General features: G+C 31.7%; 2 protein-coding genes and 1 non-coding gene across 5 annotated transcripts; all 3 read left to right on the top strand.

Moving 5' to 3' along the window:
* Positions 1-2337: 2337 nt before the first annotated feature.
* LOC112535701 lies at positions 2338-2445 on the top strand. Its single transcript, XR_003079784.1, has one exon. It is a non-coding gene; the product is annotated as a small nucleolar RNA R71 (small nucleolar RNA).
* A 27691-nt stretch (positions 2446-30136) lies between these two features.
* Positions 30137-38955, top strand: LOC8285655 (hippocampus abundant transcript-like protein 1). 3 transcript variants are annotated; one of them, XM_048375740.1, is made up of 15 exons: positions 30614-30747; positions 32517-32642; positions 32803-32914; positions 33248-33360; positions 33436-33558; positions 33667-33839; positions 34015-34090; positions 36100-36186; positions 36443-36523; positions 36623-36655; positions 37021-37074; positions 37689-37730; positions 38148-38226; positions 38323-38393; positions 38503-38955. In XM_048375740.1, the coding sequence occupies exons 2-15, from the start codon at positions 32631-32633 to the stop codon at positions 38596-38598; spliced, it is 1152 nt and encodes a 383-aa protein (XP_048231697.1). In that variant the 5' UTR covers positions 30614-30747; positions 32517-32630; the 3' UTR covers positions 38599-38955. The 3 variants fall into 3 exon arrangements, with proteins under 3 accessions (XP_048231696.1, XP_002524989.1, XP_048231697.1); XM_002524943.4 differs by lacking the exon at positions 32517-32642 and having other exon boundaries at positions 30142-30747; XM_048375739.1 differs by lacking the exons at positions 32517-32642; positions 36443-36523; positions 36623-36655 and having other exon boundaries at positions 30137-30747.
* A 127-nt stretch (positions 38956-39082) lies between these two features.
* Positions 39083-44906, top strand: LOC8285654 (hippocampus abundant transcript-like protein 1). The gene is made up of 14 exons (XM_015722837.3): positions 39083-39839; positions 40879-40990; positions 41470-41582; positions 41657-41779; positions 41923-42095; positions 42269-42344; positions 42850-42936; positions 43362-43442; positions 43527-43559; positions 43635-43688; positions 43774-43815; positions 44286-44364; positions 44459-44529; positions 44603-44906. The coding sequence occupies exons 1-14, from the start codon at positions 39450-39452 to the stop codon at positions 44687-44689; spliced, it is 1521 nt and encodes a 506-aa protein (XP_015578323.2). The 5' UTR covers positions 39083-39449; the 3' UTR covers positions 44690-44906.
* The last annotated feature ends 10043 nt before the right edge of the window (positions 44907-54949 follow it).

Below are 54949 nucleotides of genomic sequence, written 5' to 3'. Positions count from 1 at the left end.
CGCGGCCGCTTCCTACATTCGCGGAGCCCGTTTATACCGGGCCGCCGATGCTACGGGCCCTTCACGTCGCCTACGCGGGCCGTTCATGCGCGCCTACCTGCAGCGATGGCCCCGGCTGAGGTCGCTGATAGCACCCGTGCCTCGCGGCTTCCTCGCGACCCTTCCGCGGCATGCAGTGGCTGGCTTTCTGGAGCATCTGCGACCGCGGCCCCGCTGCACGCCCGTATCGTCTCTCGCCATGGCCCATGTGAAAATTATGTGGCTCGCTCAATTTGTTTTTGAGCTTTAATTGCTTCTCATGGAGACATATTGCCTTTTGAGGATCAAACATAAGCCTACAAGATTAATATAAAATAAATAAAAATAGAAAAATAACAAAATAGTAATAAAATTAAAAAAACTAAAAAAATAACTTAAATGCATAAAAATAAAAATACAATTGCTAAGTTTATTGTCTATAGCTAGACATTCCTAATTATGCTCATGGTGGGCGTTCATCTGCGCACTCCACCTCTTCGCCATAAGCCATTCCTTTCAAGTATGGCTTCATACTTTTAATACGAACATCTAAAGTGTCACGAAAGCTCTTGTCAATTAAGAATGGAATATCATTATATAATTGTTCATAAACAAGAGAATCTAAATAATTATATGAACACTTATCGATAGTAGATTTAGGAGATAAAGTTAGAGAATCAAACACTTTAAATTTCACAGTTTCTCCTAAAACTATCATGGTAAGTTTTCTATCATGCACATCAATCACAGTTCTAGTAGTTGCCATGAAAGGTCTATAAAGGAGTATAGTTTGCTCTTTATCTCTTGGTGGTGTGTTTTCCATGTCAAGCACTACAAAATCAACAGAAATTATTAACTTACCTACTTGTACTAGCAAGTCTTCCATCATACCTCTAGGATATTTTATCATCTATCAGCAAATTGTAGAGACATAGTGGTAGGCTTCAACTTTTCCAAGCCAAGTCGTTCATATATCGAATAAGGCATCAAGTTGATGCTTGCTCCTAAATCTAACATGGCTTTTATATGCTTTTTGTCACCTATTGTAATATCAATGGTGAAGCTACCGGGATCCTTCATCTTAAAAGGCAATTGATGTTGAAGCATTACACTTGCTACTTGTACTTTTTCGTTGTTCGCATATCGCCTTTTGTTGGTGTTCAACTCTTTAAAGAATTTTGCATAAGCTGGCTTATTCCTGATAACATCCAACAAAGGTAAATTAGTATTAACTTTAGAGAGCATCTCAATACTTTCAATTTTTTTTATCCTTTTTGCACTCTTTGGATTGGTTTAGAAAAGGAATAGGGGGTCTATAAGGCTGAGCTGCCTTATGAAATCCAGGTCCACAAAATGCTCCATTTTTTTTCTTCTCAAGTCTAAGATTAGGCTCTACTTTTTCTTTCTTTTGCATGCTCTCCTTATTGATTTACACTAATCCATCATTTTTAGGTGTACCTGCATAAGAAGAAGAATTTCTTTCAGTTTCTATAGCAATATTATCGATAACCTCACCTTTTCTAATAGTGGTAATGGAATTGGCTTGAGGTTGACTTGATAGTTCCTCTTTATTGAGCTCTTCAACAATTTGTTCCGTTTGAGCTTCTAAACGTTTCAGTGAAGCCTCAATGGAATATGTCTTTTTCTCATTCCTCTCCATCCTATCATGAGAAGCCATCATAAATGATTGAAATGTTTCTTCCAAACTTGGCTTTCTTTGCTCATTAGATCGAAGAGTTTATTCTTGATCTTGAAAGAAAGGATTGGAGTCCCTTTGGGATTGAGAATATTGGTCTTGGTAATGAGGTTGGTTTTGATTTCTTAATAATTGTGATGGGTTTTGGTCATTGTATTTCCAAGAAAAATTTGGGTGATTTCTCCAACCTGTATTATATATGTTGGAATAAGGGTCATTCATAGGATGCATGGGTTAGTAAGAACCATCAAATTTGTTTGGTCTTACATATTTCCTCTATAATTATCAAAAGATGAACAAACATTAGCACCATGACTATAAATACTATAAATACCACATACCTCATTATTTGGTGAGTTTTTTTTGTTGAAGTAAGCATCTTAACTTGCTTAGTCAATTCAACCAATTGCATTGTCATCTCACTACTATCTACTACTTCATTTACTTTTATTCTCTTTGTCCTCACACTCTTTTATTCAGAATTGGCTCCTAACATCTCAAAGATGTCATAAACCTCATCAGATGTCCTTTCTAACATAGCACCCCCAACTGCATTATCAACCATACATTGATATTGTTGTGTCAACCCATCGTAAAATAATTGGTTGATTATTGGGAGTGGAAATCCATGGTGTGGGCATTGCAATAGAAGTGATTTGAAGCGATCCCATACTTCATGAAAAAATTCAACATTCTGTTGATAAAAATTAGAAATTTCACCTCTTAATTCTTTGGTCTTTTGTTGTGAGTAAAATTTACTCATAAACTTTTAATAAAATTCATTCCCATTTCTCAAAGAATTAGGAGGTAACATTATTAACCAAGCCTTTATTCTATCTTTCAATGAATAAGAGAAACATCTCATTCTTATTTGACCCTCATTTAATCCAGATAATTGGAAAGTATGAACTATAGCATAAAATTCTCTAATGAATGTTAATGCATCCTTACTAGGCAATACCATAAAATGAAGGAAGCATATTAAAATGAATGCTCTTAAGTTCATAATTCCTAGATGCATCACCTAGAACTATGCATGAAGTAGTGTTACCAATTATAGGCAGTGCATAATCTTTCATAGGCATTCGCTTTTCAGCTCCTACTTCTCTTGGTGGGTTTGCCATGATATCAACTTCTTCTTTTGGTTCTTCTTCAATCTCTTGAGTTAATGAATCACTTGATATAGTTTTTCTTCTTCGCATACAAAACAAAAGAAAATTTCAGATTTGAAAAAAAAAACTTAAAAATGAAATTTAAAAAATAAAACAAAAAACACATAAATAAATTAAATTACAAAACACAAAAACACACAAACAAAATAAAAGCACAGAAACAAAATAAATCATAAAACACAAAGCAAACTAACAAACACAAGACACTTTTGATAATCAATCAATACAATACATTTGGACACAGTTCCCCGGGTACGGCGCCAAAACTTGATGTGTCTTTTTTAGTACTCGCAAGTGGACGAACTGTTCCTATAGTAAGGGGTAAGTTCACCACAAGGTCGATCTCTTAAGGAACTATGAGACCACTTATTATAAAGACTAATTATCAACACAAAAGAATAAAAGTAAATCTAAACACTCTGAATCAGTATGTTGAGAGGGTAACATTCATAAAATAAAGTAACTAAACAATAAATAAATATGCAATGCAAATACAAATGCTTATGATCTAAAACTATATACTAAAAATAGTATTTAGTCTAGCCATTTACTTAGTAATCTCCTTGTTTTACTTTAAGCCTAGATCTAATGAATGAGATAGTGATGTGCCTTTTTTTCTAAGTCACTCAAGCTAATGATGCAACCTAGGTTTCTTATACCAACATAGATTAAAGTAAAGATGATGTTTCTAATACTTTTAAACCTAAAGATTTTCATAATAATTACTATTGCTAAATTAATATGATGGTTAACTAACAATAATAACTGAAACTAATAAAGATATGAAGGTAAAGAAATCATTCATTAAATAAATAAGTAACAAGGTTCGTACAAAAGTAAAAAAAATAAACTAAACACTTATGAAAACTAGCCTAACATATTTAACCCAATGATCATGGTATTAAATAGAAAGAAAAAAAATAATAAAGTAAAAAGCTCCAGAAAAAAAATAATAAAGTAAAAAGCTCCCTTTAGATCTAGAATTTCTTCAAGTAGGAAGAAGATTGGTCCTCAGTCTCCACTTCTTGAAAAGCTCCTTAGATCTTAAAAGAACAATGAAAACTAAAACTAAATGTTTATGGAAAATTATAGAGAATTATGGAGAGAATAATGGTGGCAAGTGTAGAAAGCAGGTAGGAGAAAACTCCCCTCATTCCTTCCTCTTTCTTTAGGTTTTTTGTGCAGAGATATGTATAGAGGAGAGTCATCCTCTAAATAAATCTTTATAAAGATGAGTATACTAATAGAAGTCTATCTAATAGATAAAACTTAAAGTATCTTAATCTCCATCAAATACTATCCCATAAATAACTCTTAATATAAATCCTAATAATTATACAAAATGACTAAAATGTCCCTTGGGCCTTATAATTAGCAGTCCATACATTTTTGTCTTGGGCCTTGACACGAACATGTCCAATTAAAAATCTTTTAGCTCTATATTTTCCTCTTTTTGCTAATATTCCTGAAAATAGACAATTAAGTTTAAGTGAGGTAAAAGCACATATTTTCACCATTTTATATATAGAAATATATCATTAAAGCTTTAAAATACCCTTAAATATCTATACATAATTTGTACCGATCAACAATTGAATAGAACATAAAATTAAAATTTAGTAGTTAATGCAAATTTGCAAATGACTCATTATAATAATTTATTATTAGTATCTTAAGATAATAAATGTTTTATCAATAATAAATAGCTTTATGGAAATAATATGCTAAAAATAATTAATAATTAGGTTGTTCTAAATCATAATTTTAATTTTTTTAAATTTTTAATTTTCATTTCATATGATATCTTCGTATGATATTCTAATATTTATAGTTTAAATTAAATTTACACGTTGTAAGTTAAATTATTAAAATTGGAATTATCTTTTTAAAATTTATTAATTATTATTAAATAACACATTACAAGAATAAAACGAGCTAGAGGAAAGAATAAGAAAACAAGGTAAAAGTTTTATGTTATGGAAATATAAAATTGAAAAGAAAAAGAATTTAATTGTTATGTCTCACACGCGTGAAACTTAAAATACCACTTTAATTGTTATGCCTTTAGGACCATATAGCTACATTCTATTCTCTTCCAATCCATATCTCTTTTTTTAACCCTAATATGGTTTATATTAAATATCTTTTTATTCCTTATTGATAATAACATAATTGTAACACCCGGAAATTTTATATATGTAATAATGAGTTTTTATTTAAGTTAATTTTAACTTTATTTTTATTCGGTTTAATTGGAATGATTTAAATACAAATTTTGAATGTTTATGTTAGATAAATAAATGAGTTATTTTTTCATATCCAATTAGTTTGATTTTTAAGGAGTTAATTAAATAAATTATTTGAGGAATAAATTATATTTTTATTTGGTTATTCAAAATTTTCCCAAATGTGTATATATATATATAAATAAAATTATATATTGAAAAAAAATTATGGTAGAAATTTTGAGGGATGTTTATAAAAGAATTTTAGGGAAAATTGGTATTATAATTGATTAGTAGTATTAAATTTTGAGTTGGAAATTGATTATTTAATTTAATTGTGTATAGGATTTAATTGGAGGATTATTTTGGAATAAGGATTAAAAGTATAATTTTATTTTTGTGAGGGTTTAATGGAAATTTGTGAGTCTGGTATTTTCATAAATAAATATGTCGGTCAGAGGTATTTTTGTAATTGTGTATTTTCAATAATTCGGTTTTGGCCCAAATTAATTAGTTAAGGGCTTAATTGAAAGGATAAAGGAAAGTCTAGGGGTTAAATTGGAATTATGCAGGATGAAATTGTAAGTAATTAAGGAAGTTGAGGGACCAAATTATAATAAGGAAAAGTTCGGGGGCCTAATGTCGATATTGAAAGGAGTGGGATCGGGGAGAGAGAAAGTAGATCGGGAGAGAGAGAGAGAGGGTGATGGTAGAAGAAGAAGAAGGAAGGCGGCGTCGTCGTCGGTGGCGGCTTGGTGGCCGTCGGAGCGATGGCGTGAGCGCGAGCATGCGGGAGAACGGCGGGAATCGCGTGGGAGCGGCCCGGAGGCCGTTTAGTCAGTGGCGATCGGCTCCTCTCGGCAAGGGCTCTCTTTTGGCGATGGCGGCAAGCACTGTGGTGGCCGGGAGACGGAAGATCCGGTGGAGAGAGAAAGTAGGGGGCGTTTTGACTTTTCCCGTGAGCTTGAGGATGGACAATCGAATGGCGTATCCTACTCTCGTGACTCGAGCTTCGCATTGGCACCAGTTTCGTGGCGATCGTGCTTCGTTTGCAAATCGACGGTCGAGATCGTTCCCAAATCTCTCCGGATGATCGGGTGTCGGATCGGAAAATCGGTAGCGGCGATCGTCATCAGCGCGTCGTTATGAGTCCGATGGTGTATTCAGATCGTCGATCGGACTCTAGCGGCCAAAGCGTCTCGGTAATTTTCTCTGGCCCGTTAATTTTAGAAATTCTTTGATTTATTTTGTGTGTCTATTGATTGTATTGAGTATTTGATGATATTTGTGAGTCATAAATAATTATCAGTTTGCCTGCCATAGTCGTGTTTTTGTGCTGTGTGGCGGAGTCGGGAAATAGTGAAGTTTGGGGACCCGACTCCTGTTGTTTGAATTGTTAAGTATTTGAAGTGTTTTTCTGGCAGGTCCTGGACCCGTTTCTACGGGGGGTAATGTCCGTGTTGTAGGGGAGGTTCTGCCGGATTTTCGGTAGAATTCTCCCGAGTCGAGATTCTTAGTCAGTGACTCCTAGGAATCTAAACCTAGGATTAATGATCGATTGTTTCAGCGTTTTGATAAATTGTTTTACGTGACTAGATTGTCCGTTTGTTCGGCTCGCTCCAACCGAGGCACCGGAGCAGAGCTAGGAGGTCGCCCTGAGTTAAAGTCATATATCGCTTATGCACGTGTCATGCATAAAATTTGATTTGCTACTGTGATTATTCATTTGCAATTTTAATTTTTCATTTAATTATTATCATTATTTTCATGATGCTTTTAATTACTATTTAAATATGTTTTTCCTTTATCACCAATTTTAATATTGCATGATGACTCAGGATGGGACGGCAGTAGAACATAGGAGTTGGATGAGTGTTCCAATATAATCTGAGAGAGATAGGAAAATGGTAAAGAGGTAAAAAATTTGAGAAAGAAAGATTAGGACTACCAGTCGAGCATCGCCTCTCTAGGCTTAGTAGAGTGTGGTTGCTTGGAGTAAAGGTCCCGGTCGAGCATTGCTCTCTGGCCGGCTTATTTGAAAATTTAAGTGACGGTGGAGGTAAGGTCCCTGGTCGAGCTATGCTCTCTGGGCGCCAGTCTTATTGGATAAGAGAGCCGAAAGGCTAAGGCTGAGAGTTAAGTGACCGGACTGGAGGTAAGGTCCCTGGTCGAACTTTGCTCTTTGGGCGCCAGTCCTGTTGGAATGAGAGGTTTGAGATGTTAGAGTTGAGGTTAGTTGAGACATAAGTGTTGAAATAAATCGAGATGTTAGAGTTGGGATTAGGGTTATACTGAAGTACTCCGTCCCGTTGCATGTGGAATAATTTTTGTTTAAGCATGGCATGAAACAAATGTCTTAAAATGACACGTATGGTTCGCGTGATTTATTAATTATTTTAAAATTAAATGAATGTGATATTGAAATGTTTGAAACTGTTTTAGATATATGATTTTAGCTCACTCTCGGGGTAGCGGTCTCCATTTCATCGCTTTTCAGATTCGTGAATCGTTAGTCTTCCATGACTCTTATTGATAACCCGACTCCTTCATCATCGGGTGATGTATTTGATTTGGTATGTAAATTGGTAAATCTTAGATTCTCCGCGGTAATAATAATAGATGTATCAGCTGTAAATTTTCTGTAGTTTCGGGTCTCGCCTAATTGTTCCGGCAGACCGATTCAATTGTGTAACATTTAATGTTAAGATAATTTATGGCTTTAATAATATTAATTTGAGATGAGATTTGATTGAGTTAGTGAGTTTTAGGCTTACTATGGGATTCGGTGACCTTAAGCCTACCCATTCCCTAGTGCCGGTCACGGGTCCACGGGTGGGGTCGTGACAATAATAGTCATTATATTTATTCTCTCTTTATTTAGCTTTTGGATTTGATTTTAAGTTTAAAAGAGCTTATTAGGTTGTTTTATATATATGGAAATGATTTAAAGGAGTTTGTGCTTAATTGGAAGAAAATGCTAAATTTCAGTATTATGCAGATTTGATCGCATTAGCTTCAGTGAGGTTTTTTGTGATTTTAAATATCCAAAATTAAAAAGTGGTCTTCATCAACTTTGTATAAGACTTTTGAAGCTATAATTTTTATGAAGGACTCAACTCTATATCAAGTTTCTAGGGATGAAAGAACATGGGTCAAATTCAGATGTTGTGCAGTCCATTTCTGTTTTAGTTAATCTCAATGTTTGAGCCTTATTTAGAGCTATAGAGGTTCGATTGTGGTGATTCAAAATCCTAAAAATGAACTAATCTTTAGAGCTACAACTTTGATGCAGAACATAAGCCCAAATTAGATTTCTATGAGGTTCTAAAACAGCTCTCAAAATATATAATGAAAAGAGACACATTTATGAGTTATCTTTTAGGTTTTTCTTGTATTGCCTTATAAAATATCATTATAACTTAGGTTTTAGTATCTTTGCTAGTAGCTTTTATATTTAGAACAGTAGCTATACTATTTTATTTTCATCTTTTGGTTATTTTCTAGTCACTATATGTGGCTAATTTCTTTATTTCAATTCAAGAGAACATCTTTATATTGATTTTATCATTGTGAGACACGGTTTTTAATCTAAACTCTATTGTTATTTTAATTATCTTTTATTTCTTTGTTATAATTGCTTACGATTGCTTAGATGTATAACTAAGTGGCCAATTAGTTAGAGATCTATAGTGATTGAATGCTTTATTGAAATCATAATCCGTAATTGTTGTGAACTTTAACTTAGAAGCAATTATATTATATATTAATCTAAAAGAAACTTGGAATGATTTAATTAATCATTGCTTGATAGTTATTAATCGGCTTAGTCATCTTCTAGAATTTAATATTATTCCTAATTATATGAGGATTTCTTGATACCAAGTAAATTAGGAACAATGGTTAATTTAGATGTTGGGTTTTAATTAACAGGGAAGATTAAGATTTATTCTCGCTTAAAATAAATTTGTGCCTAAGTAATTAAGGTGTTAATAATCAATGTAAAAAATAAATTGGATCAATTTCCCTTGGATCGAAGTTGTTTATTATTTTACTTTCAGTTTTTATTTCAATTTTCTTTTCAATCATATTCAACAAAACCCATTTTCTATTTTAGTTTCCAAACTATAATTACTCTAATAATCTTAGTAAGGAATCAGTCTCTAGGGTTTCACCTGGACTTGCCTCTACTATAGTTTTGGTGAGATCATCAATTTAATCTTGGTGCTCACGACACACATCAAATTTTTGCCAGGGATTGGTTTTCATTTTATTAATTTTATTGAAGTTTTATAGTTTGATTTATTTTTATATTTTCTTTTTTTATTTTATTATTTATGACTAGATTTTCTCAATCTAATGGCTTAGAATTTGATCGAGAAACTGAAAAGACTACTAAAAGATTGAGAAAAGTAGCTCAGCAAGCTAGATTGAGAACTACAGAAACTGAGCAAGCAATTATTGCATCTATTGTTTTACTCGAATTACTTTCCATCAGTTCATTTAGCGATTTAGAAATGGAAGATGAATAATAATAGGACTTTTGAAGGAGTTAGCTGCTCCTGATCTTAATCAGCAACCTTTATACATTAGATACCCTAACTTAGAAGTTGATTTTGTATTAAAATCAGGACTAATACATATGTTGCCTGAATTTTATGGTATTTTAGGTGATGATCCATATAAACACTTGAAGGAGTTTCATGTGGTGTGTGCAAGTATGAAACCTCAAAATGTTACTGAAGAGCACAATAAGCTACGTGCATTCATATTCTCATTGACAGATTTGGTGAAGGATTGGTTGTATTACCTTCTTTCAAGATCAATTCAGACATAGAACGAGATGAAAAGGTTATTTTTAGAGAAGTACTTCCCTGCATCTAGAGCTACTAACATAAGAAAAGAGATATACGATATTAGGCAGTACAATGGAGAGTCTCTCTATGAGTATCGGAAGAGGTTTAAGAAGCTGTGTAATAGTTTTCCTTAGCACAAAATTACTGATCAATTGTTGATTAAATAATTATATGAGGTTTATTGCCAATGGAAAGAAGTATGATTAATGCTGCCAGTGGAGGTGCATTGGTAGATAAAACTTTAGAAGTAGCAAGGAACTTAATTACTAACATGGTGGCAAATTCTCAACAATTTGGCATGAGGATGGATCATACACCTAAGAAGGTGAATGAGGTAAGTTCATCTAACCTTGAACATCAAATTTCAGATTTAATTGCTTTGGTTAGACAATTGGTTGTAGGTAATATACAGGTAGCAGCAAAGGTGTGTAGGATATGTGTTGTGCTTGGACATTATACTAATGCATGTCCAACTTTGCAAGAGGATGAAGTTGTCCAATAAGCTAATGCAATAGGCAATTTTCCAAGACAACCACAACATCGTTATAACCCCTACTCTAAGACATACTATTAAAGTGTGCCCTAAGGACAAAGAGTTGTCAGATGATCTATGTTAATTTATACATCACAATTGATGACATACAATTATACTAAAGTCATTGTTCAACTCTAATAGTATGAGTAGTAAAGTATTATCAAGAAATAATCCAAACCATTAGAGATAAATGCCATGGAATGTAAATACAAATGTAAGAGAGATAATAAAGTGAGTTTATAATGATGAGGTTCTCATTACATACTTTTCTAAACTTTATTCATAGTCGATGTTTGATCAAGATATAGTTATTGATCGTTGGATATTGATCAAACACTTGAAACTACCATAATGTGTTATCACTTACTTAAGATAACAGTGTATTATCTTAAATTAGGATTATTATACTTTGATACTATCTTATATTCTCCTATCTATGGAGCACTCAAGGGATAGCTATTGGGTATAATAGGAGTCATATGAAGATAATAAATGATCAATAAATAAATCATTATCCAAGGTAATATGTCATGAGGCATTATCCTGATGATTCTTGATATGCTTTAACATAGAAATCCTTGGCCAAGGTTGTATGGATGAAGATTATTAAAAGTATTTCATAGATCTTATTCAAAAAGTTATATGCAATTATCAAGAATAAATATGATTGTTCAATTATAGAGTTGACACTTGCATCCATGCTCTATAAATTAATTGGGATAAAAGTACAGTGAAAGGATTGAATTACATTGTAAGATTGTTCACTGCAAAGGTTGATTAAGGTACTTTAATTATTCCTACATTTAGGTGGTCATGTTGCATTGTTGGATGTCAATCTTGATATATGAATATGGATTAAGTTATATTAGAGAATTAATATTAAATTAAAAGAATTTAATTCATAATCCATATTCATTGCCAACATGCTAGAAACCTTTTGGGTCACAAAAATATCAGCTTTAAATGAGGATTAAAATGAGGCTTAAGCTTTGGGCTTAAGCTCCTATATATTGGCCCAATTAAAGGTTAATTAATAAAGAGCTAATGGCCTATTATGGGTTTGTTATCCATAGATTAGTTCTTATATTAATTAAATTCTATTTAAGATAACAAAGTCGAGCTTAAAGTAAGTTAGAATTTTGTTAAAATTCTTAACCTTTAAGAACTTTGATTAAAAGGCCATATAGATAGAAAAAGATGCAGATGGGGCAACAAGAATGTTAAGGTTGAAGGATGATGGCACATTTAAGAAAAAAAATATTTTCTTTGAGATACATACCCTAGGCGAATCAATCAATAAAAATTAATTGATTCATCCCCTTTACTTAGAACTAGCATTCAATCTCCAACATCTCTTTTTAATCTCCTAAAAGTGGTTTAGTGAGATCTTTGCTTAGAAGCTTGTGTGGATCACCAAAAGAGGCTAGTCACCTGAGTAGTTTTAAAGTGCATCAATCATCCTTAAAGAATTAAGAATCATCAAAGTAAGAAGCACTCCTTAGATTGGTCGAGAACTCCCTTTGTAAGCCTTCTCCATCTTTTGCTTGTTTTGTGTGTTATGTCTATCTTAATCAATGAGATCCTTGGTGGGAATTGAGAAAAATTTTAAATTGCTTATGTTGCACCTTTTATTATGTTTTAATATCAATTCCCAATATGTACAACTCACAATGGAGAGACCAATCTAACTTAAGTTATGGGAATCAAGCTAGTCAAGGGCGGTATCAACCTTCTTTCCAAGCTAAACAATAACAAGCAGCTCAAGCTCCAAATTCAAGTATGCCTCTAGATGCTATTGTGGATGCTCTTACTAATATGCAATTTCAATAGAAAATCGAGGCTAGCATACAGAATATGGAGACACAATTAGTCAGGTTGCAACCATAATGAGTAGGCTTGAAGCTCAAAGTTCGGGAAATTTACCATCTCAAATAATGGTGAATTCTAGAGAGAATGTAAGTGCCATTACATTAAAAAATAGAAGAGAAATAGAGAGAAAGACCCTATAAGATGCAAGTAAGAAGAGCCAAAAGAAAAAAGAGAAGAGCATTGTTGAAAACATTGCTCTAAAACTAGACCCCTACTCCAATGTGACGAATGCAGATGTTGAGGCACATTTCAAAAAACTTATCAATTATTTTTCTAACCTTATTGTGCCTTCTTTTCCTAGTAGATTAGCTAATCAAAAGATGAAAGATAAAAGATTTAGAGATCCTTGAAACCTTTAGGAAGGTATAAGTGAATATACTTTGCTTTATATTATTAAGCAAATCGTAAGGTATGTAAAGTTCCTCAAGGAGTTGTGCACCTACAAAAAGAAGATTGAAGGGTGATGAAAAAATAAGTGTGGGAGAAAACGCATCCACCGTTATTCAAAGAAAGTTACCTAAGAAGTGCAAGGATCCAGGTTTGTTTACTATCCTTTATGTTATTGGTAACACCCAAATTAAGTCTGCCATACTAGATTTAGGTGCATCAATTAATGTTATACCATATTCTATTTATGCATCTATGAACTTGGGTCCTTTGAAAGAAATGGGAGTGATTATTCAATTAATTGAACGTTTTAATGCATCCCCTAAAGGGATAGTTAATGATGTTTTGGTACAGGTTAATGAGCTAGTCTTTCTAATTTATTTCTATATTTTGAGAATGGAAGACATTGGATTGTCCAGTTCAGCACCAATCTTGTTAAGACGACCTTTCCTTAAGATAGTTGAAACAAAGATTGATGTGGAACATGGAACACTCAACATGGAATTTGATGACGAGATTGTTAAATTTAATATCTTTGATGTTATAAGATATTCTGTAGAAGATCTAAATGCTTACTCTATTAATGTTATTGATGAATTGGTGCAGGATACTTTTGATTTGAATAGAGAAGATGAGCTTGAACTGGTGCTTAATCAAAGCCTAATGCAAATTGAGAATGAATTAGAGCTAAGTCTTGAAGTAAAAGAAGCAGTTATGGCTTTACAGTCGTTGCTACTAGCTCCAAAGAGGTTTGAAGTTAAGAAATTTGATATACCATCTTCTCATCAGAAGTTATTACCTTCTATGGTGCAGACACCAAATGTAGAATTGAAGCCTTTACTAGGCCATTTAAAGTATGTGCACTTGGGAGAAAATAACAAACTTTCAGTCATTATTTCAAGTAAGTTGACATATTTAAAAGAAGAGAAAGCCATTAGAGAGCTTCATGATAGCAAGAGAGTTGTCGGGTAGACTATAGCCGACATACAGGGCATTAGCCCATCTATTTGCATGCATAAAATCTTTTTGGATGAGGGATCCAAGGCAAAGATTGAGTCTTAAAGGAGATTGAATCCTCAAATGACAGGAGTGGTAAATAAGGAGAACACCAAGGCATTTCATGATAAGATGATTTTGAGAAAAAAAATTATAGTTAAGGATTCATGATTGAAGTTAATGCCTCGTAAGTTGCGTTCTTGTTGGATTGGACATTTTTATTATTACTGATATATTTTTTATGGTGCAGTTGAGATTAGAAGCTTAGGAACTAATAAAGTGTTCAAGGTTAATGGGCATAGACTTACATCAATTATGAAGGTTTTTATGAGTGCACAAGTGAAGAAGAGAAGTTAAAAGATTCTATTTACAAGGAGTGAGGAGTATAACTGTGTTAAGCCCACGACGTTAATAAAAGGCACTGCTTGAGAGGCAACTTAAGGATAACCAAATTTTATCTTTCTTTCTCTAATTCTTTAAATTTTACATGTTCTATTTTTATTTCTTTTGAGACTTTATGCCTTATATTGGAGACAAAGTAAGATTTACATATGAGGGAAGGATTTTTTAATGGTTGATTTATGTGCTTTTGTTTTATATTTTCTAGGAGTATTTTTTTGTTGAATAAAAAAATGTGTCATGTGTAGCATGCAATTCTGGGTTATATTTTAGCTATTAATTAAGAATAAAACTTGTTGTGTGGGTTTTAAATGGACTTAATGTTTAATAAATACCATTAGCTTGCGTTAATAGCAATCTCTTATAAAATAGGTTAAATTTACTTGAATCTTAGTAATTGATTGAAATAATATTTTTTGAGAATTTTGTTTTGGAGAATTGGATGAAGGAGCATGATTTAAGACTGTGTGATTTGTTTAGATGCAATTCTCTTAAGCTAGTCCTAGATTCAGATTTTAAATAAATAGGAGAAAAATAAAATGAGTTGATATCTAAAGCATGTGGTGGAAAGAAAATTCATAAACATATGTGACAAGAAGCATTGCTCAAAGTAAAAAAAAAAAAAAACAAATGCGCTCACTTTTTAAGAAAATAATAAGAAAGAAAGAAGAAAAAAAGAAGCAAGATCCTAGTTTGTTATCTGGTTTATAGTAATGAAGAGAATTACTTGATGAATAGATTATGCATGTCATGGTTGTATTAGTTGCAAGATTTTCAAAGAATGGATTGAAAATATTATGAATTGTTATGAAGATATTTGAGTAGCTTTTATCTATTTTGTTTAAAATTGCTACAAATATAAGTTTGGTGGGTATAATGCCTTAAAGAACATTAATGATAATGATCTATGCAGTTTGTTATGTTTTAAAATGTAGCTCTTGTATGATTTCTAATTATTCATTTTGTTTTGTTGTTTTAATTTTGCTCGAGGATATGCAAAAGTTAAGAGTGGGGAAATTTGATAAGAACATAATAGTCATTATATTTATTCTATTTTTATTTAGCTTTTGATATTGATTTTAAGTTTAAAAGAGCTTATTAGGTTGTTTTGCTTAGAAATAATTTAAAGGAGTTTGTGCTTAATTAGAAGAAAATGGTGAATTTCAGCATTATAAAATATTTAATTGCATTAGTTTTAATGAGGTTTTTCATGCTCTTAAAGGTAGAATTAAAAAGTATTCTTCATCAACTTTGTAGAAGACTTCTAAAGCTATAATTCTTATGAAGGACTAAACTCCATATCAAGCTGCTAAGGATGAGAGAACTTGGGTCAAAGTCAGATGTTGTGCAGTCTATTTCTATTTAGGTTAGTCTCAATGTTTGGGCCTTATCTAGAGCTACAGAGGTCCGATTAAGGTGATTCCAACTTTTGAAATGAACTACTCTTTAAGAGCTACAATATTGATGAAGAACACAACATAAATTAGATTTCTATAAGGTTTTAAAACAACCCAAAAAGTAAAAAATAGAAAGAGACACATTTATGAGTTCTCTTAGGTTTCTCTTGTGTTGCTCTATAAATATATCATTTTAACTTAGCATTTGGTATCTTTGAAATCAGATTTTATATTTAGAACAATAGCTAAACTATTTTCTTTTCATCTTTTGATTATTTTCTAGTCCCTATGTGTGGCTAATTTCTTTGTTTCAATTCGAAGGAACATCTTCGTATTAATTTTATCATTATGAGACACGATTCTTAATTTAAACTCTATTATTATTTTAAATATATTTTGTTTTTTATTATAATTTTTTATGATTGCTTAGATGTATAACTAAATGGCCAATTAGTTAGAAAACTATAGTAATTGAATGCTTTGTTAAAATCATAATCTGTAATTGTTGTGAACTTTTAGAAGCAATTAGATTATGTGTTAATCTAAAAGATACTAAGAACGATTTAATTAATCATCGTGTGGTAGGTTATTAATCGGTTTAGTCATCTCGTAGAATTTAATGTTATTTCTAATTATACGAGGATTGCTTAATACCAAGTAAATTAGAAATAAGAGTTAATTTAGATGCTGGTTTGAATTAACTTGTGTAGGGAAGATTAGGATTTACTCTCACTTGAGATAAATTTCTAGCTAAGTAGTTAATGATGGAATAGAAATTTTAAGTGTTAATGATCAATTTGAAAAATCAATCACATCAATTCTCTTAGATTGAAGTTGTTTATTATTTTGTTTTCAGTTTGTTTTTCAATCATATTTATAAAAACCCCTTTCTATAGTTACTCTAATAATATTATTAAGGAATCAGTCTCTAGGGTTCAAACTGGATTTGCCTCTATTATAGTTTTGGTGAGATCAACAATTTAATCTTGATGCTCACGATACACATCACCTGTAATGAAATAAAACTTTTTTGTTACAGTATTTTAGTATCCTATCTCTATACCAATTTTACTTTCTTATTAAATTATATTAAATTAGTAAAATACTTAATTGACTAATCTTAACAATATTAATCATAACACCTTTTTAGTAAATTTATTTATCCTTCATATTTTTATATATGTTCTGATATATAGAAAATGGGCCACAATATTTTATTTTTATAGTCCAAAATTTTGTTTATATTTTTACGACCTAAAATGTGAAATTCTTTTACACACTTTTTTTTGGAACTGCATTATTAGTATTGTTTTTCTTAATAATATTTTGTTAGCGTCATCTTTATCCTTTATCCTTATCCAACTTTTTCATTGTTATAAAATTCAAATAGCTAGTATAAACACAAACCTACTATTCTTTGTTACACCATTAAATGACTTTTTTATTTTATTTTAATTTTGTCTTAATGTATTATTAACTGCATTTTGGTATATTGTTAGTATAAGTTTAGTATATTTCTTGAAACTCACCTCTTCATTATCATCAAACTACACTAGCTGTTATAAATATATGTAATATCTTTTAATTGATCATAACAAACATAAAAATACAAAATAAACCAATTCACCTATCTCACTTGGCTCATTTGACAATGATGTATTATCTTAAAAGTTAAAAAAAATACTATTTCAGTAATTTTTATGTATATTTTCAGTATCCTTTTCGTATCAAGATTCAAAAGAATATAAAATCATATAAAAAAAAACCCATATAAACAATTTCTTTTAAGAGAATGTACAAAGAAAAATTGAAAAGAAAATCTCATATAAAAATTTATAAAAAATAGGGTACCATGAATTTTCTTTTTATTCTTGTAGCTAATATGAAATAATGGTTTGTGCCTCCGTTAATTAGCTTCTTTTATTCTTTTTTGTAACAAAAAAATATTACTTAATAGTATTAGTTAATTTAAATTAATTAAATTTATTGAACCTTGAAAGTTATTAATTATATTTTGATGGTTACAAATAATTAAGAATGACTGATTTTATGTTTGAATGTTTATGTGCAAGAAGGAGAATTAGTACTTCTAAAACAAGGCAGATTCACGCTCATTAAACATCAATTTCCCAGCCATGAAGAATTCTCAGCTCAAACAGCAAAAAGAGCAGTAGCATTCATGACTTCCTTTCCAACCTTGAAAATGAAGATTCACAGTTGTGAAAAAATATTTATGCCTGTAAAGAATGCTTTGTTCCCAAAACTTGAAGAAACCACAAAAGAAGTCATGGCCAACATTTCCAATTATGAAGATAAAAATTTATGGTCTTGAGTAAATCTTTCTAGCCGTGAAGGAGAAGCTTCCCAGCCATGAAGAAACATTCATGCCTGTTAAAAGTGCCAACTCTCTAATTCTTCAAGAAATTATAGTAAAGTTCATGGCCAAAGTTTCCAATCGTGAAAGGCAAAGTACCTAACCATGAATAAAAGTTTCCAACCGTGAAAGAAGACCTTTCCAGCCGTGAAGAATTGTTCATGGCCATATGATGGCTTCCAGTTTTTCACGCTGAGGCTTCACAGTCGTGAAGGGTTCTTCACATTTGTGAAGCTGTATTTATGGAGGTTGTTAACTTTATTTCTAATTATGCTAGGTTAAGCAAGAGTATTTATTTTCAGCTTCCATTGTATATTTACTCTAAAAAACCTTCAACTTTCATTTTCTTCATCTTGTATTAAAGATTCAAGCTTGGTATTGATTTTTTAGGAGTTGAGTATTTAATTCTTGTATTCAAAGCTCAAAAAGGGATAGTTTAAGTGTTTGGATAAGGGATTAAAAGATCTTGTAACTAAGATTAAAAAACTTAGAGTCGGCTAGAGTGTGAACCTAGAAAAACACTTGGGTTAAAGTGTGAGCCTTTAGGAAAACACTTGGATTTGTTCTTAGCCTTGTAAAAGAATACAAATAGAGTTAGATTTGTAATTCTATTTGATAGTGAGAATGTCAAGAGTAATTCTATTTGAGAGTGAAAATGTCAAGAGAATTCTTAAGGAGTAGATGTAGACAAGTATTGGCCGAACCACTATAAATTATTGGTATTGTGAGTTATACTTGATTTTTCATTCTTAGTTTAATTTGTTTTTGATTTTTCATTTTAACCAATTCACCCCTCCCCCCCCCTCCCCCTGCTTGGTTGCTATTAGAATTACATTTGGTATCATAGCTTTGGTCTTCTTCATCAAAAGATTTAATCATCTTGAAGTAAAGGTCCATGGCAACCATATCAAACCATGATGGAATGGGTCAAGCATTCAATAGGCCTCCTTTCTTTGATGGAACCGATTACCCATATTGGAAGAATTGCATGGATATATTCCTTGAGAGTGATGGAATTCATCTTTGGGATATTATAGAATAGGGAGTGACTCTTCTAACAAAGAAAAAAATGGTGTTGAAATGCTTAAGACTAAGAAAGAATTGTCTCTAGAAGAAAGAAAGCTTTATCTAAGAGATAGAAAGGCTATGAACATTTTCTATTATGCTCTATTTAGATAAGAGTATGGTGGAGTTGAGCATTTCCTTTCCGCAAAGGAGATTTATGACTCATTGGCGAATAAGTATGTAAGGACTACTCAAGTTAAGACCAAGAAGACTCCAATTTTTGTGCATTAATATGAGATGTTCCAAATGAAGCATAATGAGAAAGTCCTTGAAATGTATAGCCAATTTATGAGCATCAACTTGGTAAGATATATCAACTTAAGGAGATAAGCAACAAGATCTTGAGAGTTATTCCTAAAAAGGAGTGGGAGTCAAAGGTCAACTCTATTAAAGAAGCTAACAACCATTCCATCATTTCTACCAACCTCCTTATGAGCAACCTCCTTATGAGCAAACTCCTCAATTATGAGATGATCATGACAAATGATAAAAAAGAAATTGCCAAAGAAGTCAAGGAAGAGAAGAAGAAGTCAATTACACTCAAGGCCAAGGAAGTCATCTCAAGTGATAGTGAAAATGATCATAGTGATGACTATGATGAGGATCTTGCTCTCATTTCCAAGAAGCTTAAAAACATTCTCATGAAGAAGGAGAAGTTTGGCAAACCATTTAAGAAGCATGATGACAACAAGAATGAATCACTCATATACTTTGGTTGCAACAAACTGACTCACATCAAAGCGAATTGCCCCAAGCTCAAGAAGTGTCCCAAGAAGCAAAAAAAAAGACACTTAAAGCTACTTGGGATGACTCTAGAAACCGAGGATGATGATGGCTCTAATGAGAATGAGGTACCAAATCTTTACTCCATGGTGATGGAAGAGCTTACAAACGATGAGCTTACCAAATCTTACCATTCATAAGTATGATAGAATGGTTTTAAAGAAATTTTCTTTTGAAAATAAAGTAAATGAGCTTGAAAAGTTAATTGATGATTTAAAAATTAAAAATTAGCTCATATTCTAAATCCAATGAAGAGTTGACTACTTCCTTAGAAGAATGTTTGTCTAAAGGGAAGGCGGCTCTTGTGAAACATAAGAAAATAACTAATGAACTTGGTTTGTCTCGCTTAACTCATCGAATGCCGAAGAAAGGAAGGCGGTCATGATAGGGGAAGGCCTTGCCTTATTACCATGAAAAATAAAATGGGCCATTGAAAATTTAACCATTGAAAACTTGAAATGTTCTAATGAAAATGAGAGTTTGAAAAATGAGCTTTTAAAAATAAACTCTCAAATTGCTAAGTTTTCAAAAGGAAATGAAAAACTTGATGATTTAACAAATGCTCAAAGATCACGTTTAATAAAGCATGGTTTGGAATTTGAACATGGTTCTTCTAGTGAAAATAAAACAATCTTTATGAAATTATTTAAGTAGTTTGCATCATCCTCCGATTCTAGCAAAGGAGCTTCTAGCTCTAGACCTAGAGGAGCTCAATCTCCATCTCCCAAGACCTAACATAAAAGGGTTAGTGGTCAAGAAAGGTAAAAGCAAAGAATTCAAAACTCTAAGGCCTCACATCAAAGGATAATACATGATCATAAGCATTCATATGCTAGACCTTCAAGCAATAGGCATGTGCACCAAAATCATCATTTTAAAGATGTCACTTGTTTTTATTATTGTATGAGTGGACACATAAACTATAAATATCCTATAAGAATGAGTCATTTGGGGTATCCATTTGGTAATGCATCTAAGACTAATGACAAAGGATCCAAATATATTTGGATACTTAAAAGGAAGTGAACTTTTTATTTTATAAGTGTGCTTGAAGAGCACCACAAGTGAAAATAAGTGGTACCTTGATAGTGGGTGCTTTAAACACACGACAAACAATCCACATCTCTTCTCACACCTTGACATGAAAAATAAAGGTAAGGTAACCTCCAGTGGCAATGCCAAAGGTAAGATATCGGCATTGGAAAAATTGATAGGAAGACTCTCCCCTAATTGACAATGTACTTTTTGTGAATGTCTAAAATGCAATCTTTTGAGTATTAGTTAACTATGTGATAAAGATACAATATAACCTGTAACCATCAAGCTTGTTTTGTCACTTAAAGGGATGAGAATAAAGTTGTGTTTAACTGTGAAAAGAACAATAATGTATACATGGTTGGCCTTGCTAAATTGACTAATCAAAAGGTTGAGTGCCTTGTAGCTTTAAATGATGACTTTTGAATGTGACATAGAAGACTTGGGCATGCTAGCATGGAGCTTATTAGAGATTTGTGCAAAGATGAGCATGTCTTTAGCCTTCTAAAGGTCAAATACAATAAAGATAAGATGTGTGAAGCATGTCAAATGGGAAAACAATGTAAGAGTTCTTTCAAAGCCAAAAATAACGTAACCTACTATAGACCTTTTCAACTCTTGTATATGGATTTTTTTTTACCATATAAGGTTGCTAGTTTAAGTGGCATGCAATATGTATTTGTGGTTGTAGATGATTACTCTAGATAGACTTGGGTGGCCTTTCTTGCTCATAAGGACGAAAGTTATGAAGTGTATTTAAAGATTTCAAAAAGAATTTAATACGAAAAAGGTTTTAAAACTGCTTCTACTAGAAGTGATTGGAGAAAATAATTTTAAAATGAAAGTTTTAAGACTTTTTATGAACAAACGGGTATTTATCATAACTTTTCATCCCCTAGGACACCTCAACAAAATGGGGTTGTTGAAAGAAAAAATAGAACATTGGTAGAGATGGCTAGAACTATACTCAATGAGTACAATCTTTCTAAGTACTTTTGGGCCAAAACTGTCAATACCACTTGTTATATTGCAAAGCGTATTTATATTAGACCTATTTTAAATAAAACTCCTTATAAACTTAGGAATGGTAGAAAACTTAAAATTTCATATTTAAGGATATTTGATTGCAAATGCTATATATTAAATACCAAGAATAACCTTGGAAAATTTAACTCTAAAACCGATAAAAAACACTTTTAGAGTATTGCCATAACTAGTAAATCCTATAGAGTTTATAATAAAAGAAATCAAGTTATTGAAGAATCCATACATGTTGTGTTTGATGAACCTAATTCACTTAATTAAAGAAAGGTAGTTATTGTTGATGATGGTATAGGTATCTTTGACTCTCCCTCAACTCAACAACAAATTATCGTATGCAATGAGAATCAAAGAGGAGAGACAACCATGGAGCCACGTAAGGTGGAAGTAGAGGATTTGCTCCTTAATCAACCTGTTAAGTTCACACCAATCTTAATAGAGATTGATAATTCAAGAAGGATCAACCAAAAGATCAAATCATTGGTGAACCATTAAAAGGGGTAACTATTAGATCATCTTTTAGAAATATTATTAATCTATCATTTCTCTCTCAATTGAGCCTAAATTTATTGATAAGGCCTCAAATGATAACAATTGGTTACTTGCTATGCAAGAAGAGTTTAATCAATTTGAGAGAAACAAGATTTGGTAATTAGTTTCTAGTCCTAAAGACTATCATATTATTGGTTCCAAATGGGTATTTAGAAATAAATTTGATGAAGATGGTACCATTACTAGGAATAAGACTAGGCAAGTAACTAACGATTATAATCAAGAAGAATGAATAGATTATGATGAAACCTTTGCCCTCTTTGCAAGGTTAAAGGCTATTAGACTATTACTTGCATAGGCATCTCATATGAAATTTAAATTGTTTTAAATGGATGTTAAAAGTGCTTTTCTAAATGGTTAAGGAGGAGGAGATTATTGAGCAACCTTTTTGAATTTGAAAATCATGAATCTCTAAATTATGTTTTTAAATTGGAAAAGGCTTTATATGGTTTAAAACGTATGAGAGATTGAGTTCATTTCTTTTATCAAATGATTTTTCAAAAGGAAAAATTGATACAACTCTTTTTATAAAAGGCATAAGCATGATATGTTGATTATGCAAATATATGTGGATGACATTATATTTGGCACTACTAGTGAATACTTGTGTGATGAGTTTTCTAAGTGTATGCAAAATGAATTTGAGATAAGCATGATGGAGGAGCTTAAGTATTTTCTTGGAATTCAAATAAAGCAATATGATGAAGGGATCTTCATCAACCAAACGAAGTACACCAAGGAGTTGCTTAAGAAGTTTGGCATGGAAAGAGCAAAGCCAAGTAAGACTCCTATGAGCACAATGATCAAACTTGATAAGGACGAAGGTGGTAAATCAATTTGTGAGAAGAAATACCGAGGTATGATTGGTAATCTTCTTTATCTTACTGCTAGTAGACCGAATATTATGTTTTTCGTGTGTTTATATACTCGTTTTCATTCTTGTCCTAAAGAATCTCATTTACATACAGTAAAAAGGATTTTAAAATATCTTGTTGGTACATTGCATTTAGGTCTTTGGTATCCTAAGGGTAATGCATTTGATTTCATTACTTATTCAGATGCAGATTAATGTTGGTTGCATTTTAGATAGGAAAAATACTTCCAATACGTATCGATTCCTAGAAAATTTCCTTGTTTCTTGGTTTAGCAAGAAATAAAATTTGATTGTCTTGTCAACCATTGAAGTTGAATATGTAATCATTGGTTGTTATTGCACTAAAGTATTATGGATCAAACAATAACTTGTAGATTTTCGAGTCTCCTTTAATTATATTTCCCATCAAATGTGATAAAACTAGAGCCATTAATATCTCTAAGAATGCTATTCAATATTTTAACACCAAGCATATAGATATTAGACATTATTTTTAAGTGATCATATGCAAAATAGTGATGTTATATTAGAATTTGTTGATACAACACATCAATTTGCAGACATTTTTACCAAACCCCTTAATGAAGAGCATATGAACTTCATTAAAAGAGAAATCAGTATAATTGATGGAAATTTATTGTGAATTAACTTTACTCTTATTTTTCTTGATTTATTTGCTTGAGATGTGAACCTTGAGTGTTTATTTTCTTTTATTGAGCACTCATATATGGTATATTTTTAGCTTATATTAATTTCTAAGAAACCTAATTTATGCTCAAACTTGTTCGAAATATGTTTTGAAACTTTTATTTTATTTTTTGCTTTTATCTGTTTCACGACTGGGAACAATTCTTTCCACCCATGAAAGACAGCTTCACACCCATAAGCTTTTCTTCACAACCGTGAATCAAGTTTTAACTTAAAATCTAGAGTTGACACCTCTTCTAGGAGATTTTGTTAGGATGCTCTAGCAAAATTAGGCTTAAGAAAAGGTGATAGATATTCTTAATAGGAATGGATGGTGCAATTTGTCAATATTAGATAGGAACCTTATAAGGAGTTAACCTTAGAATTTCTTTCTACCTTTGAACTAAAACCCAATGAGGACATGTCTTTTTAAATTGATGGTAAGGAAAAATCCTTAACAACCTCCAGATTTGCCACCATTTTTGGTTTCCCCTTTGAGGGAGCATTCCATGAGAGGGAAATATTAGAGTTCTCATCTGGTTGTGCTTAGCAATCCCTCGTCGCGATGAAAATTAGGATGTTAAACCTGCAAAAGCCTCCTCCCTTGTCAACCCTACCCATAAATATATTTGTAGGTTCATGTCCTTAATAGAGGAGAAAGTAAAGGATCGGTTAGGAAAACCGAGTTATTTTTTCTTTAGTGTATGAAAATCAACAAGAAAGTGGCTTATAGTAGATGACTAGCGGATCAATTGTATTCCATGGCCTAAAAGAAGGTAGGAGACATTATGGTTAGGGGCTTAATCACTAGAATAACTCTTTTCTTAGAAGCTTTTAACCTAAAGGAGTATGAGTTCCCTTTTAGCAAACTTGGTGACAATATTTCTTTTGATCTTTCAAGTCTAGTGAAGATAGAGGTCATCAAGAAAGTGTCTCCCAATAAGTTTAGGTTTCTTAATGCCAATGGTGAGCCAATTTGGGAGAAGAAGGATTTAGAGGATTTTAGGTATGGTTATGAGAACTCCTTTAGGAAGCATCCTAAAAGTCATGGAGTAGGTGACTCTTCTTCCTCTTCTTTCGATGCCAAATTATTTTTGACTTTTATGCTAAGCTTAGTGACAAATTTGGTGAATTTGATGCAAGGTTTGAACGTTTGGAAGGGAAATGCAACTCTCTTTAAGCCGATGTCAAGTTCATCAAAAACCAATTCCTCAAACTTCTTAACTTTTCAATCTTAATTTTTTTATGTGCATTTCAAATATATTTGTATTATTTAGTGCTTTTAGGAACATATTCTATTTGTACTCTCTTTTTTGGCCTTGTTTCTTTTTGTTAGTACCAAAAGGGGAGAAGTAGTGCATATGTTATTTTCTTTATCTTTTGTTCATTCCTTTGCTAATAAATGAATTATCTCTTTATATGTAAGTTGTGGTTTTATGTTGATTATTAATTGTTGTGAATGAATGACTCTTAGTGTGATTCTTATTATGGTTTCATTGATTCCATGTTTAAATGTTTATTGTAAAAAGATTATGGGTGTAAACTCCTTTTGAAAGGGGGATAAATTATCTCTATAAAGGGAGAAGAATATTGAACCTTGATGATTATTAATCTTATTTTGATGGTTACAAACAGTTAAGAATGACTAATTTCATGTTTGAGTGTTTATGTGCAAGAAGAAAAATTGGTACTTCTAAAGCAACGTATCGAACTTTAGAAAATTCAGAGTGAATTATAGTCTTACTAATTCCTAAATGTATTAAGATGATTAAGCAAATGTGGGTAAAATTAAAGATTATAGAATGATTAGATTAAGACAAATAAAACTAAACTAATAAAGCAAGTAAATAAAATACTACAATCAAATAAAAGGCTGCAAATAGAAATACATATTATGATCATATCATGATTACAAAGATGAAATGTTACAAATTCATTAATTAGGAGAGTCGACCTTAGGTAAATAGAAGCATATCTCTATGACATTCTATGATATTTTCTAGTAGATAATATACTGGCTCTCGCATTTATACATGTACCAAAAAATCATAAAGATAAATGTTTCTTTCCCGACTGGAGCACCCTTGTCCCGGGCCAGGACAACATAAACTTGCCCAATATTGCTTTGTTTTGTCTCCTAAACTTCCGAACTTCATTTTTTTTCTTCATTTATAAGCCCAGAAACTTCATAACTAAAAACGACCCTGAAGGCATAAAGTCAAGGGGATATGTGAAATATAACAAATATATCATAAAATTAACCAAATGTAGAACTAATTGGACTAAATTAAACACAAATACTAATTAAAATACTACTAAAATATAGTGTAATTATGGATACATCAAAAAGATTATGGGCATAAACTCCTTTTGAAAAGGGGGAGAAATTATCTCTATAAAAGGGAGAAGAATATTGAACCTTTAGGGTTATTAATCTTATTTTGATGGTTATAAACAATTAAGAATGACTAATTTCATGTTTGAGTGGCATGTGCAAAAAGGAAAATTGGTACTTCTAAAGCAACGCAGATTCACGCCCGTGAACTTTATTCAAAGTCATGAGACATCAGGTTTCCAGCTGTAAAGAATAATTTCCAACCATGAAGAATTCTCAGCTCAAATAATAAAAAAGGACAGTAGCATTCACGGCTTCCTTCCCAGCCGTGAAAATAAAGATTCATTGCCGTGTAGAAGTATTCACGTCAGTAAAGAATGCTTTCTTTCCAAAAGTTGAAGACACACACAGTAAAAGTCATGACCAACATTTCCAGCCGTAAATAAATCTTTTCAGTTGTGAAGGAGAAGCTTCCTAACTGCAAAGAAATAGTCATGCCTCTTAAAGATGTCAACTCTCCAATTCTTTAAGAAATCACAGTAGTTCACGGCCAAAGTTCCCAGCCATGAAAAGAAAAGTTCCTAGCCCTTAAGAATTATTCACAGCCATGACAGATTCTAGTTTTTCAAATCTGTTTTTCGCACTAAGGCTTCACGGCCGTGAATGATTCTTCTCACCCGTAAAGCAACATTTACAGAGGTCGTTAAAACGACTATATTTACATTAATAAGGATATAATGTTTCTATTTTTTCTAGGACTATTTAACTTCTAACTGTTCTAGGTTAAGCAAGAGCTTTTATTTTTGGTATCCATTGTGTATTTACTCTCAACAATCTTCAAATCTTCATCTTTTTCATCTTGTATTAAAAATCCAAGCTTGTGATTGAATCTTTGGGTAGTTAAGTATTTAATTCTTATATTCAAAGCTAAGAAATTGATAGACTGATTGTGTGGGTAAGGGATTAAAAGCTCTTATAACTAAGAATGAAAATCTTAGAGTGGGTTAGAGTGTGAGTCTAGAAAAACATTTGGGTTAGAGTGTGAATCTTTAGAAAAACACTTGAATTTGTTCTTAGCCTTATAAAAAAATACAATATTTAATATTGAAAATCTCAAAAGAATTCTTGAGGAGTGAATATTGGCCGAACCACTATAAATTTTTTGGTAAGTTACATATAACTTGAATATAGATGAGGTAAACTTGAATATAGATGAGGTATACTTGTATTTATAGAATCTATTACGAGGACAAAATGATGAGAAAGAAATTCTAAGGGGAGAAGAACAACGCCACACCACAAAACTTAGAAAAATGACCTTACTCAGTTTCTACTCGCTAGTGGGGCATAATCTCTATAGTTAAGTGAACATTTGTTATTCTAACTCTTTTAAAATATAATTATTTAAATTTATTCTAAATTTATTTAAAAATTTGAATATGTTGTTTTATGTTCAGTCCAAATCTAATTAATATTATCTAAATTTATATAAATTTGATTAAATTATATATTTATTAATATATTTTATAAATATATTTTATAAATATTTAACCAGATAAAAAAATCTTATTCATGTATATAAATAAATAACTTTGATCAATAATGCACATACTTTAACAAACCTGTCTAATGTATAAATATTAATAAAATTAAAAAGTAAAAGTTAAAAGTTAAAAGTTAAAAGTTAAATTAATAAAATAATATATTATAATGAATAAAAATAAAAATTAAATAAAAAATAATTTTATAAAATCCAGTCTAATAAAATAAAAATTAAAAATATAATACTAAACAAGTAATTGCTACTTGTGAATATAAAATTTAAACTCTATTTCAGATTATCACGAGTATCAAAAATTAAATATAAACCCATCTAAATTCTACTATATATTTTCAGAATTGTCATATACAGCTATTTCAAAATACTTAATCTATTCCCATCCCTCTTAGGAATCCCTTTTAATTAATTAAAAAACCCCTTTAGACTCCAATAGTTTTGCTATCAAGCTCTAGTTTAAGAAATTCATCTATAGATTAGATGTTTCGGTTAATTGTTTTTAATTTGAATTTAAAGTTAGGATCTAAACACCAATTTATATTGTTATCACAAGAAAAGGTACTCTTTTAGCATAAATAATAAAATGATTTGACCGAAGCCACCGTACATAACTCATGAACATGTAGAAAAAGAAAAAAGGCGTAGGAATTTTGTTTAGTGCCCAATTCATTGTCTGATTTGATTGTTGAAATGACGTGGCAATGGAATCACACAAGGCCACCAACCATTCCACAGGCAAACCGAGTTCCATAACACCAATACCACACGATCACCCTAATCTACACACGCGCTCTCAACGGTCACACTTGTGTCCACCATACTCGTCCATGACATATCAATTCGTATCAATTCTAGTGCTCTGGTCCGCTCCATAACAATTCAATAAAAAGGTCATTTGTTACTTTCTAAGATTAAAAGATTATTATTTAATTATAAAATAATTTATTATATATATATATATATATATATTAATTACTGCAATCTTTTTAATTAATAATAATTATATTTAATCTTATTAATTAGTTATTTTCTAATATTATTAAAATAATAATAAAAATAAAAATAACACATTAATAATAATTTTTATATGTAAAAATTAAAAAGTAATTATTTATACTCTCTAACTTTTGTGCAAATATATGAATTGCTCTATTATATTAAATCTTTTTTATGTCTTTATTTTTTATCTAAAATTAATATAGTAAAAAATTAAATTAATAAATAAAATTACAATTTAATATTTAAATTTATTAACGAACATTAAAATGGTTTAAAATTAGATTTTTTATCAACTTTGTATAAAATTTTCAATTTTAGCATAATTTAATTGTAATATCTTCAAAATAGTAGTAAAATAAATATTATTAACTATAAATATGTAGTTTACTTAATAATTCAATTGAAATAATACACTAATCCAATAATATTTCTTTAAATATAAGTATTTTCAAGAATTAAATTATGCTAGAAATTAAAATAAATAAAAATAATAATTAATTAATTTTATAAAATATTAAAATTGATTCGTTTTAAAATTATTTATTATGCCCACTAAAATTAACAATTTCACTAATATGATAAAAAATAATTTTATATTTAGTAAAAGTTGAAAGAATAAATTATAATTTTATATTTAATTTCACCAACTTTTGATTTTAGATTTAAAAAGTGAATAGTTAATTTTATAAAATTATAAGGTATTTTAAAAATAACACATATAACAACAATATTGACTAAAAATGAAGATAAATAATAATTATTCAAAAAGTAAATATAGAGCTTGCCATGCTCCATATATTTCATGAAGTGGAGATGAAAATATCAAAGCTTCGTGCCATCGTCGTTTTTAATTCGATCGCTGAATTATATAAATTTTTTTCAAAAATGGTTTGATTTTCAATTTTGATTTTTCAAAATTTCTATTATAATAATTTAGTTCAGTTTTCTATAAAAAATTAAAAAAAATCAAATTTATTAATTGAAAGAAGACTTTATGTAAAAATATAGAATATAATTTAAAAAAAATAAGACATAATATTTTAAAAGTTATTTTTTAATTTTTAAATTTGGAAAGAAGGAATGCCACTCTTAATTACATTATTAACTTGTCCAGAGGATTTAATTACATTATTAAGTTTTTGATTTTCCATCTTTAAACCATTGAGCCGAAATACGATCAGACCGAATCAAACCTATTGATTTTCCATCTTTAAACCATTAAAAATCGGCTCACCCTCTCCTTTACGATTTAATTTTGGTTCTGTACTTAAATTAATTTTGGTTGAGTCGAGCCGAGCCTATTGTCGATGGCACCAAATATTTGTAGTTCGATCTTTTAATAGATAATGAGTTTACAAATATATTATGTTGAAAAAGAAAGTGTATAAATATATGAAAACTGCATGAACAAGGATATGTATATTAGCTAAAACCATCCATTTCTTCAACGGCCTCCTTTGTCTCCTCCAATTAAAAGTCTCTCTTTTTATTGTTTTCTTTATCTTTCTCAGTTGCAACTCTTTTTGGGTTTTCTTTCTTGAATATAATTTGTTACTATTAGTGGCATTAATCTCTCCCTCCCTCTCTTGTTTTCATCTCTTTATTAATTGTAAGACTTTCTGGGTTTTTTTTTTTTTTTTTCCCAAGATAAAAAGCTTTGGTTTTTCTAGTTATCAGTTTTGCTAAAGATCAGTGCCCCTAATTAATGGAGTGGAAGAGTTGTATAAGTGGGTTTAGAGAGCTAAGGCCTTTGGTTCACTTGCTTTTGCCATTGTCTGTTCATTGGGTTGCTGAGCAAATGACTGTTTCTGTTCTTGTTGATGTTGTTACTGCTGCTTTGTGTCCTGGACAGTCTACCTGTGCTCAGGCTATTTATATCAGTGGTCTTCAACAAGTGGTAATTTAAATTGCTTGTTCTGATATGAGTTGTTTGCTTTTCTATTTTGTTCCTTTTGTTTCTGTTTGTATGGAGAGAAAATAAAATAAATTAGAAGTTGACTTTTGGGTTGGTTTGTTGTGGGCTATTTTTATAATTCATATGGTTGGTTGTTTGATTTTTGTTAGTAAACAGGAAATAAGAAATGGGATTTTTTAAACTTAGGCAATGACTTTACTATCTGTAGACTAAATTTTTGTAATTTGAGAAATTTTGGACTCTTGGTTTAGAATATAATTGAAAAGGTTCTCTTTGCTTAGGATGTTATCTTTTTAAATTTCCTTTTTTTTCTGGCAAAACAGAAACTTATAAGTAAGAGGAAACGGAAAGAAAGAATTCATTTTTGGTATTAGGCTAAGCCTAGTACTTCATATCTAGAGTTTGCAATCAAAGTTCTTCGTTTTTGTTTATGTGGCACTGGCATGTAGTTTCTGATCCTTAAGGTGTTAAAGACAGTGTTGCCTTAAAATTTTCATATTATAAATCTCTCTCTCTCTCTCTCTCTCTCTCTCTCTCTCTCTCTCTCTCTCTCCGTTGAATTTGATAGAGTTGAAGGTCTCCTGAATTTTCTCCAAAAATTCTCATTCATGTTATGTGTTAAGCTCCTGGAGTTATTGTTATGTAGTTCATTATTTTGCCCCCACTTTTGTTCTTTTCCTTCTTTTTTTGGATGTTTCTATACATAACCTCTTAAACTTCATATTTCTTAGTAGAAGGTAAGGGTCACATTCCGTCCTGAGTCAACAGCTTGTTCTGATTTGATAGAAGGATTTAAAAAACATATATATATATATTCTAAATTTTTCCATTTGGAAGTTAGTGCTATGAAAGAAGTGGATCGTGCCACATGGGTATTATCTTCATTTGATTGCCCTTCATGTATATGAGTTGATGTTGACTTCATGAGAGTGAAAAGCTGAATTTAGTTTAATTTTCAATCAGAATCATTGTTGATAAGCATTCAAATTATTAATATGTTTTCTCTGTGTAAGAGAACTATAAACTGGTCTATGTTTTGACTTCTATAACTATGGATATAGGCACACTTTATTTTGTGCATATTAAGTGTGCATTATTCATAATCCCTTTTGATCCATTTACTGGGTATTTGGGTTACACAGCAAGGTAATCTATATCAAGCATCCAAAAGATTTCGATTTATTTAGTTGCTTTATTTCTTAAACATGTGCCCTGGTAAAAAGATTTTCATTGCCTCTTTTGATGGTGAAGTCTTTTTGTGAAAGATTTAGCCATTTAGGGAAGCATATCCTAGTTCCTAGAAATGAGTTTCAGGATTTGATTCTGTGAGCTTGTGTTTCTCAGATGACAGAGTTGTTGTATGCTAGCATCTTTTGTTAGATCTTTGAGCTTAATGAATTATTAAGAATAGAGACATTTGATTTTGTTGTAATGTGGGCCATATGTAATATAGCACTAAAGATGAAGAGCACAGACTCTATCAGAACATGCATGTGGCCCAATGTTGATACATTAAGGTGAGAAAAATAAAATGACCATACTCCTACCTATGGTATATGCGCATTCCGACTTTGTTTTTCTTTTATATTTGATATATGACATAGACAAGTTACATCACTTTTGAGGCTGACTCTTAAATGCTCATGTGAGTGCAATTGTAAGAGTTTTTCTTATAATTGAACTTGCATTGTGAATGTTTATCTTTTTGTTTTTCTTTTGGTTTTATGATATGTTCTTGAATCTTGTTTCAGTTTATTCCCATGCCAGCATTCCTTGACCAAAATTAATAATCACTGCAATGCTGGTTGAGTGAATGAGATAGTTATATGTAACAGAGGAAGACAGAAAAAAGCAGCCATACTAGGATGTTCATAAAGGTAGTAAAGTAAAGAATTGATAAATGATACATGGAGAATATGGCATTGTAACTTTAATATTAATTAGCTGCTATATATTGAGGTTTATAAAATATTCAACTTTAATCTACATCTTGTTTTCTTGAATCAAAAGCTTAGGTATGTAACTTTTTGTTTGTAGGTAGTTGGAATTTTCAAGATGGTTGTATTACCACTCCTAGGACAGCTTGCAGATGAGTATGGGCGTAAACCATTTCTCCTACTTACTGTATCTACATCCATATTCCCTTTTGGTATGTTCCAGAGAGCATTTTAAGTCAGGAATAAAGAATCAATCAAATTTTTATATGTAAGGTTAATGTCAGTAACATACTTGAGGATCCAAGTTTAGAATTAGACATAAATGATACCTCTTCTTTCTTTGTTTTACTCTTAAGGCTAACCGCCTTGAGTTTGTGAAATAAAATTCTGAAGTTTAATTACTGACATTATACGATTTTCTTAGCCTTTTAATAATGAAAACGTATCCTCATTTTTTTATATATCTAATATCCTATTTGAAGTGAATTAGTGTTGCAATTGACTGAGTGCTAGAGATTTTCAACTTTCTTGTTTTCTTGTTTCAGCTTTACTTGCCTATGACCAGTCCAGAGGATTCGTGTATGCCTACTATGTGCTTCGTACAATTTCTTATATTCTAAGTCAAGGAAGCATTTTCTGCATATCTGTTGCCTATGCTGTAAGAACTAATCCCCTTCGATAAGAAGACATGGATAGAGAATGTTGGCATATTAAATTTCCTTTCTTTTGGTAGGCAGATTTTGTCCAAGAAGACAAGCGGGCTGCAGTTTTTAGCTGGATGACTGGTCTCTTTTCGGCTTCTCATGTCTTAGGAAATATATTGGCACGCTTTCTTCCTGAGAAATACATTTTTCTGGTATGTTGGCCTCTTTCTAATTTCTCTTTTGCTGTGATTTGGGTTTTGTGTTATGGTGATTTATCCAAAAATTTATTAGCTTTGTACTGGCTGAAAATCTTATTTCAGGTTTCAATTGCTCTCTTGATTTTTGGTCCAATTTATATGCAATTCTTTCTGGTTGAGACAGTTGAACGAGCTCAAAGGAAGGACCAGAACTCTACCTTCTTAACTAAAATCATTAAGGTTTTCCACACACGGTATAAATCAATGAGAGATGCTGCAATAATAGTCTTTAGCAGGTACTTAGTGCCATATAAATCTTCAGAACCCACCATTTCTCAATCATGCTCTTTGCTGTATTGAGTTATTGTAACATGAATTAGCCTTCTCAATCTTTTTTCATTCTTTTAATTTTTTTTTTTTTTGCAAATATTCTATTTATATGGTCTGACTGAGATCTATCTTACTTTTTAGTCCTACACTTAGAGGCATTTCTTTTGTTTCATTCTTTTATGAGTTGGGAATGTCTGGCATCAACGCTGTCTTGTTGGTAAGTTTCTTCTCCTTAACCTTTTCCTTTTCATGCCAAATCTGATTAACCTTTCTCATCACTGACGTATCCTTAGTAATCCGTTATCAAAGCCAGTTTGCTTGATGATAATAGGACAATGTACATTGCTCTTGATTAATGACATCTCATGCCTTAAAAATGTTCCCTTCTCTTTCTTTGTCTTGTCCATTATTTTTTTTTATCAAACAAGGTTCTTTTCAGGATAATATGAGCTTCAAATAGAAGATCATATTGTACATTTTTTTTTTATCTAAATTCCATTTGCCTAGCTAATCACCATGGCCATAAGTGAGGAAGGGATTTTGTGAAGGAGACACATCTTACAGCCGGAGATAGTAATTGTTGAGACAACTTTAGCCTATGCGTTTCCATTCTAGGAATCAAAATATGGGAAGGGAATGAGAATCATATAGGCATTATATTAAGATCTCATTCTAATTTATATTTGCAATAATGAAGCATATCATAATGGTCATTTTAATATATTTTTGAATAAAAATTATGTCATTTACACAAATAAAAGTTGGTCAAGCACAAAATATCATAAAAAAGGAAAGTGTTCCAAATAACAAAGTAGGGTCATGTTCTGGGATTTCTATTTTGATTCCGTTTCTCATTTGATGCTTCATACATGGGCTAGATATCCTAAAAACTAGCTCTAAGGAAAAGGGTGGCCAATTCACATATATACACTACAGTAGCCTAGTAACTTAAGATGTGGGACAAATATAACTTCTAATACCTCCCCTCATACTTAGTGTGACATGCAAATATGTTGGGTTTTAAAACCATCATAGCAGACAAAACTCAGGCTCTAATACCATTTAAAATGATTCGGATTTAGATCACATGAAATATTTTCGCTTTGCTCTCTATCGGCCTTATGGTTTTGTCCCTTTAGTGGATTCAAAAACTTTATAGGAGATCACCTATCTTGAAATTCCCTTAAGTCTGACATGTTTAACTTTGGAGTTTCTCTAATTTCTAAGTCAAACTACCAAAAAGCACCTCATATTATTATTTCCAACTCTTTACATATATATACTATTAGCAATTCTTTGCAGATTTTGATGTGCAATTCGATTCATTTATGCACTCCTACATCTATCAGAGGGGTCCGACTCTCATACCATATGAACTTCTCATAGGCCTAAGTATCATATAATTAGAATAAAGTAGAGTAAGAGAAGAGTGTGGATAGATTTACAATTAAGAGTAATTTGGGTTTAACTATTAACATGACTTAAATCATGTTAAGGTTTGCCCTTACATTCATCGGACCGTTTCTCTAGGCCAAGCTGTTACATGCTCACTAGCTTTTGCCTGGTTCTTCCTCGAACCACATATCTATTGAATGTGTCCTGCTCCCATACCATGTGAACTTATCTTATAGGCCCAAGTATCGTACAATTAAGATAGAGCAGAATATGAGAACAGAGTGGATGGGCTAACAATTAAGAGTAATTTGGGTCTAACTATTAGTATGATTTAAGTGAAGTTAATAAGTTTGACTTATATTATAAATTCTTTTAGGGATAATCGCAAACATCAATAATTCCCCCTCAAATGCACATACACTTGAAAGTTACAAGTATCAAGATACACGTTCCATGGGTATTGATAACATGATAAATGGGTTTTGGTAGAACTCATGCTTAAAGTTAGCTCTAAGGAAAGAGAGTGCCCGATCCACACATATATATATATATATCATAGCAGTCGAGTGACTAGCGATGTGGGATATTTTCTGTTGAATCAAACAAGAGATATATTCATACTCTTGTCCAACTCTCTTTGTTCTCTCATTTTAAAGCCATTGATCATGTTATTGAAGGAACTTGGAAGTAAGGATGTCTGTTATTATGTTGATGTTAATGGTTCCAGAGTGCTAATTGTAATTTGTAAAGTGATGTTTGTGCAGCAGAATTCTTTTTTCTTTTCTGTTCATCAAGTTAAATTTTATGACTGCCATATTACTGCCTTTGCAGTTCTATCTCAAGTCAGTGTTTGGGTTTAACAAAAACCAATATTCAGAAATTCTACTTATGGTGGGAATCGGTGAAATATTTTCTCAGGTATGTTTCTTTTTTTTTTTTTTAGTTTTATTTTTCCAATGTGGAGCTTGTCTGATTTGTTTTATTTCCTCAACCCAACCCCCCACCTATCTTGAAAAAAATTGCATGTGAACTTGCAAATTGTAACATATATTACTTTGATATTAAGTTCATCTTCATTTGTGTTCTTAACTTTTATAGTATCATTTTCATATTATAGTTTGATCTTACACAACTTTTTGCCCTAACACATGTTTCATATGTGATTTGCTTCTAGATTTTATTGCTTCCTCTTGTTAATCCATTGGTTGGGGAGAAAGTCATACTATGTCTTGCCTTGCTCGCATCAATTGCTTATGTATGTTACTTTTTTTAACACTCTTCAAGAAATCTGACTCAAATTAACAAAAATTCAAACAAAAATGAAAAAAGAATTAACATTAGTCTTTGTCAACAGGCATTCTTCTACGGATTGGCATGGGCATCTTGGGTACGCACTTGCATAGACTTTTTCTGATAGTAATTTTTTTTTATAGCATTTACTGAAAATGCTTAAAGGGGAGATTCCAATGAGATTTCATCAAGATTAGCAATCCTTTTTCTGTTATCATGATTTGTTAATGCAAAGTAGCAAAGCTGAAATATGCATTAGTTGGAAAAGATGTAAGTGCTCTTTGCGGTATGTGAATGGCAAAATTTTTTTCAAAAGATATGCAAAAAGAATTTCTTTTTTGCTACAAGTACTAGTACTCAGGAAAATGAACCTTTTAGGGCAATGTTCAGCCTAAGGCACTAATATCTTGATTGGAATAAGAATAAGAAATTTTATGTAAAATTCCTTATTTTCAATTGCAGGTCCCTTACTTGAGTGCATCATTTGGAGCCATTTTTGTCCTTGTAACACCTTCTGTAAGTATAATGCCTTGACTAATTCTTTCTTTCATCTCTGCAAACTGTAATATATATAATATATATAATATATATATATATGAATGCTGAGACATAAAAGACTTTTGACATATATACTTATTTTGACAGATATGCTGATGTGTGATTTTTATATTTTCTTGAATTATTATTTTTTTAGTTGAATTATTTTATTTATAGATTAACTAAAATGATCTAAAAATAATGATTCTAATCCTAAAAGTAGAATGTTAACTAATAAGTTACTTTCTTAATTAAACAATGAGTTTTAGTCTTAAAAAGATATTAATTATATCCTTAGTATTAGATTATATAAATATAATTAATAATTTAACATAGTTTTTTCATCTTATATGACATAGTGTTAATTATATCTTTCATTGCATTATTATTATGTGTATTTAATTTAGTATTAGTTAAATTTTATATATAAATTCTTCTAAAATAAGAGTTCAATTTAAATTTTACGAATTGAAAATATTTAAAATCAAAATAATTGCACGACGTGCAGACAAACAACTAATGATTTTTAATTACTGATTATATTCAAACTTAAGTGATTATTGGTTTATGCTCTGAACACTTTTGATGTGCAGACTTATGCTATTATTTCCAAGGCGTCGAGCTCAATGAATCAGGTTCATAACACTAGGATTCTTAGTATTATAATTTTAGCTATTTTACTTTTTTATTTGGATAATTGGATTCGTACAAACATCTCTTTTATTTTCCTTATTTCTCGCATTCAAGCAAGAAATTTAAAACTTGACATGTGAACTTTAATACTATCAGGATAGGCCTGCAGACTTGGCTTTGATATTGGTGGCAATGATTTACTGCAAAGTTTACTTGCAATTAGTCCTAGGATATCCATTTAGTGATTTTGTAGAAAGATATAGGTTAATGTAGTCAAATTTGCTACAATTGAACAGGATTTTGATCAAATTAAGCTGTTTGGATTTCTTAATCTGGACTCAAGTTAGGATTAGGCCTGTTTTCTGCTTTCTCTCACCTTGTAAATCTCTTCTATATCGCATGATTTATCTCCATTTCAGGGAAAAGCACAAGGATTTGTTGCTGGTGTACAGTCAATAGCAAGTTTGTTATCTCCTCTTGCAATGAGTCCATTAACTTGTGAGTTGCCAATATTTTTGCCCTTTCTTTCTCTAGTATCATAAGAATTTCTCCTTTTATTTTCTTTCGCTAATTTGGTTGAGTTCTTCTATCAAGCATGGTTCCTATCGAGCAATGCCCCTTTTGATTGCAAAGGTTTCAGCATCATAGTTGCTTCTCTATGTATGGTAAGCCCTTCCATCACTCTCACTCTTGAGTCTTGTGCACGTGCATGTGCACTCCGGTTCCATTCTCAATCAATCAATCATTTAATCATAAATTGCTTTATTTTGTTAGATGGTTGCTTTCTGCTACGCTTGCATGCTTAAACCGGAGCAAGAAACAAAGAACTTGGAGGAAGACATTGAAGCACCACTTATAACTGACAATTAATTGGGTATTAAACCTATCAATCTTTTAAGGCGAACAATGTAAATTATCCATTGAGTTGTTTGATGGATGTATTGGTTTTATGGAAAATGTTATTTTTTCTGTGCAATAAAGTTATTCAGATGAGCATGCTTTGCCCTAAATTTTAAAGATCCTTCTTTGGCACCTCAATGGTAAAAGTTTGGAAATTTTTGCAAGCAAATCTCAGTGGAGCGGAAAGGGCTTATGAGAATGTTAGAGTTGTCTTAGTACCTTGAATATTCTACTGTATAGCTCATTTAGTATTTTTTCCCTGTATTCTATTATGTAAAGCATATAAACAATGACAGAAAAATCAAATTTCAATTCTTTTCCTGTTCACTTCTCACAATTTCTTTCCTTTTCTCTTTTCCTTGCACCATTAGATTGCAAGATTTTATGACTTTCTGGGGAAAAAAGGGTAGAAAACTTTAGGTAAAGACAGGAAGGGGAAACAATGGTGAAACAAATGAATGGTAGAGAGACTAGACGTTTCTCTACTCTTGATTCACTGGCTTAAAATGGAGAAAGTAGATATAAAACAACCTTGTCTTACTCGGTAAATACAAAAGAAACTGGACAAAAACTTGAAAAGAACATTACACTTTAGTTAGCCTTATTGGTATACCTAATAAAAATATTTTGGCAGAAGGAACAATTAACAAAGAGAGTACTAAACATGAACACAATCTGTAATTATAGAAAATCCAGAATAGTGAAAATGACAATTGGGTTAGTTTGATTAACATTTGTCCTTTTCTTTTTATAAAAAAAAAAAAAAAAAAATTTGGTTCTTCTACGTTTTCTGCATGTCACAATAACGACACTGTATTTGTATGATGACAACAGAAACAATTAAATCTCTTGAATCATCAACCACCAGTCAACACACATCGCTTTCTTTCTTTATCTCCTTTGATCCAACTATAGTCTCTCTTCTGTTATTTTCTTTTTTTTTTTTAAATTTTCAACTGCAAGTCTTTCTTGGGTTACTTGGAAGATTATTGTTTTTAAGCTTACACTGTCAATTGGCTATGGATTGGAGGAGCTGTACTAGTGGACTTAGAGAGCTGAGGCCATTGCTTCACTTGCTTTTGCCACTATCTGTTCATTGGGTTGCTGAAGAAATGACACTTTCAGTTCTTGTTGATGTTATTACTGATGCTTTATGCCCTGGGGATTCTACTTGCTCTCAGGCTATTTATCTCAGTGGTCTCCAACAAACTGTAAGATGCTGAGTTTTCTTTCTTTCTTTCTTTCTTTTTTTAATTAGTTTAACCTCAGTTTAATACTTTTGTTTGTTTGGCTGCTGAGAAAATAAAATAAAAGGAAAGAAAAGTGGGTTTCTTGATTTTGTTTATTTGCTTCCTAAACTCATTTGGTTGGTCTTCTCTTTTTGGCTGGCTATGAAAACGGAGGAAGGGGCAAGTTATGCTTCATTAAAATTCATCTCACTGTTTTTGATAGAAGTGTTCATTTGTAATTTGATATGCATTTCCATTTTGCATTTGCAGTTCAGGTTGATTCTAGTTTGTATATAATGTTTTTAATTATAATGAAGACTCAACATTATTGATTTCTGCATCAGCCATTCCCTGATACTTTGAAGAGATCATCTTGACTTTAATTACTTGAAAAAAGGTGTGACCTACAGGCATCAAATGTAGTCCATTAATATCCTTAGCATAATTAGGATTTTAAGTTGGATCAGTGACCTGGCTGAATGCTCAATAATGGGACTTATAATCATTATTTCGTCTTCAAGTGGTGGAGCATGCAAGTTGTAGAACAGAATCCCAATGACTTTCTTTGCTAAGATGGTAAAACAAAATATAAAGGCGTAGTCTTTGCCAAATATTTCTGTTATGTACTGGTTGCATCTTTACTGTTGATGCATGATGATTGACTGATACAAGTTGAATCACTTCTGAAGGTGCACCCTTGCACCGGTTGTTTTCTTTTCATTGTGCGTGTCCATGTTTTGAAGCACTTGATGTTATATAGTAGCATTTTATCTCTATGGTCTTTTGTAGCTTTATTACTTGGTACTTGTTAGTTAGAATTCTTCTATTCAGTAGCAGCTCTACTAAGACTGAGATAGCCAATTATGATACTTGATTAAGTAGAGAATATGCCCTGTTTATGATTTTGAAACCATAATACTCATAACCATATTCGGTTTATAGGTCATTATTTAAATATTCAACAATTCCATGTTTTTCCTGTCTTGTGAAGCAAGGGTTAGGCCAATCTTATTGTTTGTAGGTGGTTGGAATTTTCAAGATGGTGGTTCTACCACTCTTAGGCCAACTTGCAGATGAGCATGGGCGTAAACCATTTCTCCTTCTTACTATATCCACATCCATAATTCCTTTCGGTATGTTTCTGATGAACACCCTTGTCAGAATTTGAATTTCATTGTTATAGCATGTAAGTGCTCTGAATTTTTTTTCCCTATATTGTGGATATAAAAGTGGAGCATGCAAAATAACAATTGTCTGAAAATTAAGACAAACAACCACATATTCACCATGGTCCAGTGGAGGAGATTGCCATTTCTAAAACATGCTTTAGAAGCTAATTACTCAAATTTAACAGTGTATTTGGTGGCCAAGGAAAATGAAAGAACAGAAGAACTATCCATGTATACCAATTTCAGGGCTAATGCAAATAATGAAAAAAAACATGCTTTTTCTTACTTCTTTTATTTTTTATTTTGTTTTGAGTGAGCCTTAATACTTCTGGATAGAGAAACAAAAATTCTATAATTTCTTTCACTGTGTAGATATGCAACTTGAACCTTTTCTTTTAAATAATGAAAAAGGCTTTATTGTTTTTTTTCTTTTTCTTTTTCAGCTGTACTTGTCTGGAATCAATCTAAAGGATTTGTGTATGCCTACTATGTGCTTCATACGATTTCATATATTCTAAGTCAAGGAAGCATTTTCTGCATTGCTGTCGCCTATGCTGTAAGAAATACTTTCCTCTGATAAGAAGTCATTGATAGAGAATGTAAGGGATTAAGTATCCCTTCCTCTGGTAGGCAGATTTTGTCAAAGAAGGCAAGAGGGTTGCAGCATTTAGTTGGATCACCGGCCTCTTTTCTGCTTCTCATCTCTTAGGAAATGTCCTAGCACGTCTTCTTCCTGAGAAATATATATTTATGGTATGTAGGTTCTGGGAATTCATGGTCATATTTTCTATTACAGTGGTTGATCTGTTCTTTTTTTCACTGTCCTTAATTTCCTATCGCAGTGGTTATCTGCAGTATCATTATTACTTCAACTATGATTAATCATTTTGTTTCAGGTTTCAGTTGCTCTCTTGATATGTTGCCCACTGTATATGCAATTCTTTCTAGTTGAGACAATTCAACCAGCTCAAAGAAGGGACCAAGATTCAACCTTCTTGACTAAGACCATCAAGGTTTTGCACACACGATATAAATCAATGAAGGATGCTGCAACAATTGTCTTTAGCAGGTTTGCTGTTAAGAGAAAATATATTCTTAAATACATACCATTTTCTCCAGGATGATCTGCAGTATGACTTTCTTTTTGTCCATAAAACATGACACTTGTATTTCATGTAATTTTCTTTTGGCAAGAATCTTTATTTGGGCTGCCTGCTAAGGAGTTTTTATATTAATGTTCAGCCACACGCTCAGAGGCATTTCTTTTGTTTCCTTCTTCTATGAGTTGGGAATGTCTGGCATCAGCACTGTCTTATTTGTAAGTTCCCTATTAATCTTCTTAAACCAAGTTTTATTCATCACTGATCATCATCAGACCACTGATTTGGACTGCCTTAGAAGCTGAAACACTGAAATAAGGGTTGCCCTCTGCAGCAGAGAATGTAATTATAAGCTGAGAGACATTAGTATTAAGCAGACAAGGAATGTATATGCTATGAAAATGTCCATGGAAGAAATGCAAATGTTCCATTTCTTTCCGTCATTATCCTCCTTTTCTTTTTCCTTTAATCCTCTCATAAGAAATAATTGAAAAGGATTAAGCAAGAAAATTAAGTTATTGTCAAAGTTATGCCTTCTAAGGGAGTGTGAATCCAAGGACTTCTACTGATTGACTAAATGGTCACTATTCTAATTGTAAATACTGATGTTATGTGCTGCAGATTGAATTTTATTTCTACTCGAGTTAAAATTCCTGGCACTCTTTCCTGTGTCATACAAAAAAGAAAAAACATTTTCTGACTAGTTTTTAAATGCCTATGCAGTATTATCTAAAGGCAGCATTTGGTTTCAGCAAAAATCAATATTCAGAAATTCTGTCCATGGTGGAAATTGGAGAAATATTTTCTCAGGTATGCTTTTGGTTCGTGAAGGTAACATGTTCTGCTATTTCCTTGACAAAACTGAAAGAGTTAATGTGGTTAAGACTGAATCTTGTAGTTCCCCCATGCAAGTAGCTTAAAGTGAAATGTATTAGAAACTTGTAAACCAAGTGTTTTACATTCTTTTTTCTTGGGGTCTATTGTTTCTCATACTATGCTTGCATAATTATCGATTTGAAAAGCTGCAGATGTTATTGCTTTCATACTGGAGTGGACTTTACATCATTGCTAGTTAGGTGATTTCATTTTAATATTAAGTCTAGTATCAAGTTCATCTTTGATTGACTTCTTAATATTAAAATAATAATAACACATATAAATAGTCCTGTTTGCAATCTATTTGAACTCTCACCTCTTTGGCCTAACATATGCTTTGTTATGTGACATGCTTCTAGATTTTGGTGCTTCCTCTTATCAACCCTTTGGTTGGGGAGAAAGTGATACTATGTATAGGATTACTTGCATCGATTGCTTATGTAAGTTGTTTTCCTTTCCAAAAATGAATTATAAGTAAAAGTAAACAAGAAAGTTATACGAAAAAAATTCTCTTCTCTGTGCAGGCTCTACTATATGGCTTAGCATGGGCACCTTGGGTATGCACTATCTACTTCATTATATGTAGTAAAATCATTCTGTAGAGTTTACAAAAAAGTCACTGGAAATTACAGGTGGCTTACTTAAGTGCCTCGTTTGGAGCCATTGATGTTCTTGTGAAGCCTTCTGTAAGTGTGCCATCTTTATATCAGTCAAATTTATGGAATGCTTAATTGCCACTGGTTTTTATGTGCTAGATTTCTTCTTGTGCAGACTTATGCTATTATTTCCAAAGCATCAAGCTCAACAAATCAGGTTTGCAAAACTATCAGTCTCCAAGCTATAATTTAGAGTTTTTCTATAATTGATTGGGGTTTCCATAATTTCATCCTTTTACCGGCGTGAGCTAGAAATAAATTTCTCAAGTCGCATATGATATTGCCTAATAGTTCACTGGATTCTATTAGTGCAGAACTCTTCTTTAAATTATGTCTACTTTTGGAAAAAAATAGATGTTGAAAATGTTGTTAGTTCTAATAGTTGTATTCTGTGGCAGATTTAACTTGCACTTGGCTTAATACAGTTACTGCAAATGCACTGGCAACTTCCTTGGGATTGTACTTAATGATGTTACAGGAAACTGTTGGTCCAAAATAAATTCATGCAAGCTAGATCAGCTTTATGGGTCTATTGATATGCATTTTGAACATTTCTGCCATGTCAAGCATCTTGTTTCGTACATGATTTGTCTCAGTTAATTAAATCTTCAACTTATTCAATCACAGGGAAAGGCACAGGGATTTGTTGCTGGTGTGCAAGCAATAGCAAGTCTGTTATCCCCACTTGCAACGAGTCCATTAACTTGTGAGTTGTTGATGCTAGCTAAATACCCTTCTCTTTGTCTAGTTGTAGAACAATTTCAGGAATTTTCACTTATGGATGTCAATTGCTAAATCAGCATGGTTCCTGTCTAGCAATGCTCCTTTCAACTGCAAAGGTTTCAGCATTATAGTTGCATCTCTTTGCATGGTAAGCCCTTGCAAACCGTCTTCTCTTCCATAGTCTTTCTCTCAATTAATCATGAACTTCTTGATGTTCTTAGATGGTTGCTTTATGTTATGCTTTCCTGCTTAAACGGGAGCAACACTCAATCCAGGAGGAAGACATTGAAGCACCAATTTTGACCTGACAACTAACTTTCAGCTTAGTTTTGTTATTCTTGAGGGAAATTATGCAAAGATGTTATGATCCTGCAAGTCATAGATTTGCAATGTTTAGCCTATGCAATTTTAGCTCTCAAAGTTTTTTCTCTATGAGCCTAATTTGCCTGTTAATGAATATCAGCTTATCAAGGGTAGTGTTAATATTTATCTTATGACAGATAATTACTGGAGATCCTATGTTAAGTTTTCCATGGTCCAAGAAGGTCCAAATTGAATTAAATTGCTCAAATGAAATTACTTTGGGGTTTTATAAAATTAAAAATGGGTCTTCATAAATTGATTTGGATTTGGATATGTATATCTCATTTACATCTAGTTTGGTGCACTCATTATGCAAGGAAAAGAAAGATTTGTACAAGAGGGAGGAAAATAAAAGAAAAAAAATGTTAAATTTACTTGTTTGGAATGTCTATTTTGATGATTGAAAAAAATAATCGACAATCATATATAAAAAAGTATAGCTCTTACTTTTTTTTAGAATAAAGGACAATTAACTTTTCTCTTAAAAATAGATGGTTTAATTTCCTCTATTTTCTCTTCCATTCAAAAGAAATTTTAGAATTTTATTGTTTGAACAAGAAAAATTTTAAAATTGATTATACCATCTATTTCGAACATTTTCTAGTCCGTCCTTTTTTCTATACTTATTTAAACATGCAAATACAAAAGTCAAACAATTTCTAGTTTCATTTTCCTTCAACTTTTTAAAATTTTATTTATAAATTCAAAATTTATATATTTGATTGAAATGAAAGTTTGTAAAACTCTAATTTATCAAATTAATGAACTTTTCTGTTATTAAACTAAATTAGAATTTTAAATAAATTCATGCTAGTAAGTCAATTTGTTCATAAGACTAAATATCTTTTTCCATAATATTTTATTTAATTTTTTCATTTCATATTTTCTAGTTTATAGATTCCTTAATTATAATTTATTTCAAAATAATATTAATTTATTTAAATTAAATTATATAATTATTATTTAACATATAAAATTTATGAATTCATTCGTAAATGAATTTTATTTAAATTCGTTTATAAAGGAAGTTTAAACCAAATATAATGGAAGTAATATGTGATTTAGTATCTTTAGTTTGATGCCTTAAAATAGAAGGTTTGAAATTCTGAAGTGTTGATACGTAATAAATAAATAAATATATATATATATATATCTAAAGGTAATATAGTCATATTATATAAAATTTAAATAAAAAAGTATATGTGGCTTTAATAAGAATTAAATTAGAATTTATTATGATATTAAATACTAATCAAATAAAATAATATTATTAAATACTTATTACAATAAAATAATAGCTAAATTAGTAACTACACAATACCACTAATTTACTATATATCTATTATAATTTTTATTATTTATTTCATGACTATTAATTTTAAGATTATTAAAATAAAATAATAATATTAAGTATTTATTAAAATAAAATAATAACTAAATAAAATTGTTTTCTTATAATATTAGTATCTTTGTAATTAAAAAGAAAGATTTATATCATAATTTTATCAACAATTGTCATTAGCATAAGCATATTACTAGTTGTTAAATATAGATGACCCAATAGCTAGTTGGTATTGTTGAAAAATATAATCCCATGTGAAAAAAGCATGATAATATAAAATCAAGTTAAAGTGCATATAAAAAAGAGGCATTATGATGTACATAGTTTAACACATATTTGCTTGCATATTATTATGTATTTTCTTAGCAATTATTATGCTTTTATTCCAAGATCACCCGTGTTTTGTGTTCTTCTACATTTCAGGAGAATTTATAGGTCCATCATGAGTGTTTGAGTAATTTTAGATCAATACATGCGAAAACGGACGGAAATTCATCAAAATTGGACAAGGGCTCGCATTTCAAACATTGAGCACGGCCTAGGTCAAGGCCGTGCTGATTAGCACGGCCTAGACTTTGGCCGTGCTCAGCCCACTAGCCTTTGATCCTCAAATGTGGTGTTTTGGCATGGTTTTCGAGGCTATCACGGCCTCCAGCACGGCTCATGGTGGCTGAGCACCGGCGAGGGCACGATCAGGGAGAAGAGGCTGATTTTTTGGGACTCGGAGGTCCAAAGATGTTGCCCGGCAGTGTGTGAGCACGACCAAAGACAGCCACCATAAATATTTATATAAGCAAAATTGAGTTCTTTTGTAGGGGATTCGATTTTCTGACTTGATTTCACATATACATGCATAAAGCCATCTTTTCCTAGACTTCAATACTCGACTTTAGGAGACTATTTCATTTATGGAAGGAAGGATTACATTAGTTTTAACATCCAATTGTTGATCAAGAGGAGATTTGAAGGCATTCAAGAGGCAATTTAGGGTTCATCAATCAAATTTAGGGATTTTGAGCTGTTCATCCAATTCGAAGGAAATGGTGTATCTATTTCATTTTCTTTATTCTTTCATTGTTATTGAATTCCTAATTGTTTTAGACATGAATATGTGTAGCTAGATCGATTATACCTATTGGGATTTTCTTACTATGTTGGCTTAGTACAAAATTGTTGGATTGTTTGAGTTCCTTTTTGTATTCTTCTTGCTTTCAGTATTAATAAGATATCCATTATTCATGAGACGTTGTGAATTGTGTTCCTTAGATTGCTCTATGTAATTGAGAAATTCATTAAGTAATTAAAATTTTGAATAGCAAGAACTGGTTAATGATCACTTAGAGATAAAGGTAATTGGTTAGCCGGATTAAGAATTAACAAAGCTTAATAGAGGCGGATTAAAGCTTAATGCTAACTTAATAATCAATCGTTAGGAAGAGATTCCAACTTTAGGTTCTTAGGTTTAGGAATTCGGTTATCTCGAGAGGGAGACCGAATTTAGTTAAGAATTCATCCACGAGTAGCATAATTGGATTCATCAATCTGTTATCTTTTGTTTGATTGCCAACTAGTTTAGGTTCCCTTTAGGTTTGCATTTCTTGTCTTGATTGTTTCATTCATTTATTCATTCTTGCATCTCATTTAGAACTCAGTTTCTAGTTATTAGCAAATTTAGAATTCATCCATCATATATTTTAGGTTAGATAACAAAGAACGAAGTAGTAACTCTGAATTTTCACTTTTTCGAAAATACGATCTTGATACTCGCCATTAGTACTAGACTGCATCGATAGGTTCACTGCCTTAGATTGTAGCTACATAAATAGCCTATTATATTACATAAAATATTATTTTTTTTCCTTAAAATTATATCTTTTATATTATAACTTTTTTATATATTTATACAGTACCTCTATTTCAATTTTACGTTCTTTTATCTCTTTTTATTTCTTTTTTACTATCACCAACTCATTTTTTTCCTCCTTTCCTCTTTCTCATTTACTATTTTTCTTTCTCAATTTCCTCTTTGTGTTTCTTTATCTCTTCAAATATTTGAATTCATCTAAAATATTGCTTACATTTTGTCTATAGATGCCACATGTCAAGTATACCTTACTAATTTCATAAGCAAATTCCAAAATGTCCTGTATTTTGATTGCATACATCACAACACATTAGATACGGGGATTTAAACTAGAGGGATTTATCCATGATTTTCAGTGTAATATCTATGTATTTTCCTTGAAATGACAGATTGATCCTAGTTTTCGTGCTGCACTTTTAGCAAAAGGGAAGCTGGAGGAAGAGCAGTTGATGCACTATTGTCTCTCTTAGAAATGGCAAACTTACTATAGCCCACTATGCCAAACTATTAATGAAATTAAGTGTGCATCAGCGTAGAAGAAGTGTTTAGAGAGAGAGAAAGATGGGGCAAGTGTAAAGAAAGCGAGAGGGAAGAGATATCTTGGGTTGAAATCATTTTTCTTAAAGCTTGTTATTTTAGATTTTGTATTATGATGAATGTATTTCAAGTGTTTGATAAAATTAAACAATTATGAGAACTACTAAGAAGAAAGAAAAGTGGTGATGATGTGAAGGAAGATAGTGATTAACAATTTGGTTAATATAATTAGACTTTCTTTGCAACTTAATTTCAGAAGATGTTCTTAGACTTAATGGTCAGCTAGCTAGCAGTTTCTCGAGCTTTTTTAGACAAAAGCTTTAAAACACATATACGTGGTACATGCTTATCATTGTACCCACATTCATTCACTTAGCCTGAATTATAATTACCCTACATTGTAATTGGTATACTTGATACATGTTTTAACACAGTGGAAGAGTAAGTTAGTTTCTTCACATCTCATCTATTTAACTAAAGAAAATTTGCCCACCATGCATGCAAACTCTGAGTAACATTTATCTAGTTTTTTAAATGCATTCCTTTGCAGTTAAAGATATCATAAGTACAAATTACATAATGTTGATCAAAATGCTTTATTTTAGTACAAGTTAGATGATAGTGTTATTATTTAGCTTTTACTTATCCGTTACATAATCCCGATGACGAAACTTGAATAAGTACAGTGGAGTGAGCTTTGAGGTAAGAAGGAAAAGACTCTAAAGAACAACAAAGGAGACTCGAAAGCTCTAGAATGGATTTATGAAACCCTAAAATTGAGACTATAAAACTCTATAACCCTGACTAAAGCCTTAGATTCTAAGTAAGACCTTAAAACCCCAAAAAATCCTAAACCGAGACAAGTAAAATCCTAAAGTCTTGGAAACCACCTTGTGCCACATGGACTAAGGCTTAAAGCATGTTGGCTAAGCCAAGCCTACGTGGGTTTAATGAGGACCTGCATAGGCTAAGCCTTGAGCTAAGCCCACACAGGCTATGCTATGCTCGCGTGGGATAAGGCTACTAAGCCTGTACGGAGTAAGGCTAAGCCCACATGGACTTTTGCTTAGCCCACATGTGCTAAAGGCCTAGAACGCAATTATAATGGAAATGTGAATTTAGGAGGCATATTCCCTCCTAGGGATGCGTGGCACCATCTGCCTCACTCAAAAAAAACCCAAAGTTAAATCCTTGACCCTTAAATAACATCAACCAATCAAAATTAAACTTCTAAAAACCCTAATATTTCCATATATAATCATCTCTTTCTCATTCAAAAAATCCTAGAGCTAAAAATTTGAAGGGACACTCTTTAACCTAAAAAGAAAAAGGGCTGAATTAGTTTCCTTCTCTTGAGGAGACACTAAGGTCTTTTCTTCTATCTTCTTCATACATCCATACACTTAAACACCACCTCTAATCATACCCACTAACAAAAACCCCATTTACCTCACTCATTATCCTAAAACCCGTTCAAAATCACCTTTAATAAGGGATTCCAGCACTAGTAACTTAAGAAGAACACTTATCAATCCTCCTTTAGCTTCTAAACATCCATCTCTCATTTTCCTTTAATTAAAATTCAAACACCCTAATCCTCTTTTTCCACTTATATTTTCTTTTATTGCAGGGTTATTTTCTTCTCATCTAGAGACTATTAGAGTGTTTTTTTAGTGTCTTGAGAGCCTAAGCAAGCCCTTTGCCACTTAAAATCACTTTTTTCCTTGATTCATCAAAAGGTATCACCCCGAGGGCCAAAACTCTGGATTAAACCTGTTTTAACTACATATTGGTTGTATTTCATCATATTTTATGTTTGCGTTAAATTGAAAATAGTGTTTTACAGAAGCTCCAAGCTTTGGGGTAAGGCTTAGCCCACGTGGGCTTTCACTTAGCCCATGCAGGGTAAGCTCACACAAGCTTAACTGCTTTAGTTTTGTTTTTTTTATTTATTTATTAACTTTCGATTTGTTTTAGAAGTCTTTGTGTATTAGATGAGCATGTTGAGTTTCTATTTGATGGATTTAAATATTGGTTTAGCATTATTTAATACATTTGATTAGGTTGGAAGGTTGATATATGCTTTAATAATGAGATATGTTTAGCTGTTTGTTAAGATCTAATTAATAGGTGGTTTAGGTATAATGGGCTTAATAAATTTTATGTCATTATGATTTTATATCACATACTTAAAGTTGTTATTTCTCAAGAGGATAAAATGTGATATCTCGTGTGTTTTAGGATTTAAATATATTTTGCATGATTAATGTGTTAACTACAGTTAATAGCGTGTGTATGCCTAATTAGATGTTTTATTTTTCATTTATCTTCCTTAGGATATATTTAATATGATTAGTTTTATTTGATTGATTTCTCTTTATTAAACATGATTGTTGTCCCTTAGCACTAAGAAGGAGGGTTGAATTGGTAACCTTAAATTGCGGAAGTTAATAGTTTTAGGTAAAAACACAAGAGACTAAGAAAGATTAAGGATGATTTAAGGAGAGTAAGAGTTAGAGATGATGGCATAAAGGTTTATAGGGGTTCGGGAACAATCATTGCTACATTCACTCCTCAAGATCACATTTGAGTATTCCACTATAACTTATAAGATCACAACCTTTAGGTTTTACAAGTTCACCCAACAACTTGGTGTTTTCAAGATTCACACCAAACCTCTTCTCTTAGTGAACTAATCTCTCACTAAGTCCCTTAACCCTTGAGTATTAATAGTTACTCAACAATCAATTTCTTGTGTTTTTAATGCCTAGGCTTACACAACAATCCTTTAGAGTTTTGTTGAACAAGAGTTTCAACTTAATACACTTTACAAAGAAAGAAATTCAGTGTAGAAAGTTGAAAAATGAATTTGCAAGAGCTTTAGTATATTTAGATCACACACTTACTTGTAGAGTCTTAAAGAGGGGTGTTTATATACATACCAACCTCTTAGAGATGTTACAATGGGTCCAAAACTCATTAATTGTAAAGATTGATAACTTGGCAAAAATTGCCTAAGGTCTTGAAAAGCGACCTCGTGCTTTTTGAAAAGAGACATTGGGGCTTTAACAACTCTAAACATGTGGCTCTGATGGGATGGCTGATATCTCAACGGCTACTGACATTGTATTTATTAGGAAAACTACCCCCGCAACATAATAGCACCATTGCACTTGCCTTGTCTGCGCCTAGAAGCATCCTTGCGCTTCTGATCGCGCTATTGTCCGCCATTTTTAATCTCAAGCTCAAATATAAAGCACCCTCGCACCTTTAAAGCGCCCTCGCGCTTCTTGAAGCTTTGACACTTTGACTACTAGATGTCACAATGCAATTGGCAAGATGTCAGGTGGACTTTTCAATGTGTTATAAAATTTTGGTCAATGCGAAATGCGCCCCCGCTCTCTAGAAGCGCCTTTGCGCTTTTTAGGTCTTTTTACAAGACTTCTTTAAGCTTAACAAATGCTTGGTTTTTTATTAGTTCCTTTAGTGTTCTGTCATATAGATACTAAAGCATATGATTAACAATGTTCAATTTGGGTGTTAAGATCAAAATGGAGATCAATTGCACCTTAGGTTAACAATCTCCCTCTTTTTAATTTTGACAACCAAATTGGTTAGAAATTCAAAGTTGATTAAGTATAAATGCAATCGAATAGTTAATAACTAACATTCAAGAGTCTAAGGAACAATTCACTAAAAGATTTAATAATTTACTACTCCCCCTCAATGTTTACATCTCCCCCCTTAGTTTTATAACTAAGTCATACTTTTAATTTTATTTTTTGTAAACACTTTAAGCATACTTCTCCCCCATAAGCATATTTCTCCATTTTAGGGATTATTTTACTTCTCCCTAGTCATTTATGTCTCCCCCAAATTCCTAAATAGTCAAATTAAGCATACTTAATCTTTGTAATCAATTTAAGCTATTTCTCCCCTTTATCAAAATTAAAAAGTAAAACAAAAAAGGTAAATTGTAAAAGAATAGAACAGAAAAGAAATAAAATAAGATTTCATTAAATGGAAATGCTTTACATATGTGATCAATAGGGATGTATGCATACATAAGAAAATGAAAAGAGAAAAACAAAAGGAAATTAAAGAATATGAGAAATTAATCTTCTTTTTCTTCTTCATCCTCTTCTTCTTCTTCCTCTTTTAGAACCATAAGCTTTTTGCCTTTCCCACTAGCACTAGTTTGAGGAGGTGGAATTGGTGCGTCTTCTTCTTCTTCTTCTTCTTCTTCTTCCTCCCAATCATCCACATGGCAATGAGAAATCTACTGGATTTTTGAATTTTCATAGAATACGCATGTAAGTGGTGGAGGTAATTCCAAGTCCTCTCCATTTTCTTTAGCAGCTTTTCCTCAAAAGAGAGAGAGGGTTGTCCTTAGAATGAGGAAGGGGTAGGCTCACTTGACATCCTATGATCTTCCTTCCTCTTCTTTCTATCGTCTACATGCTCTCCTCTAAGAAGGAAGAATTCCCCATCAATCTCTAATTTAGGCCCAAGTCTTATAACCTTGGCATGCTTAAGAAAGGCTAAACCTAACAAGAGAGGTGAGATAGAAGGGGTAAGAAAGGTTTTGTTTAGAGGAGTGAGGTTTTGAAGGTGTTTGGCAATTTTGGTGATATATGAGGAGACAAGAATGACACCCTTTTATGTATAGCTAAGATGAAGAAGATGGTTAAGAAAAAATTTAGAAGTAAGAATGCGCTTACCATGGATCATAGTATAGAGGAAAAGAAGATCCTTTTATGGTACTTTTTCAACCCCATTGTCCCTTGAATGTTAGTAGCAATCATCCTATGCACTACCCAATGTGTTAAGGATTTGAGGTCTTTGGAAAGTGAGTCTTTAGAATGGGTTTCTTTGGTGGATATTTGCCTCCAAAATTGAGAAAAGGACAAAGACATTTCTACTAGGTTTTCAATGATGGAAAGATGGCTTCTTGAGAATGAAAGGTAGAAGAGAATTGGGTTCTAGAAAGATTCATTTTCTCCACAAAGAGTCGAAACTCTATCCCATAATAATCATCCCCATCTCCCTTTTTGTTAATCACTAAGGTGGGAAGGAATTCCTTATTGAGGTTCTCAAATCTTAGTTATGTGATTTGGGGTAGGAAGAAGTCTCTAAGCCCTACATTTTCGAGAAGTGTGTTTACCTCTTGAGACATGCCAAGCTTGATGAGGACTTCTTCATCAAAGAACTTACTTGGTTAAGTTTCTTTTTTTTTTCTATGGTAATATAATTGATCCTTGCTTCATCACTTACACCCTTCATTCTTTTAATGATTGATCTTGAGGAAGAAGAGGCTCTTTCAATTGTCTTTCTTAGACCTATACTAGTCTTGAAAAAGTAGAAGAGAGTTTTGGAAAGTTTTGAAGTAGAAAAGAAGGATTTTTGAAAGCTAGAATATGAATATGTGCGAAAGTGATGCAATTGTATGAAATATAACTTTTATATCCTTAAGGGAGGTTAAAAAACGGCTAGTTTGACATTAAAACTCATTTTGAAAAATATTGCACTAGCTAGTTTTTTTACTGAAATGGAGGAAAAGCGCAGGTGCGCTTGAGAAGCGCGATCACGCTTTTGAAAAATTGGTCATAACTGCTATAATTTCAGGAAACTACGGTCGCACTGAGGAATTGCGAGCACATTTTAAGGTCATTTCTAAATTTTCATATGGACCTATAAAGCACGAGCACGCTTTTTGCAATTTTTGAGCAAAAATACAAAAAATGCTTTGAGCATGCATCATTCAAATTGGTCACATGATTTAATGTATGAGTATTGAGATGCACAAAGATTGAAAGTGATCAAGTGCTAAGTTAGTTTCAATATTCAAATTTGTAGAAAAATAAAAAAACGCACAAGTACAAGCATCACAAACCGAAAGCATAAACAATTAGTACAACATTGAAATTTTTTCTATGCTAAAGTACTTCCATCCATCATTCCTAGTTCTCTTTTTATGAAATTTAATCTTTCCTCTTTTAGGGGCTTGGTGAAAATGTCAGCTAGTTGCATATTTGTGTCAATATACTCTAGCATTACATTACCATTTTGAATATGATCTCTCAAAAAATAGTGTCTAATATCTATGTGCTTACTCCTGGAGTGTTGAATAGGATTTTTTAGAAAGTTTTATAGTAATAGTGTTGTCACACTTAATAGAAATGTGATCAACCTCTCCGCTATAATCTCTTAATTATTGCATCATCTAGAGGATTTGAGCACAACAATATCCTGTCGCCACATATTCGGCTTCCGCGGTGGAGAAAGCAACAAAGACTTGTTTCTTACTAAACCAAGATACTAAGCATTCACCTAGAAGATGATAAGTTTCGAAGGTGCTCTTTATATCTAATAAATTACCGGCATAATCGGCATCCGAAGAACCTATTATATTAAAGGATGTTTCCCTAGGATACCAAAGTCCTAAGTTCAAAGTCCCGCAAA

The sequence above is a fragment of the Ricinus communis genome, chromosome 6 (assembly GCF_019578655.1).
Source record: "Ricinus communis isolate WT05 ecotype wild-type chromosome 6, ASM1957865v1, whole genome shotgun sequence".
In the NCBI taxonomy this organism is placed as follows: domain Eukaryota; kingdom Viridiplantae; phylum Streptophyta; class Magnoliopsida; order Malpighiales; family Euphorbiaceae; genus Ricinus; species Ricinus communis.
The sequence above is the reverse complement of the archived record's forward strand: the minus strand, read 5'-3'. Positions and strand labels throughout refer to the sequence as shown.

Bases quoted from the DNA above. Each gene is read 5' to 3' on its own strand.
- LOC8285655 (XM_002524943.4), top strand. From the start codon at position 30,556: ATGGAGTGGAAGAGTTGTATAAGTGGGTTTAGAGAGCTAAGGCCTTTG. The intron at 37,731-38,147 runs GTTCATAACACT...TCTCCATTTCAG, and splicing joins CGTCGAGCTCAATGAATCAG to GGAAAAGCACAAGGATTTGT. The intron at 38,394-38,502 runs GTAAGCCCTTCC...TTATTTTGTTAG, and splicing joins TAGTTGCTTCTCTATGTATG to ATGGTTGCTTTCTGCTACGC.
- LOC8285654 (XM_015722837.3), top strand. From the start codon at position 39,450: ATGATGACAACAGAAACAATTAAATCTCTTGAATCATCAACCACCAGT. The intron at 42,096-42,268 runs GTTTGCTGTTAA...ATTAATGTTCAG, and splicing joins GCAACAATTGTCTTTAGCAG to CCACACGCTCAGAGGCATTT. The intron at 44,530-44,602 runs GTAAGCCCTTGC...TGATGTTCTTAG, and splicing joins TAGTTGCATCTCTTTGCATG to ATGGTTGCTTTATGTTATGC.